At 39.8% G+C, this 72,089-nt stretch overlaps 3 protein-coding genes across 8 annotated transcripts; all 3 read left to right on the top strand.

Annotated features, from left to right (window-relative positions):
- The first annotated feature begins 45,660 nt into the window (after nt 1-45,660).
- On the top strand, nt 45,661-56,219 carry LOC105058021 (protein RBL). The gene is made up of 5 exons (XM_010940783.4): nt 45,661-46,264; nt 46,422-46,520; nt 54,447-55,537; nt 55,610-55,868; nt 55,967-56,219. The coding sequence occupies exons 1-5, from the start codon at nt 46,246-46,248 to the stop codon at nt 56,188-56,190; spliced, it is 1,692 nt and encodes a 563-aa protein (XP_010939085.1). The 5' UTR covers nt 45,661-46,245; the 3' UTR covers nt 56,191-56,219.
- A 1,116-nt stretch (nt 56,220-57,335) lies between these two features.
- LOC105058022 (FRIGIDA-like protein 3) lies at nt 57,336-65,061 on the top strand. 4 transcript variants are annotated; one of them, XM_010940784.4, is made up of 4 exons: nt 57,336-57,492; nt 62,640-63,716; nt 63,928-64,085; nt 64,315-65,061. In XM_010940784.4, the coding sequence occupies exons 2-4, from the start codon at nt 62,669-62,671 to the stop codon at nt 64,867-64,869; spliced, it is 1,761 nt and encodes a 586-aa protein (XP_010939086.1). In that variant the 5' UTR covers nt 57,336-57,492; nt 62,640-62,668; the 3' UTR covers nt 64,870-65,061. The 4 variants fall into 4 exon arrangements, with proteins under 4 accessions (XP_010939086.1, XP_073105152.1, XP_073105153.1 ...); XM_073249051.1 differs by lacking the exon at nt 57,336-57,492 and adding an exon at nt 57,879-58,188; XM_073249052.1 differs by lacking the exon at nt 57,336-57,492 and adding an exon at nt 57,879-58,207.
- A 2,446-nt stretch (nt 65,062-67,507) lies between these two features.
- On the top strand, nt 67,508-71,395 carry LOC105058024 (uncharacterized). 3 transcript variants are annotated; one of them, XM_029268362.2, is made up of 8 exons: nt 67,508-68,203; nt 69,732-69,818; nt 69,934-69,978; nt 70,074-70,169; nt 70,289-70,390; nt 70,742-70,828; nt 70,992-71,059; nt 71,152-71,395. In XM_029268362.2, exons 1-8 carry the CDS (start codon nt 67,613-67,615, stop codon nt 71,231-71,233), a joined length of 1,158 nt encoding a protein of 385 aa, XP_029124195.1. In that variant the 5' UTR covers nt 67,508-67,612; the 3' UTR covers nt 71,234-71,395. The 3 variants fall into 3 exon arrangements, 2 of the variants coding, with proteins under 2 accessions (XP_029124195.1, XP_073105634.1); XR_003802618.2 differs by lacking the exon at nt 71,152-71,395 and having other exon boundaries at nt 70,289-70,403; nt 70,992-71,010; XM_073249533.1 differs by lacking the exons at nt 70,992-71,059; nt 71,152-71,395 and having other exon boundaries at nt 70,289-70,403; nt 70,742-70,833.
- Nucleotides 71,396-72,089: the final 694 nt, after the last annotated feature.

Raw genomic sequence — 72,089 nt, 5'->3', positions numbered from 1 at the left:
CCAAATCAAATCATATCTAATTTAGTCCAAATAAAATATATAAAATTTAATCTAATTAAAATCATAAATTTTTAATCAAATTTTAATCAAATTAAAAATTGATTGAATTAAAATTCTGATCAAATCAGAGACTATTCTCCCTTAGCGATTAGGTCATCTCATAACCTAATCAAGTCAAACCTAATTGAATTGAATTCAATTAGATTTTATTTAATCCTCTTTGCTCAATCAAATTAAGCTAATCAGTAATCTAATTATTAATTAATCATCCATTAATTTACTAATACTTAGTGAATAAATTTATTGTAACTTTTGCATAAGATTAATCATCAATCGAATTGATGATTAAGTCCTTGAATAATTTTCAATCATTGATCAACCATATGATTAGTCAGAAACTTCTTTTGAGTATAATCCCATAGGTTCGAACTTAAATCGATAGTACAAAAATAACTTTCTGAGCCAATCGATGTAACCATCTAGCAATGGTGACTCGACGTCTGGATAGGTCGAATGAAGGTGAAGCAATATTCAAGAACCTATTGGCGTATGGTTACCATATAATTCATCTCTTTGACCCTAATACTCGAAGATGACTTAAGATTTAACTGTCAATCCTAGATAAGTTATCCACATTGTATTTTAACCTTTCAAATCTATCTCATGGATTATCTGAGCTTAGATTTTGCTAAATTAAAATACATTGATACATTAACTCCTACTAATTCGGAGAGATCAATCTCATTTTGACTCACACACTGATTTGACAAGTACTTGACTGCATCCAAAAATCTTTCGTCACTGAATTAAAAACTCAGTTAAACTGACATCAAAGTACAGTAAGTTGTTTGCAAGTCACCATAGTGATCTCAGGTTGGAGGGACACTAATATCCATACCCTTCATGAGCTACCCTTGACAGCAGAGTGCTCTGTAGTTGATCACATTCAATGATAATGTACTCCTACATCTCATCTACATGTCATACTAGTGTCTCCACACTATTTGATTATGAGAACAACCAATGCATATGGCACACAACGATCTACACTTGATATTACTATCGTCCTAGAATAGCATATCATTTGGTTGCGAATCAGTTTAAGGATTATGCGATAAATCTTTATTTATCGATCAAAGTAATCTTAAGAACTTCATCATAACATAGGAGTTCTTTAGAAGATATAATCTTATGATGAAAAAGATCAAATAACTTTTATTATTGATCAATTCATATACATTTATAATTAGTACAATTATCAAATAATTGACTTTAAGACACAAGAGTGGTAGGAAAGAGATAGAGGCCGTAGGTGACTCATAGATTAGATCGACCCAGCCCTTACTGACCATTGAGGTAGGAAATCTATCCCGAAAGGACCTTGAAATCGATTCTATAGGTGAGGAAAGTTTAGATCATAGCGCAGAATCTTCGGTATGTGGTCTCACGAACTACCTCGGTCTAGAGATAGAAGGATCTATTTTGATCAAGAAAAATCTCCTAATCCTTAAAAAAAAATATGATAGACCCGACAAGTATGAAATGGTAGTACTAGATTCGGAAGGTCGGATATCTGAGCCTCCCGAGGGTTGCATAGCTTTCTATGATGAGTCCTTCTGATCCGGCCTACGATTTCCACTACAATCCTTTTTCAGCAATGTTTTTGATTTCTATAGGGTCCATCCCACTCAAATAACTCCAAACATAATTAGGATGATTATAGTATTCATAATCATGTGTAACTTTCTTCATATAGATCGTAGGATTTTCTTATTTAGATCCTTGATCCTTTTGAAAAGGCATCTGGATGAGAAGGGTTGGTGTTACTTCTCACCTCAGAAAAGTCGTAAATTTAGATCTAGTCTTCCCTCTTCGATTCACGACTGGAAAGACTATTTTTTCTTTATCTAGGCTCCCATTTCATGGGGTTTTAGGACTTTCTGGGGGCATTCGGATGTTAAACATAACTCCAATGATAAAATTCTCTTCGTAAATGAGGTGGCTCATTCAACCCTAATTACCACCAAAACACCTAAGTTATCTTCTCCAGTAAGTGATCAGGCATTGTATGACGTCGGTCTCAACCTGTACTCTCCTCGAGGTAAAATCAAAGTATTTTACTCTTCAACTTTATCATTTCTTTTGTCTTCATTATTCTGAAATGCCTGTTCAATGTAGAAATAAGGTTCAATCCGATGAAGGTGGAGGAGAAAAAAAAGAAAGATCAACCAAAACCATCTATTACCGACCCCACATCAAAGAGAGTCAACGGTGTGGTGCCTCCCCCCATCCAGGTGGCATCCTGATCTTCTTCAGAGACCCCTTCTCCGGCTAACTTGAGAAGAAATAAAACCTCTCAGGGACCACAAAATTCTCTCCGAGCTTTATCACTGGAACCCCCACCTCGTCAACCCACCATGGTGAGGATAAAGAATAACACTGGCCAACCTGTGCCACCTTCCAAAGAGACCAGACGTAGATCGATCGCAACTTCCATGGCCCTATCGAGTTCATCCAAGGGAGATGTTGTGACTAGGATGTCACTCTTGGAACAACCCCAATTGGATCGCGATCTTCTCAAGTTAGTGATGTCGATCTTCTGGAGGTGCATCGAAAGAATAAGCCATAGGAGATTGCCAACCACAGATTCTAACAACTCATGCATGTGAGTTCTTCTTTCTTTCTTTTTTCTCTTTTTTTTTTTTACTTCGATGAATAATCGATCTAAATCTCTGTCATGCAGGTCACCGTCGACTTCAAAGTCATGTGTGAGAACATGGCCTATCTATTAAAGAATAAAGAGGCCATGGATGCTAATATGATCATTTCTCAGGAGGAGAAGAAAAAAGAGTCCAAACTCACTACGGGACTCAAACATTAACTTGAGAAAAAGCTGAAGGCACTGAAAGAGAAGAATTAAAACCTATTGGATCTTCAGTGAAAGGTCAATGAACAGGAGAAGAAGATTTTTAATCTGCATACTGATACGTGTCGTAGCATATCAAAATTAATCCTACTCACTACTATGTAGATAATATGAGTCAGGATCGTATCCACAAGGATCTTAGGTCGATTATTTTAAAAATACAAATAAAAAAAATAGTAGACTGTAAAAAACTAAGAATAAAATATAGAGATTGTAATAAAAATATTTTTAATTGATCAAATAAAGAAACATATAATGAAAAAAAAATAAAAATTTGATACAAGAACAATAAAACCAAGTTGATCTTCTCGCTGCATCTGTTAGTGGATGTGCCCCCTTGAATCCTTCGTCTTCCTCCGTGCAAACAACGACAGGATGGTTAGAAGGTTTGATCTAGAAACTCTAAGGAAGAAAGGTAGATGGAAGATGGTATGGGAATATGGAAAGGATGGCGGCACTAGGATTAGGACCTCTTCTAAATTTTTTGAGATATAGAAAAGAGATCTATAGAGGAATATGGTGATGGGTAAGGAAGAAGATGGATTGCAAGGGTTAGTACCCTCCTAGACTTATGGAGAAGAGAAAGAGGGGGAGAGAGAGAGAAAAGCTTGAAGAAAACTTAGGATTGGCTCGATTGGAGAAGATGGAGGTCTTAGAGTTCTATTTATCGAGTGAGGAGTGGTTGATTTCTCATGAATAGGGGTACAAGACAATTTAGGATTTTATTAAGAAAGATGAGAGCATGAATAAGGATCCTTAGATTAAGCCTCTTGCTTCTCTTCCATTGATCAATAAGTCCTGTTCATACTTGATCTTCATTTGAAGTGATCTTTTAATTTGTACCCTTAATATTTAAATCGTGTTCACACTTGAATGGGAGTTGGTTGTCTGGTTCACTCAAATTTGATACGATTTGAATCTAATTTAATTTGTATAAATCCAAACTCTCAATTACCTACAAAATAGACTAAAGAGCATCAAATTATTAATAAATAAAGTATAATTAAATAGAATTATATATTTCTAGTGACTTAATTTAAGTGTTCATCACATACTATTGTCGAGAAGAATAAAAAATTGAAGCCAAGGCTTAGAGAGGCGGAGAAGGCCAATGAGGCACATGAGAAGGCCATAGAGGCCTTGAAGAGGCAAATCAAGAAGGAGCAGGACAAGGTAGCTAAGGCGATGGAGATATACAAAGCCTCCGAAGAGTTCGAGGATAAAGCCTCCGAGGAGTTTGAGGATGAAGTATCTAAGAGCTCCGATGGTGCATATGATTATGCCTTCAGTCAGTACCATAATCTGATCAAAAAATTATATCTCGAGATAGATATCTCCAAGGTCACTCCAAAGGTGGCCATTGAGATGGGCATAAAGGGAGAACTTGAGCCACCCCCTGAAGCGGCAAAGGAGCCAGTGAAGAAATCTGGTCGGTCTCCTACCGGGGTGAACACAACTGAAGCCATCATCGTGGAACCGATATCTGTGGTGCCTCCAATAGAGATTGAAGTCCTCGAGATCGACAAGAAGTTGGAGTCCATCCCAGTCACAGAGCCTGCTACCACCAATACTATCGAGAAATCAAAGCAAGCCAAAAAAGAACCGACTAAGGAGAGCTCCGATATGCCAGTGATCATTCAGTAAAAATTTTTTTCTTCTTGGGATGTACTGACCTGATACAAGTTTCCTTCTTTTATCTTTTTTTCTTCCCTTTTGGAACATGTAAACCCGATGCAGGTTTCCACTTTTGTACTTTCTTTTCATATTAATGCAACAAATATTTTTTCAAACATCATGATTTAGTCTGTATGTTCTAATGAATTCCATTGTTTGCCAAGATAAAATAACCACACATATCTTTATAATTTGACATAACTGAAAATTGAAAACTTTAAGTTCACTCATCATCACTTAATCGAAAACCAAAGTTTGAATGTACCTTTATTTGTGTGACCTTGAATAGATTAAGTTTGAGATTCGATCCAGAGATTGATATTTTTAAGAGAATCCAAAGACAACCTTACTTTAGAGATCAATATAGTATCACATCGATTCGAAGCTGACATAAGATCCTCTTGGTCTTTTATTTGAAATAAGACTTGTCGGTTGATGGGGGAATCAAGCCCTTCGAGGCTTTACCAGACTGAAATCTAGATCAATATGTATACCCTTCTAAGCTTTATCGGACTGGAATCTGGATTAACCTGTATACCTTTCAGGGCTTCATCTGACTGGAATTCGGATTAACATGTATGCCCTTTAGGACTTCATCAGACTGAAATTCGGATTAACATGTATGCCCTTCAGGACTTTATCGGATTAAAATTTGGATTAATACGTAAGCCCTTCGAGGCTTTATCGGATTGGAATTTAGATTTACATGTATGCCTTTTGGGGCTTCATCGGATTGGAATTCGGATCAATATGTATGCCCTTCAGGGCTTCACTGAATTGGAATCCAGATTAACATGTATGCCTTTCGGAGCTTCACCAAACTGAAATTCAGATTAACATGTATGCCCTTCGGGGCTTCACTGGACTGGAATCCAGATCTCGATAAAAGAAAAAATATGACATATGAGAAAGAGCTTGGTAGAGCATTTTCATTGATAATATTTTTTAAGATTTTTATAATTTTAAGTATAGAGAATAACAGACCCTTCTAAATTCTTAATTCTATAAGCTTCTGGGTAAATTACATCTGTGACCCGATAGGGTCCTTTCCAATTGAGAGCCAGTTTATCTTGTTCAGTAGGCTTTGAGACTTCAGCTCATCTCAGGATGAGGTCATCCTTCTGAAATGACTTCGGTTTTACATGAGCATTATAATATTTGACAATTCTCTGCTTATAAGTCGTCATTCTGGTATGGGTTTGTTTTCTCACTTTATCAAGAAGATCTAGGTCGGTCCTCAACTGGTCAGAATTAGTTGTCTCATGAAAATTTCTGACTCTATCAGATAATAGGCCAATCTCAATAAAAATCACTGCTTCAGTCTCATAGGTGACCTTGAAAGGAGTTTCTCTTGTCAAAATCCAATACGTGGTTTGGTATATCCATAGTATACTCTACAGCTCTTCAGCCCACAATCTTTTTGCATCAGTGAGCCTTATTTTCAAATTTTGAAGAATAGTTCTATTAGTTACTTCAGTCTCATCATTTGACTGTAGATGTCCAACAGAAGTAAATCGGTGATCAATATGAAACTTGAAATAGAATTTATTGAATTTGAGATTGTCAAACTACCGATCATTATTAGTGATGATGATCCGAGGTAAATCAAATAAGCATATTATAGATTTTCAGATAAAATCTTACATCTTTTTCTCTATGATCTGAGCTAAAGGTTCTGCCTCTATCCATTTTATGAAATAATTAATGGCTACTACTAGAAATTTTCTTTGGCATGCCGCTACTGGGAAAGGTCCCAGTATATCCATCTCCTAAATTGTAAAGGGCCAAGGGGCGGTAATAGAAATAAACTCAGCAGCAGGTTGATGTTGGATATTAGTATATCTCTGGTATTGGTTGCACTTGTTGACGAGATCAGCTACATCTTTTTGAATAGTCAGTCAATAGTAACCTTGTCGGATTACTTTATAAGCAAGTGACTTGCCCCCCAGATGGTTTCTATATATCCCCTCATGCACTTCTCAAAGTGCATGTCAGCTTCATATAGTGTCAAGCATTGAAGTAGAGAAAGAGAATAAGATTTTTTATATAAGTGACTGTCTTGAAGAATAAACCATAGAGCTTGTCTTCTAATGCTTCTGACCTTGGCTGGATTATTGGGTAGAACTCCTTTAGATATGTAATCTATGAGGGGATCAATCCAACTCGAATCATGGTCGACCTAAAATAAGAGAGCACCTCAATACTAGACCTATCCAACTATTCAATTAGTACCTTCTGATTCAATTTAAAAAATTTTGAAGTGGTGAGGTGGGATAGAGCGTCAGTCCGGATATTTTTTGATCTAGGAATCTAGAGCACTTCAAGCTCTTCAAAATTTTTATATAGTTTTTTGACATGCTGTAAGTAACGAGCCATCGTGGAATCCTTGACTTCAAATTAACCTCGAACTTGGCTAACGATAAGTTGTGAATCTGTAAATATCTTTAATTTTCTGACTCTGAGCTCTATTGTCATTCTGAGATCCACTATTAGGACTTCATATTCAGCACCATTATTAGAAGTGTTGAAATTGAATCTCAAGATCTACTCAGTCATGAACCCTTCAGGACTAGCCAAAATTAAATCGGTGCCACTTCTCTGAGAATTTGAGGCTCCATCCACATGTAGAATTTAGAATGAATCATCACTTTTAGGACTTATTGGGATCGATTCATCATCTGAGATAGTGCATTCTGTAACAAAATCAGCTAGTACATGGCCTTTAACTATAGTTTGAGGTCGATAGTGGATATTAAATTCACTGAGTTCAATGGCCCATTTGACGATCCGATCTGAAGTATCAACCCTTTATAATATTGATCTGAGCGGCTGGTCCGTCGATACTATAATAGTATGAGCTTGAAAGTAAGACCTGAGTCTTCGGACTGCCATGATCAAAGCATATATCATCTTTTCGGCCTTCTTATATCGAGTCTCTATGTCTGCAGTAATTTACTGATACAGTAGATAGGCCTTTGGATGCCTATTTCTTTTCGAATAAGAACTGAGCTGACTGCATAATGTGAAATGAAAATATAGATGTATAGTTCTTCACCTTCAATCAGCTTAGAAAGAAGAGGCGGAGAGCCAAGATACTTCTTAAGATCCTCAAAAGCAGTCTAACATTCTTCTGTCCAGTAAAAATTTTTGATATTTTTTAATATTTTAAAGAAGAGAAGGCATCTTTCAGCTGATTTGAAAATGAATCGACTGAGGGCTGCCACTCGTTCGGTAAGCTGCTGGATTTCTTCAATAAAAGTCGGATATTTTATTTCCAATAATGCTCTAATCTTTTCATGATTAATTTTTATTTCTCTTTGATTAATGAGAAACCCAAGAAACTTACTCGAGCCAACTCTAAAGGCATATTTGTTAGGGTTGAGCTTCATCTGGTGCCTTCTAAGTTCTCCAAATGCTTCCTTCATATCGATAATATATCGATTTTTTTTTGTGCTTTTTACTATTATGTCATCAATATAGATCTTCATATTTTGATCAATTTGTTGCTTGAAAATTTTATTGATGAGGCATTGAAATATAGCACCTACATTTTTAAGATCAAAAGACATCATTTTGTAATAATACAAATCTCTTTCAGTGACAAAGGTAGTATTTTCTTCATCTTTTGGAGCCATTTGAATTTGATTATAGTCTGAGAAAGCATCCATAAAGCTGAAGAGCTTGTGATCGGAGATAGCATCTACGAGCTGATCAATTCTCAATAGAGAAAAACTGTCATTCGAACAAGCTTTATTGAGATCTTTATAGTCGATGCATATCTTCCATTTGCCATTGGTCTTTTTGACTATAACAACATTGGCTATCCATTTTGGGTAATGAGCTTTCTAATAAATCTCACTTTTAAAAGCTTGTCAACTTCCTCATCGATGGCTTTTTATCTTTTTGGAGTGAAACTTTTTTTCTTCTACTGAACCGATTTGAAATTTGGATCCACATTGATTTTATAAATAATTACATCGACGGGGATGCCAGGCATATCAGAGGCTGACTAAGCAAAGATGTCAGCATTTACTTATAAAAATTTGATCATTCTCTCTCTTAAACTAGGCTTGAGGTTTACACTAATTTAGATCATCTCCTAAAGGAATGGCTTCAAGCTTTTCTATCGGTTCACCTTGAATTCTTCTGACCTCATCTAGTGCATTTGGTATATCAACTAGCACAGTTTTCATCAGTTGGTTTATTTTAGTAGAAATTATAAAATACTGTCGAACCACCGTCTGATTGCCATGCATCTCACCAACTCTTTTTTTAATCAGAAAATGCACCAATAGATGGTAAGTAGAGACAATGGCCTTGAGAGCATTGAGACCAGATCGATCAAGCATAGCATTATAAGCAGATGAGACTCTGACTACCAGAAAAATGAGCTACATCATTGACTATTTTGGTTCCTGTCCCATTGTAATCGATAGAATAATTTCTTCCTCAACTCCATCAAATTTTCTAAGAACCCGATGAGAGGAGCATCGATCCGTCTGAGTTGTCCGATCAGGTTCATTTTTGAGAAAGCATCATAGAACAATACATCAACAAAGCTTTCATTATCAATGAGAACTCTTTTTACACCAAATTTTGCTATCGTCATAAAGATAATGACAGCATCGTTATGAGGGGTTTGGATCTTCTGTACATCATTTTCAGAAAAAAAAATAACATCTTCAGTTCTCTGCCTTTTGGAGAGTAGATCATCAGCACTAGGTAAGACGTCGGATATTATATTAATAACATTAGCAGTTGGTTGGTTGTGATCATCAGAAGTTCCTTCAACTGAGGGCCTGTATTCTTCGATTTTGACCGGCCTAACATATTTGCCGAGGTAATCTCGGTGCACCAGGGCTTCTATCTCATTCCATAACTTTCTGCATTCCTCGGTGTTATGGCCATGATCTCTGTGGAAGTGGCAATACTTTCATTTATCTCTCTTCTCTGGAGGGGTCTTCAAGGGATCAGGCCTTCGAAGATATCTCTCTCCTTCAATTTCTATCAGAATTTGAGCTCGGAGAGTGGACAAAGGGATATAAGAATTAAAGCACCGAGGTGGGCTTCTTGACTTTAGATTTTTTCGGGGTCGACTTAAACTTTGAGTCTGCTCATCATTCTCCCTCGATTATTTTTTTTCATTTTTATCCTTTTTCGTCTGTCTTAAGATAGCCTCCTCTTCCTCAACCTAAGCGTACTTATGCACTCGATCAAGAATCTCATCGTAAGCATCCGAAAAGTTCTTATTCAAAGAAAAAGTTAGACAGTTGTTTCGGAGTCTCCTCTTCAAAGCAGACATGGCAACTGATTTATTAAAATTTTTTACTTCCAAAATAGCACATTGAAACGAGCCACATACTTCCGGAGATCTTCTCTTTTCTGCTACTGAACAAAGAAAAGACTATCCACATGCCTTAAATGAGATATGTTAGTACCAAAATAAGTGATGAATAGTCTCCCAAGCTGCTCAAAATAAGAGATGGACCCTTGTGGGAGTCTCAAAAACCAGATCTTCGCCGCCTTCTTGAGGGTTATCGAAAAAGCAATGCACAATAAGGCATCAGAAGCCCCTTGTAAAGCCATGAGGGTCCTATAATCCTCGATATGATCTATCAGATCAGCAGAGCCATCAAAAGACTCAATGGCGGACATCTTGAATCGGTTTGAAACTGATTCACTCAAGATTTTATGAGAGAAAGGAGATTGAAGATTGAAACTATCTTTAATCTAAGATCAACCTCCTACCTGGAGCTCCATCAGATGTCTTTCAAGATCCAGGATCTTGTGCTCCAGGTCGTCCTCTCTTTAAACTTTCAGAGTGCTAGAGACAAATTTGCTATCAGCCTTATCCATGTGGTGTTCATCTTGATGGGCTAGTTGAGGGCTGTGCTGGAACAAAGCATTTGGGAGAGTAGCTTCTTTCGATGGTTGCTTCTCCTTCTTTTGAAGTTGTTAAACAATTGCTATCAGAGCTTGAACTTATTAAACAAGAAGACTGAATTATTAAGAATCAACAGCAATTGGTTGCTGTGGTGGTGCCTCAGGTGCTCTTTCTTCTGGAGCAAAGGGAGAGGGATGTTGAGCTCATGCTTTAACCATCTTTTCCACAAAAGAAATCAGGGATCTTTCCTCTAGCACCAATCTATTACTGTGGGCTCGAAATCTAGAGTAGAGTGAATCGACTTGGATGAGATTGGGCTAGAGCGATCCTTATGACCTGATGAAAACTCCGTCAATCTACAAAATCAGTCAAAAAATTGGATAGAAATCCTCTGATTCTTGATCCTCCGATGCTTAAGTCAGTTCGAGCCTTAAGAATAGGGATGAAAAAGAGTGGAAGAGCAAGAAAGATTGAGTGAAACTAGAGGAGAACTAGGTGGAAGCCAAGAGTCTGACTTAATTTTCTACCGACAGAGTCTCCCCTAGTTTCAGAGAGTAAAACTTATCGATGGAGGATCTCTAACTCTCTAGTTATAGAGGGATTGAGAAGGTCATTCCAGAATTTGTTGGATCGTTAGAAGAGTCTGTTAGGTGATTAGAGAGCCACCTGTAAGTAAGCTGGCATACAGTTGTACATATGAGCTGGACATGAGATCGTGACTAGCTGTGGCTTGATTGAAAAAACCACCGCGAGCATTCTCAGAATGATTAAGTCTGTCAGCATGATAGTTCACCTCGATAGATGATCGAGGTGAAATAGAGATATCCTAACATTCCTCACTGATGAGGCATCGGGGTTTAGATCGATAAATACCCGATCTGAACATTTTTTTCTTAGTCGTGACATCATCCGGTCAGAACACAAAGATGTTCTTTATTCAGGACGGTGAAATACCAAGCTTAATCTGCTAACCGGTAGATTTGTCTGCTGAGATCTGGCGCTTTCAGATTGACATCTCTTTGATTTCGTATGATGATGCTACATGTCTTAAGATTGGTTTAATGCACCAATAGCATACAAGGCAAGTCTTCACATAAAGTTCTACCTCATCCCACATTTGTGGCCCATAGTAAACCATCTCTACCAATACTTTAGTGCAACATTGCCAAGGTATCCAGCCCACTTAATGTCATGACACTTCTTGATTAGGTTCCTTCTTAGATTTCTTCATTTCAGGATAAAGATTCGCCACCCCCTGGTATATAGTAGGCCATTTTTTAAGCAAAAATACTGGGTCTTCCTTTTCTTGGTTGAATCCACCATCTCTTAGCCAAAGGATCATACTTCATTTCCTCCTTCGTCAAGCCACAAAATTGGCTTTATTAATTTTATATTCTAGATAATCAGTCTTGGCCAAGAATTCTTGTCATCTTGCTGCGTAATGATCAACTTCTTTTGGCATACTAGTGGCCACATTATTTATCTTAACTACAAATCTCGAAAGTAACAACACCATATCTGTAGACAACGTACAATGGTTGTTATTTTTTTTCCTTGCACCAGATTTTGCCTCTCCATGTTATTAAGCTTCAAGCCCTCGTAGGTTATCGGTGCCTATCTTGCCTGAAGGATGGCCCTAATAGGAAAGTTTGAGGTATTGGTGTGCACTTCATACTCCGATGCAATTCAGTTGGGCCAATATCAATTTACTTAGTCATCCTCTTTTTTTAGCTTTTCAAAGACATTTTGGCACTATGTATCAGAAAAAAAAAAAGGCATTTTGGCACCTTGTCCTCCACTCTCATGTCTTGTTCCTCAATAGTTCGATGAGAGGAGCTGCTCTATCCGAATAGTCCTTAATTAATTGCCGGTAGAGGTTAGCAAGTCCTAGAAAAGTCCTTAGCTTAAGTATTTGGATGGGTAGTTCCCATTCCTTAATTATTTTTACTTTTTCTTCATTCTATGTTTCCCATCCTTAATTTTATGGTCGGATAAATACACTTTGGATTCATTTGGTTCACGAAAAATGGAAGAGAGAAAGACAAATTTTGAGAAATAAAGAGTAGTCCTCTTGTTTGATTGGAGTTTTAAGAAGAGGAAATAAAAAAGCTCTTTCTATGTGAAGATACTTTCTATATTTTATTGAAAATAGAAATCCATAGGGAAGATGAATTTTGGCAATCCATGAAAGAAAAATTGATGACCTTTTTTCTTTTTAAAAATACTCTTTTAAGATCCATGACTTAAATTCTAATATTTATATTAATATAATAAATTATTATGACCTAATATTATATTGTAATATGCTAATATTATAGATATATAAATATAAATATAATATTATTATTTATATAAAATTTGGGAGCAAAAATATATGGTCTAATATCTATTATGGGTATAATAGATATTTTACATAATTTTTTTCAGAAAAATAGATGCTCAACCAAACATAAACTATTCTGCAATAAATCACTTTTCTATGATCAACCAAATATGCCAAAATCATATTCTCAATAAGTTATTTCGTGATAAGTTATTTTTTGAAAAAAAATATTTTTTCGTAAACCAAACGAGTCCTTTATAATAAATGAAGTGGCACTTCTCTTTCTTTGTATAGATCTCATTTGCTCTTAGTAACTCAAACATGTTCTAGAGGTGCTTGATATGCTCTTCAAGAGAATTGCCGTAGACCATAATATTATCCAAATATACTGCCATAATTTGGTTAATTTAAGGATGGAAGATCTTGTTCACGAAGGTTCAAAATGTAACAGGCACTTTGATAAGATTGAAGGGCATCAATGGAAACTCATAGGAACTGTATTATATCATATACATGGTATTTGATTCATCATCTTCCACAATCCATGCTTGATTACCTGATCTCAAATCAAGTTTGGTAGTGAAGTACTTGGTCCTATCAAGTTGATCAAACAAATCAGCAATCAAAGGAATATGATACTCGTTTTCTTAACTATTACCTTATTAAGTGCCTAGTACCCAATGCAAAGTCACAAAAAACTATTGTGCTTGTTTTGAAACTGGCACAATATAAGGAGCTTTAGAAGGCTAGATGTATCTTGACTTCATCGATAACTGCTTGACTTGTCTCCTAAGCTCTTCCAAATTGGATGAAGACATCCTGTAAGGTGCCTATGCAGCTGGTGCAGTTGCCAACTCCAACTCAATCTTATGATCCACCTCCCTCCTAGGTGGAAGTTTCCTTAACAACTTGGGGTGGCATCATGTTCTTGATCTCTTCAAGAGTTCTCTTAAGCTCCTTAAGAAGCTCTTTAGAGTCATTATTAGCACTATCTATGGTAGAACCCTTCAAAGCAGCCAAGTGAGTGACTTCGCCATTCCTTGCACCATTTTTTGCTTGTATTGAAGAGAAGCTTGGTATTGGGAGTGGGCTTGGCCGCTAATGGCACCACAGTAAGTCCTCCCTCAAAAATGCATATTAAGTTGTATCAAGACAAAAGTACCCATTGCGGCCAATTCCCTCGTCGCCTGATCGCCGGGAACGAGCGCCTGCAAAAAAGAAAGTCCACACTGACCGGAGGCGGCTCCGGCGGGGACCCTCCGACGGTCAAGTCAGAGAGGTGACTGGGCAACAATGAAATGAAGACAGGGAGCTCAAACGAGAGAGAGAGGGGGAGCAAGCCTGTGGTTTCGAAGTCTCTCTGCACTGTTGCCTTCCCCGATATTTATAGTGAGGCGCGGCATGGCGCCGTCATTAATGGCGCGGACAATTGAGGAATTGTCAACTCACTGTAGACTGTCAGAGTCGCCGTGAAAGCGTCATATCGCCGCGGGACTGTCAAATCACTAGGGTTGACAATGCCCTAGGCGGGATAATGCCCTTGGGTGGCAGTGCCGCATATTGCTGTCAGGACTGACAGGCTCCGGCGGCTGTACGGCGATCGGAGGAGTCGACCGACCCTAGGTCGGTGGCCATCTGTGTGGCGTCGGGTGGAGATTCGGGCCCCTTTGACGAGCCGGACATGTTGCGAGAGTTGGCCATCAGACTCCCTGGTTCAGTCGGCCCGGAGAGTGAAAACCCGACCGACATATCCACGGATAGAAGAGGGCCGTTAATCGACCGGTCGGCCCCTCCGACAGTCGGTCGGTCGGCCGGTCCCTCCGCCAGTCGGTCGGTCGGACGGTCCCTCCACCAGTCGGTCGGTCGGTCCCTCCGTTAGTCGGTCGGTCGGACAGTCCGTTAGTCGGTCGATCGGCCCCTCCGTCAGTCGGTCGGTCGGTCGGTCATAAGTTGGCCCGAGCGGGGTCGGTCGGTATTCCCCAACAGTTGCCCCCCTCCACTCCTGAGTGGGACGGTGAGCTGGCCGATGCCATTGCTTGGACAGCGACGTTGGGCGACAAGGAGTGGAATCACCGTGTGCCCAATTCCGACCGTACCGTGGGTTGATGCGATGTCAGACGTCCTATGAATGCCGTGTGATCCACTGGCGTCAGGCGTTCAGTCGGTGTCAGACGTCCAGTCGGTGTCAGGTGTCACGTCGGCGTCAGGAGGTCGGGTGCCGGACGATTCGGTGTCAGACGATCGGATGTTCGACGCCTTCTGGGGAACGCAGACCGTCGTCCAGCGCCGATTCTGGGAGCGCGGGGTGCTGTCAGGCATCCCATCGAGAACGCGAATCACCGCGGGCGATTAAATTCGGAACTGCGGTCCTCTTGCCACATGTCGGAGGTGGTTGGGGCCGTCGTCTTTCGCATTAAATAAGGATGGTGCGGCTTTCCCGGGATGGGCGCACCGATCCATCGGGCCGAAGGGAGGGCCCAGATGCCGCTACGTGTCGCCCATCCGGGGTACCTCGGTCGGCGCGGGGCCATCTCGGCCGTCGAACGGCCCTATATATATAGGGCCGCCTGCGCCCGAAGCCCCACCCTGAACATCTTGCTGCAGAGACTCTGTCCGAGTGGCTCCTCCGTCGGCGCCGGCAGTTGCCTCCCTTCCGGTCTCCTAGTGGTTCGTGACCCTTCCCTTCTTCCTTCTTCTTCTTCTCCTTCTTCTTCCTCTTCTCCTTCTTCTCCTTCTTTTTCTTCGTCTTCTCCTTCTTCTTCTTCTTCTCCTTCTTTTTCCTCTTCTCCTTCTTCTCCTTCTTTTTCTTCTTCGGCCTCGCCTTTCCTTTGGTTCAGGTGCGATGGTCGGAAATCCATCTCGGAGGGCTCGGTCGGGAAATCTGACCGATGACCCTCGGTCGGCTCCGAAAGTTGAGATTTCCTCGCTTTCGGGGCCGAACGTTGATCGGCTTCGGGATCAATATTGCATCCCGGAGTAGTTTCAACTTTCCGCCCCAGGGGCCGACGGTCGGGTCAACAACCCTCCGCCGGGCCAACTGGCGTTGTACGTCGAAGATCTCCGCGTGGGTCTTCGGCTTCCGATTCCGGAGTTCGTCCAGAATCTGCTAGATTATTACGGACTCTGTCCGGCGCAACTGGCGCCGAACTCCGTCCGACTGATAATCAGCTTCGCGCTGTTGTGTCAGCTTCTGCCGACCAACCCTCGCATCTTGCTCTTTCGGGCATTTTTTGTGCTCCGACCCCACCCTAAGGCTCGAGGGTGGTGGCTCTTCAACCCCCGGAAGGGTCTTTTCTTCATCACTGGTCTTCCATCGTCCATCCACGGGTGGAAGAACCAGTTTTTCTTCGTCTCATCTTCTTTTCCCTGGGGCTTCCCTTCCCACTGGGGCGTGCCCCGAACCGAAGCAAATGACAACAGCCGGGTGGAGGCGGACGACCGGGAGGACTTCCACCGACTCAAAGACATGTCGGTTCCAAAGCAGAGGGAGCTTGTTACCGAACAAGCTCTCTATGACGCTGGCCTGAGCTTGGTCCCCCGACTAGGTATCGCCCGATCCCCCGGTCCTCTTTTCATTCGGCCCTTATTCCGATTCTTTGATTAATATTTCTGTCGGTACCGCAGGGACACCTCCGAGGATGCGGCCGACCGACATCGAGATCCGGCAGTACGCAGCGAGGAAGAGGCCGGCATCGGGGGCAGGACCTTCGCATCCACCGAAGAAGCCCACCCCAGCGGCGTCGACCGTCGAAGCATCGACGACCGACCAGTCGGAGCCGGTAATAGCGCTCGCGGCTCCGGCAGCGCAACCGGAGGAGAGGCCGGTGGAGGAAGCGGTCGAAGGGACATCGGTGGCCTCGCCGACAGGTGTGGCACCGGATGATGTTCGAGAAACCGAACACCATCCGATGGCGTCTGCGGCCGCAACGGGGGGCGTCGGTTCAAACTCGAGCATCCCCTCCCTGCCAATTTCGTCGGTCGGGGCGGCCGATCGGGGGAAGGCCCCGATGGACCCCGCGAAGACACGAGGTCGGGGAGTCGCACCGTGCCCCCCAGCGCACAGTTCTTCGAAGGGGCGTCGGCGTTGGCCGACCACAACCTGGCCAGGAGGTTGTGCCAGGGGATCCTCCTTCCAGCCAACGTGGAGGCGCTAAGGTCTCGGCAGGTAATCGAGATGTTATCTTCATTCTACCCGACCATGGTCGAGGTAAGTTCCGTTTCACCTCTTTTTCCCTTAATATTTTAGTTACTTTGTTTTCCTGACGAAACGCTTGCGTCGGCAGCTGATCTACACTATGTCGGAACTCAAAGCCGGATACCGAAGGTTCGGGAACATCCGGGCGGCTTGGAAAGAAAGGTCGGCGGCGGCCGAAGCCGACCGGGCAATGCTGGTCGACCACCTGAAGCAGTCGGCCGATCGGGAGGCCAAGTTGGTGGACGAAGTCTCCCACCTCGGGTCCGAGCTAAGGTCGGCCAGAAAAGAAGCCAAACGCAAGGGTCAAACCGTGCACCGTCTGCGGCGCGAGCGCGACGGTGTTGCCGCCGAACTCGAGGGTGAGAGCGAGCAGCTCCGAGTCAGCCTGAAAAAACTTGCCAAGGCTGAGGAGGATCTGTCAATCGCCTAGGCCGACGCCGACATATCGAAGGCAGAGGCTGAGTCGGCAAAGGACTCTCTCGACCGGGCGGAAGAGGAAGCAAGGTCGGCGAAGGAGTCGGCAAGTCGGGCGGTGGACGACTTCCGCGCCACCGACCAGTACCGGGAGGAAATGTTGGAGTCCGGCTTCGCATCGTACCGGGTGGGGTACGAGGACGGTCGGGATGCGGTTCAAGCCTTGTACCTGGAGCTGGATCTCAGCAGTATCGTCCCACCGGGGGCCGGCGACCAAGCCACTGAAGAGATGGCCGACCCGTCATCGGGAGGCATTGCCGTGGTGGGGGAGGCCGTCCAAGTACAAGTGGCCAAAGGAGAGACGGCTGCGACTCCTGTCCCGACGCCGACTGTCAGCCCCCCGCCGACCGACGATCCTGCTCCGGCCGTCGACCCAGTGTCGATCATGGTGGATACGCCGGTCATCCCGATCTTCCGTCGGTCGAGTAGATCGACTCGGAGGGATGACCGCGCCCTCGTTGGCTTTTATCTTTTTCATTTTTCTTCTTAGAACAATTGTAACTGGGGCTTCGGCCCGATTTTGTAAGCTCCTTTTGACCTTGAATGAAATCGGTCTTAGGCTTAAACTTTTTTTCCTCTGTCTGTTTTTCTTTCTTTCATGAGTTGTAGAATGCATCCGAACTCATAGGTCGCCGACTCATATAGGTCGGTTAGGTCGTTCGGCAACTCGCGCTACCACGAAGGTAGGTCAAGTTTCGACTTTGGACCGGCCTTCGGTGGTCGAGGTCGAAAGTCGGGCGTCCTTCCTCCGGCCATGAGTCGGGTGCGTCCGTTGAGTCGGAAGCCGACCAACCGCGGGATAAAAGTGCGGTAGTCGGGTCTCTTCCGATGCGTTCAGTCGGCTGTCCTCTGGCGCATTTAGTCGTCCGAACGCCGATAAGTCGGATCCCGATATCCTCGTGTCGGGTATCCATACTACGCCTCATGATATACGGTGGTAAGCCGAATATCTTCCGGCCGGTAGTATATCGATCGGTGAATCATGAATGCGACTGAGGTCGCATCGTTTGATAAACAGTGGCTAGCCGAATACCCTTCGACCGGCCGTAGCTCGGTCGGTGAGTCACGACGGCGGTCGCGTAGGCATTTCGCCTTTCTTTGGTCGGGGCTCAATCAGTAAGTTAGCCGATAGTCTGGCCCGAAAGTACGATCGTAGAAGGAGTGTCAACTCCCGTTAATATAAGTATATTGGTCCTCGCAAGAGTCTGATATGTCGTCGAAGGTTGAAGGAGTGTGGCTCCCATCCTTGTAGGTATATCGGTCCTTGTCAGAGTCCGGTATGTCGTCGGCTATGGAGCCGTCGATTTCGCACGGATACCAAGTCCGAGTTGGCACGTCGGGGCTCGACCTTGGTGAGCGCCGATCGTCAGTCGAAGAGTTAAACTCTGAGATTTCAAACTGGATTCGCATTCCCAATGAAGGAGTACAAAGTTTATTGGTGATACAACTTCAGGTTGTCGGCGTTCCATATTCAGAGAATGGGTTTCCCTTCCAGAGTCTCCAGTCGGTAGGCCCTCGGACCATAGGTGTCTGCTACCGTGTAGGGCCCTTCCCAGTTCGGAGCCAGCTTCCCTTGGTCTAGGGGCTTCGAGACCTCTGCCTTTCTCAGGACCAAGTCACCAAGCCTGAAGAGCTTTGGTCTGACTCTGGCGTTGTAATACCGGGCCACCTTCTGTCGGTATGAAGTCATGCGAAGTTGAGCCTCATTTCGCAGTTCAGGGAGGAGGTCTAGGACGGCCCTCCGACAATCAGAGTTGTCCGGCTCTTGATACCGCTCGACCCTTGTAGACGGCAGTCCAATCTCGAGTGGAATCATTGCCTCCGTTCCATAGGTTAAGCTGAAAGGCGACTCCCCGGTCGGAATGCGGGGGGTCATTCGGTAAGCCCACAGAACGGAACCCAGCTCGTCGACCCAGAGGCCTTTGGCTTCATTTAGTCGGGTTTTGAGCCCGTGCAGTATGGTCCGGTTGGTCACCTCGACTTCGTTGTTGGACTGAGGGTGCCCGACCGAAGTCAGTCAGTGCGTGATGTGAAACCTTACGCAGAAATTTCTGAAGTCTTGGTTGTCGAATTGCCGCCCATTGTCGGTGATGATGGTATGCGGCAACCCGAACCTGAAGATGATGGACTTTTGGACAAAGTCCTCCATCTTCCGTTCGGTAATCTGCGCCAAGGGTTCGGCCTCCACCCATTTGGTGAAGTAGTCGATGGCGACAACTATGAACTTTCTTTGACCCGATGCCAGAGGGAAAGGACCGAGAATGTCGACCCCCCACTGGGCGAAGGGCCATGGAGCGACGATGGGAGCGATTTGGCTGGCCGGTTGGTGCTGCACGTTGGCGTACTTCTGACAGGGTTCGCACTTTCGGACCAACTCAACCACGTCCTTCCTCATGGTGGGCCAGTAGTAACCCTGTCGTAGGACTTTGTAGGCTAGAGACTTGCCCCCCAAGTGATTCCCGCAGATCTCTTCGTGCACTTCTCGGAGAGCATAGTCTGCATCGGTCGGTCCCAAGCACCTAAGCAAGGAAAGGGAGAACGACCTTTTGTAGAGTCGGCCATCCATGATTACATATTGGGAGGCTGACCATCAGAGCCGCCTGGCCTCCGTGGGATCCTCGGGGCTGATCCCGTCGGTCAAATACCGAACGATCGGGTCCATCCAGCTTGGTTCGGCCGTCAGTTGTAGCACCTCTTCGACCTCGTCGACACTAGATCGCCCGAGATTCTCCACGAAGGTTCGGCCCAGGGCGCCGTAGTCGGACGTCGCGAGCCGGGATAGCGCGTCGGCCCGAGCATTTTTCGCCCTGGGGATGTGGGAGATCTCGAAGTGTTTGAAGGGCGTCACGAGATCTTTCACCTTTTGGCGATATTTGGCCATGGTCGGATCCCGTGTTTCGAACTCGCCCTTGGTCTGTCCGACGATCAGCTGGGAGTCGGAGAAGACTTGGAGACGGTTTATCCCGAGTTCTAGTGCTAATTTCAACCCCGCAACGAGCGCCTCGTACTCGGCCTGATTGTTGGAGGCCTTGAAGTCGAATCGGAGGGCGTGTTCGGTGGTCACTCCTTTTGGGCCGGTGAGTAGGAAACCGGCCCTGCTCCCCTGAGCGTTGGAAGCTCCATCGATGTGTAGTACCCAGGTCAGGTCGGGGCAACAGTCGGAGGTCCCGACCTTCATCGGGTCGTCCTCCCCCAATTGTATGTCGGTCGTCGGGCATTCTGCGATGAAGTCGGCGAGAACCTGGGCCTTTAAGGCAGGTCTTGGTCGGTACTGGATGTCGAATTCGCCCAGTCTCACAGCCCATTTCGCCAGCCGTCCCGACGTATCAGGTCGGTGCAAGATAGCCCTCAGGGGCTGGTTGGTGAGGACCACATGGCATGTGCTTGGAAGTATGGACGGAGTCACTGTGCCGAAATGACTAGGGCGAAAATCATCTTTTCTGCCTTTGAGTACCGGGTCTCAGCTTCGTGGAGCACCTTGCTGATATAATATACTGGTTGATGAACCCAGTTCTCATTCTCCCGGATGAGCACAGAGCTAACCGCCTCTGGGGAAGTGGCCAAGTAGAGGTACAGGACCTCCCCGACCTCCGGCCTCACAAGGAGTGGCGGGGAGGCGAGGTACTTCTTCAGTTCCTCGAAGGCCTGCCGGCACTCATCCGGCCAAGAGAACTGCTTGGCCTGCCGCAAGGTTTTGAAGAATGGGAGGCATCTTTCAGCCGACCGAGAGATAAATCGACTGAGGGCGACGATCTTCCCATTCAACTGCTGGACTTCCTTTTTGGTGTCCGGGTGCCGCATGTCGATGATGGCCTTGATTTTCTTTGGATTGGCCTCGATTCCTCGTTGCGAGATGAGGAATCCAAGGAACTTCCCCGAAGTTACCCCGAAGGCGTACTTGATCGGGTTCAGCTTCATCCGGTGTCGTCGTAGAGTGCGGAAAGTCTCTTCAAGATTCCGGACATGATCCTGAATCTGTGCACTCTTCACCAGCATATCGTCGACGTACACTTCCATGTTGCGTTCGATCTGGTCTTTGAAGACCTTGTTGACGAGTCGTTGGTAGGTGGCGCCAGCATTTTTCAGCCCGAAGGGCATTACTCGGTAGCAGTAGAGACCCTTGGGAGTCACGAAGGCAGTGTGCTCCTCGTCTTCAGGCACCATCCGGATCTGATTGTACCCGACGAAGGCGTCCATGAAGCTGAGTAGTCGAAATTCGGACGTCGCGTCTACCAGCTGGTCGATTTTCGAAAGTGGAAAGCTGTCCTTTGGGCAGGCCCGATTTAAGTCGGTGTAGTCGATACAAATCCTCCATTTCCCGTTGGCCTTCTAGACCATGACAACGTTCGCGAGCCAGTCGGGATAGGTGGTTTCTCTGATAAAGCCCGCCTCGAGTAGCTTATCTACTTCTTCGTCGATGGCCTTCTGTCTTTCCGAGGTAAAAGACCTTTTCTTTTGTCGCACCGGCCTCATAGTCGGATCGATGTTGAGTCGGTGCATCATTGTCTCTGGGGGGATGCCCGACATATCCGCTGCCGACCAAGCGAATACGTCGGCATTGGTTCTCAGCAGCTCCACCAACCGTCGTCGGTCAGGGTCGGGTAGTCGAGAACCGACCCATACCTTTCAGTCGGGATCCCCGACCATCGGGATGGGGACAAGCTGCTCAGCCAGTTCGCCCCGTTCTCCCTCCTCCCGTGGGTCCAGCTTGTCGATCGCCAGGGAGCCCTTCAATTCGTCGCTTTGGGCGGAGATCTGGAAGCATCATCGGGCAAGCTATTGATCTCCGCGCATCTCCCCGACTCCATTTTTGGTCGGAAACCGAACGAAGAGATGGTATGTCGAGACGATTGCCTTGAGGGTGTTAAGTCCGGGTCTTCCAAGTATGGCGTTGTAGGCCGAGGGCACCTGGACGACCGTGAAAGTCAAATGGACCGTGCTTTGCCGCGGGTCAGTGCCAACCGTTACGGGCAGGGTGACCTCCCCTTCTGTTGTGACAACGTCCCCGGCAAAGCCTACCAAGGGTGTAGGGACCCTCTTGAGTCGGTCGTTCGATAATCGCATCCGGGAGAAAGTCGAGTAAAACAAAACGTTCGCGGAACTTCCATTATCCACAAAAATTCTTTTTACATCGTAGTTTGCTATTGTCGTCGAGACAACAACAGCATCGTCGTGGGGAGCTTGGATGCCCCGAACGTCTTCTTCTGTAAAAGTAATCGCATCGTTCGGGCGTGGCTTCTTCATGGGCTCCCTCTTAGCAGACGTCCCCAGGCCGAGTCATTTGGAGATCATATTGATGACCCCGACCGTCGGCTGATTGGTGGTTGCTTCCTCAGTCGGCTGGGGTCGTCGGTCGGCCACAGGTTGGGTTGGCGGGTTCCTCTGAAATTTATCGAGATACCCTCGGTGGATGAGGGCTTCGATCTCGTCCTTAAGCTGGATGCATTGCTCGGTATTATGGCCGTGGCCCCGGTGGAACCGGCAGTATTTTCGTTGGTCGAGACCTTTTGCCTTCAGAGGTGGAGGCCGTCGCAGGTATTCTTTCCCCTCGATCTCCATCAAAATCTGCGCACGGAGGGCAGAGAGAGGAGTGTAGAAATCATACCTGGGGCGTGTCGGCCTCGGAGTCTGCCGCTGGGGCGACTTCTGGTTCTGTTGTGGTGTCGAGACCCGACCATCGGTCGGGGGCCTGCTGGGCGCAGTGGGTTCCCGACCCTTCCTCCGCTTCTCCTTCGGGCCTCTGGGTTCGGCCAAGCGTCGGTCGGAAGCTCCTTCATCCGTGCGCATGTACTTGTATGCATGCTCCAGCAGCTCGGCGTACGTCCGGGGGAGGGTCTTGTCCAGGGAGTAAGTGAATCGGGATACCCTCAGCCCCCATTTCATGGCTGAGATAGCCATGTCTTCGTTGAGGTCCCGGACCTCAAGCGTGGCCGTATTGAATCGCGCCATGAAGTATCGGAGCGTCTCATTTTCTCCCTGTTTGAGGGAGAAAAGGCTGTCCGATGTTCGCGGTGGCTTCCTGCTGGTGCTGAAGTGAGCCGCGAAAGAGTGCTCGAGCTGCCCGAAGGAGTGGATACTCTCCGATCGAAGATCGGAGTATCAGGCCCTGACAGCCTTGCGGAGTGTGACGGGGAAGCCGATGCAGAAGAGAGCGTCGGTTGCCCCCTGAATCGTCATGAGAGCTTTATAGCTCTCTAGGTGGTCGATTGGGTCGGTGGAGCCGTCGTAGGGTTCCACGTGCGGCATCTTGAACCGACTGGAGATCGGTTCATCAAGGATGAGTCGGGAGAGAGGTTGGGTGGTCTGAAAGTCGATGTCGTTCGAAGACTTCTGTCCGTCCACCTGAAGCTGCACAAGCCGACGGTCGATTTTCTCGAACCTGCGTTCGTAGTCATCCGTCCGCCGGTGCTGAGAGACCCCAGGGGTGGAGTCTTCAGAAGAATCTGAGAGAGAGGCGGACGGCGTCCGTGGGCGCTTCTCCTTCCTTGCCCGTTCCAGTCGGGATGGAGAGTCTCGTCGGGATCGGTGGGTGTCGCGCCGCGGCCGCTCCCCCTCCTCCCGGTAGGAGTGCCGTGATAGGTGCTCCTGCGAGGGCGATGGAGGTCGACGCGGGCGTCGGCGACTGCTCCTGGAGGGCATCGGACGTGCCGCGGGCTGTTCGGCTGGTGACGGTGGCAGTCGGACCGGCTGTTGCTGAAGACTTTTAACTGCATCCGTCAGCACGGTCATCTGCCGTACGATCGCCGCGATCTGCGCCTCCGTGGTGACCGCGGGGTGTGGGGAACTAGGTTCCGCCGTGGAAGGCAGCGGAGAGGTCTCTTCCCGGCGGGAAGAGCGCCTCGCCGACCCAGTGATCCTCGAGCGTTGAGCCCTTATCTTTGTCATTAGAACTGCTGTAAACTCCCCCTACCTGGTGCGCCAATCTGTTGCGGCCAATCCCCTCGTCGCCTGATCGTCGGGAACGAGCGCCTGCAAAAAAAGAAGTCCATACTGACCGGAGGCGACTCCGACGGAGACCCTCCGACGGTCAAGTCAGAGAGGTGACTGGGCAACAGTGAAATGAAGATAGGAAGCTCAAACGAGAGAGAGAGAGGGGGAGCAAGCCTGTGGTTTCGAAGTCTCTTTGCACTGTTGCCTTCCCCGATATTTATAGTGAGGCACGGCATGGTGCCGTCATTAATGGCGCGGATAATTGAGGAATTGTCAACTCACTGTAGACTGTCAGAGTCACCGTGAAAGCGTCATATCGCCGCGGGGCTGTCAAATCACTAGGGTTGACAATGCCCTAGGCGGGATAATGCCTTTGGGTGGCAGTGCCGCATATTGCTGTCAGGACTGACAGGCTCCGGCGGCTGTACGACGATCGGAGGAGTCGACCGACCCTAGGTCGGTGGCCATCTGTGTGGCGTCGGGTGGAGATTCGGGCCCCTTTGACGGTCAGCCGGGCATGTTGCGAGAGTCGGCCATCAGACTCCCTGGTTCAGTCGGCCCGGAGAGTGGAAACCCGACCGACATATCCACGGACGGAAGAGGGCCGTTAATCGACCGGTCGGCCCCTCCGGCAGTCGGTCGGTCGGCCCCTCCGGCAGTCGGTCGGTCGGCCGATCCCTCCACCAGTCGGTCGGTCGGACGGTCCCTCCACCAGTCGGTCGGTCGGTCCCTCCGTTAGTCGGTCGGTCGGACGGTCCGTTAGTCGGTCGGTCGGCCCCTCCGTCAGTCGGTCATAAGTTGGCCCGAGTGGGGTCGGTCGGTATTCTCCAACAGTACCATATTGAATTACCTCAAAAACTCTATGCCTACGTTCACATCAAAGTCATCAAGGAGACGCCACTATAAAATCAATCTCACTATAACTCCCTGGGTGTAACTCCACCCAATGGGCTCTATATTAAGGGCTTAGCTTTAAGATTGACCACCCTTAACCACTCCTCCTTGCTTACCTTGAGCCCAATTTGTTCTCCCTTATTTAGTAACTCCACCCATCGAGCTACTCTTCTGGGTTGTACATGAGGCACCTCCATAGGAAGGCTATCTTTAGCAACTCCTTTTTGGTTACATTCCACAGAAAATTAGTTATTCTCCTCCCAAGGATGTTCATGTCCAACGATGCAAGAGTTTTTTATTCATAGATGGAAAATAATATCAGATCAGGTAAATTATCTGATATATGATATAGTAAAATTAAAACAAAAGCATAGAACAGTGTTAATCTTGTTGTGTTCTCATTTCTTTTTCCCATTGAAACCTTCTCTTTTGTCCGAGCCTGGCCTTAGCTGCTCCATTTTTGACCTAGTATATGGTTAATAGCTTTGTAGATTCGCAGTCCTTGTAAACTCGATTTTGCCTAGTATTTTTTCAAGTAGTTGTGCTTTTTGGTACATTCAAGTAGTTGTGCTTTAAGTGTAGTATGTTCCGCACTGATGACTGGTGTTTCATGCCTTCTCTCACTGCATGAGCTGATAAACATCCTATCTCTATGAATATATCTTAAATGGTTCAACTGACCAAGCATAATTTATACTTGAGTCTCTTATTCACTAACACTTTTCTTGGCCTTATGTCTGGTCTATAGTTGTGAATACTTTCTTACCCAACAAAGTGATGTCATATTATAAATATTTCTATCCTTGTTACTGTTTGTCTCAACTGTCAAAGCTTTAATAAAGGTGGCCAAATTTTGCAAAGATACCGAAATCTAGCTCCAACATACAGAAAGATAGCCTAGTTTTATTTTTGCAAACGATATGCACAAACAAGTGGAGGAAGGTTAGGTTCCCCCGCGAGAATATTTTCTTTTTAATGACTTGAATGGGGCTGTAATGGTAGCTCCAGAATCACCGCTAGAGAAAATTTTATCGTTGACTTTAGTTTTTTAGCATATTGATTGAAGAACTAACTGTCTTGTCTTGCTACTTCTCTAGTTTTTAACTTTAAAAGCTTCCCAAACCAAAGTAGTAAAAAAAAATCATTTGACAAGTGTCAAAATAAAGTCTACTACTGGAAGTTCTATTCATATGGAAGGGAGCAGATCATGGGTGGATGCTAGTTGCACTTGGGATTTTTTTTTTTTTGATGGTACAAGCATTGATGCCACAAAACCGCACTGATGGTGTGACGAACTAATAAAACAAGAAAATCAATGACAAGATGAAAGTAATAAATTCCATGTCATACGTCACCTAGTCTAATTAACCTCCTCGATGCTTGGTCTTGAAGGACATAAAAAATTGATCAAAAAATTATAAAATAATTGACATCATGGATCAGCTTTTGAATAGAAATTAAATTATATTAAAAATTAAAAATATAAAAAACATCATGCAGTATAATATCGATACTAAAAGGGACATATTCCATATATAAAATCGATAATTATGTCTCATTTGGCAACCGAACGAAAGAAGAATTAGATGAGGATGGCGAAGATGAACGACTTGAAGTCATATGATTAAAAGCTCCAATATCTAAAACTCAATCAACAAGTATAGGAACAAAAGAAACATTACCAACTATATTTTCATTCACCATGGTTTTATCATTATTCAAAAGAGAAAGAAGTTGCCGGTACTGATCTGCAGATAAGTTAGGAAATAAGAAGAACCCCCTGCGATTTGGGCATGATGAGCAGTAAAAATCCCGAACCATAGTTTGATGAAGGCATGCCACACTTTTTCTGCTGGGACTTATTAACTCGCTAATGAGATGATGAACTAGGTTCAAGTTTCACAATGACTTTGATACGATATAAAATCTTATTTATTCATATGAAATGTACATAAGGTATTTGATATATATACACGGGATACAAATCATTAATCTTAAAATCAATCCTAAAATCAAGTAATTGAATAAGAAAGCTAATCTAAATTTTCTAAACAAATTGTTGACCTAATTAATCCTAATAAGTTACCACCATATATACATAAGATCATAAATAGATAATATTTGAAATTTGAAATATCACAATACTTTTGCAACTCGATAACAGCATATGGTTTGAAAACATCCATCAAGTTGAAGAGTTGGTCTTTCTAACCCATGTTAGAGATTTGAAGCATAAGGGAGGGAAATTCCTTCACATAGTTACAAATAGAATCCATATGCTTCAATGTCTTCATCCTCTTACAGTCCTCATGTGTGACATTTTCAAGACACAACTGCCTTTTGAGTTTTTTTTTCAGTGATCATCTCAAGTGTCAATAAAGTAAGTACTCTTCTCTATCTCACCATGCTTCCTTCGCTACCATATGATAGTGAGATCATTAAGGAGAGGCTAGCAATATTCACCTTAAATCTTTTCTCCCCATAATTGAGTGCCACAAAAAGCTATCAATCTCTTTAGCATATGTTTTGCTATCATACTCCTTGGACTTGAGAGCTTCAGCCTTGGGCTAAAAACTATGGTAGGGGTGACAAGCGCGATGCTAGTTATAGCCTTCTTGTAATGGCCAATCGGCATTAATTGATCTCCTCCATGCTCTTCTTCATCTCAACGAATTGTGCTTGCTGATTGGCCAAGATCGAATTTTAGAACCTGGATTTGAGATTTGAGGTTCTTGGCATTGAGCTACCTCCATAGTGCTCATGATGCTCAACATGTTCTTGTGATGCTCATTTAGCCCTTCTATATCTTTCTCCAACTCATCAAGCCAATCTCTCATACCTATCATGGCCACCTCCTCCTTGGCAACTTTTGCTTCCATCTTGCTCACCGCATTGCAAGACTTGCCTTAGCTTCCCATACCCTATTTTTATCTATGTTGTGGTTTTGTTTCATCGTCTTCAATTGCGTATTGACTATTTTCGAAGCCATTGTGCTCCTTTCCACCAGCAAAATGCACTTTCTTTTTTTTTGATAAAAAATAAATTATCCCCTATATTTTATGATAAATTGCAGATATCCTCCTATATTTTCAATTTCAACAATGTCAACCCTATATTTTATAGAATTTTGCAATTTGATCTTTCGATGAGAGAAATTGAGTTCCTGTTCGCCGTCGATCCTGCATGGTAAAAAATTAGCTGTTTGGATCCTATTTATCAATTTGATGACCAGTTGTACACTGATGTGGACCATTTAGTTAGACAAACCCTCCCGTATGTGATGTATATCTTTCTCTTCCCCTTCGGTTGAACCATCCCTCATTTTTCCTCCGAACATTGATCCGTCACTTTTAAGGGTCATTTTCTCTCTTACTTCTTTGGTAATAGTCGGTATTTTTCCTTGAGATTTCCATTATGAGTTGTTTCAGATGATCGACAAGAGTGACTCCTCCATTGGTGAGTTATTTTCGTTTGTTTTGTTATTTTTTTCAAAGTTAGGATTTGTAATTTTGATTTTATAGTTTTTTATGTCTGCGTGCTTTCATTTTTTATGCATATTGTGACTCTTTTGCTTATCTTTAAATGAGATTTAACCTAGTTTTTTAACATGGATATTGTACATGTCCATGTTAGTGGGAGACATGCTCATTATGGACTCAAGGAATCTTCGTTCACCCCTGGAAGCACTAAAAAGTTAGTGCGTTGCCTATTATTTATCTTATTCTTTATTGTTGTGGTTAGGCGTGATTGCAATCAGTCCACAATGATTCTAGGAATCTTCCTTTACCCCAGCAAGCACTAAATAATAATAAAATCTTCATATATAAAATAGGTAGGTTATTAAACAATAGGTTGTTTGAATGTATGAATAGCACTATAATAACTGGTTTGTACAAATTACTCCTTAGAAATGATTTTTCTTTTTGTTTGTAATGCAGAAATGTCAGCTTCAAATGCAATTTATTTCGAGTGCATCATAGTGGAAAGTTTATTGAGACACCCTATAAAAGGTACATAGATGGTCAGTTAGAATTTTATTATGAATTCGATAAAGACTATGTATCCTTTTTTGAGATTGAGGGGATTGTAGAGAACTTTGGCTATGTAAAGGGGGATGAACTCTTTTATTTATTGCCACACAAACCAATTCAAGTTGGTATTAGGCCTATTAGGGATGACAAGGACTGTATGAAAATGTTAGCTTGTCATGAAGGTAGGAGATGAGTTGATATATATGTCCAGTCTACTCAAGCAAGTATTCAAAGTCAAGTACGGATGTCAGGTGTAACTCAAAGTCCTATTATGACTGAAAAGCAAACTGATGTGGATGTAAAAGGGACTAAATGTTTAGTGATAATGATGTTGACAATGAACAAGATTCAAGTAGGGATGAATAAGAAGATAGCGTTGATGAAAAGAAAGACAGTAGGAAAAAAGATGAGATTTTGAGTGATATGGAGGTTGAAAAACTTGCAGATATTGATAATAACTCTGAAGAAGATAGTGAAGTGGATAAATAATTTGATGACTATAGGATATATTTAACTGAAAAATCAAGTGGTAATGAGGACTTATTTGATGCATTGGGTAAAGATTCCTTACTTGGTCCTAAAAGTAGTCCAGCCAATCAAGTGAAAGATAAAAAGGATAAAAAACCCTTGAAGATGAAGATGAATTATTGAAGAAGCCCCATCTGAAGAGTTGTATAGTCTACCACATTCAGATGACGATACCATTAGGGGCTGCAGGGATTCTGAATTTGATCCAACAACCATGGATAATCCTAAGTTATCGATAGGGTTATTGTTCAGAGATGTATATCAATTCAGAAAAGCCTTAAAAAACTTTACCATCAAAGATGGTAGGGATATTGTTTTCATCAAGAATGAAAAGACTATAGTCACTGTTGAGTGTAAAAACAAATATAGTTGGAGGCTTCATGCTTCTAGTGTATGTGGAGAGATATATTTTCAAATTAAAACTTTTAATCTAGTTCATAATTATGGAAGAAGTTTTATAAACTGATAAGTGACAGCAAAGTGGTTAAGCAAAAAATATGCTGATAACTTTAGGTCTGATTCTGAATGGAAAGTCAAAGCTTTCAAGGACCAAATAAGGAGAGAGTATCAAGTAGATATGAGTAAGCACATATTATATAGAGCAAAGAAGCAAGCTGTTGAGGGTGTACATGAAAATAACATTGAGCAGTATACTAGAGTTTGGGATTATACAAAGACTTTGAAAAAGTATAATCCAAATAGTTGGATAAAAGTGGCTATTGAGAGACCTAAAAAATCTTTGCATCCTAGATTTCAAAGGATGTTCATATGCTTAGAAGCCCAGAAGCTTGGATTCCTATCAGGTTGTAGACTTTTTATTGGGTTAGATGGTTGTTTTATTAAGAACGAATTTGATGGACAGATACTTATTGCAGTGAGCAAAGATGGCAATAATAATTTCTTTTCTTTAGCATATATAGTCATAGAAGGTAAGATAAAGAACTTGTAGGAGTTCTTTCTTAGTTGTTTATTGGAGTTTATCGGCCCAGTGGAACACCATGGATAGGTGTTCATGTCAGATAGGTAGAAGGTAAGTTAGGATCACTTTGAATGCTTGAAATGTAAGATTTTATGTTAATGTCATTGGTACTTAACCAAATTTTCTTACTATTTTGTTGCAGGGTTTGATTGAAGCTTTTGATAGTGTAGTTTCAGGTACAGAGCAAAGGATCTGCATGCAACATATTTTGCCAATTTTAGGGACAGAGGGCACAGAGGCAAAGCCCTGAAAGATGATCTTTGGATGGCAGCATGTGCATATACAAAGTTTGAGTTTAACAAGTGTATGGAGAATTTGAAATTGAAATCAAATCTGCCTATGACTATGTCATTGGTATTAAGAAGGAGACATAGGCAAGACACACCTTCAACCTAAGGTCCAAGGTAGATCTGATTGTCAACAATCTTTGTGAGTCATTCAATTACTATATATTCGAGGTGAGGGATACATTTTAGGCTGGGCACAACTGCAAAACCTGCAAAAAGACTAAGAGACCTAACTTAAAAATTTAGAAGAACAAAAAAAAGAAAGAAGGACCTGTAGATGTAACTATATGTAACTGAATGTTCACATATTTGAATTATTGATTTTTATGTTACTTATCATAAAAGTATCCTGTGATAGGTTGTTCATGAACAAACTATAAGAATAGGCCCAAAATATACTGAAAATAGCACAGGATTTGAGCTTGTATATCAGGTCACCTGTGACTAATACATTGGTCTAGATTAAGTTTTTTACATGAAACTAACAAGTTTATTATTTTTTTGTAGGAACCTATGCCTGCAAGGAGAACCAAGTTCTCTATTAGAAGAGGCAGTCGAGGTAGGGGTAGAGGTCGAGGTATCATTCCAAGTCAAGAGAGCAACATATCTTCCCAAATTAGTCAAGTAGAAAGTTCTGAAAGAGGACAATGATACTTGATACATAGACTTGGCTTCTCAAGGTTTTATGATCTCAGTGGTCTTGTTATGGTCCTATTTTGACGGACGTACGAATGTATTACATTTATATATGTGACCAACTTTTCTGAAATATTGTATTTGATATACTTTTGAACTATTGTATGTGATCAACATTATCGAAGCTTGCGTATGTGATCCAATATCTGTTATTGTGATACGGAAGTAATCTATTTGTTAATATGAATGAGAGTAATTGAAATTAGAAAGCCTATTTGAAATTAGTATGTCTGAACTGTGATGTTGGTAGTTAGAAAGTCTATTTGAAATATTGCAGATCTATAATAGATGTCACAGGCCATCTGAAATGTAATATTCTGCAACCTGTTATTGCTTGTAAAAGGAGACCCAGTTTAAAACTTAATACAAACCCTTCATCCATTATTTTTTGTGGATTTGATCCCAAAATCAGATAATGACCACTTCAAAATTCAATTATTAAGATCAGTTCTCCTGATTTATCATTGTTAAGCTTGTTGAACTTGCTGCTGATATTAAACAGAGTTGCCATTATGATAGTAAGTTAAAATTATCAAATAAAGGCTAATAGCAAATTAAACTTTATCAACTTATGTATAAGTTTTATCCAAAAAATTTGTGCCATTTTAAAATGTGTCCACCTGTAAAAGTCAGAAACTTGTGCCTGTAAAAGTCTCAACCGAGTGCAAACAAGGTTTAGTAAACTAAAATAGAATGTAGGTAAGGCTCTAAAAGCTGATTTGCACTGTCATCAACAACTTTTACATGATTCTAATTACATAGCAGTAGTTAGTAAGATAGGCAATAAGGTACATAATGCCTATAGGCTAGGAAAATCAAAATAGACATCATCAAACAACATATAACACCAACTTTGTTACATCTAACTCTATTTTTCCTTAAAAAGATTTGATTTTTAATATCAGCCACAATCTTTGATAGTTCAGCATTCTTAATTTTCAGCTACTTTTCAACTTTATCCTTCTCAAGCCGCAAAACTTGTATATCAGCCTCTAATTTGTCAGCTCTTTTCTACAATTTATGGATTACCTTGAACGCATGTCCGATCCACTCGGGATCTAACCATTAGAAGTAGTTACAACCTCCTCTAACTTGTAAAAATCTTTCATTAACTATCCATTGGTAAGAACAAATCATTTAATGGAAAGTAACATAAACAAAAATCCTTACTTCAAAATTAGGGCATGACCAAAATCTCCTTCTCAGATTTATAAACATCCAAGAAGTCTTCACCATGGCCCCAAGTTGACAACGACATCTCTTCGGAGTCACACTACTGCCAGCTACTCATCTTTCTAAAAATTGAAGCTTGAAGAACTCATCCGAAGGGCACAGCTGGGAGCATCTGAAGAAGATAGAGCATGGGATAGAGAGAGAGAGATAGTGCTCAGCTCATAGGCCATATAAAATACCTTTCAGTGATTTTGGTGAAAAATATAGCGCCAAAAGGGTATCAAGTCTCCATCATCCCCTTCTAAGATATCCACATAAGCTTCTACTGGCAAATTCTTAGCCACATAGAACCACCGACGAGCAGGAACCCAATTTCTCTCATCGAAATATGACATTACAAAATTTTGTAAAATACAAGGTTGACATTGCTGAAATTGAAAATGTAAGGGGTATCTACAATTAGTCATAAAATGTAGGGGGTTATTTACTTTTTATCTTTTTTTTTTGATAGTAACACTCTTTAGTGTAATTCTTTGTACATCGGGGGCGACGCAATAAATCCAACATGGAGCGCACTGCATGTTGCGATTGAGCCGCATGGCATCTATGTGGAAGATGGGATGGGGCCTCATTTTGCATCAAAAAAATAGAGGTGCGCCTGTCTCCGATCGTGTCATTCATTCAATGCCTGTCGTAGTCTATTTTTTCAAATTTTTGTGGATGAAAATGCCCTTTTCCTCCATGAGAGGGTTTTTTTGGCTTATCATGCTCTCTCGCTTTGCCATTTCAAATGCTTCCCCTCTCTCTCCATCCTCGGAGATGCTCTTCTTCCTTCCTAAGCACCGGGGCATCTCAAATCAATCCTACTCCGACTTTTCATATCATAGAAGGTTTTGGACAGCATCTTTTTTCCTTAAATTGCTTGACGGCAGCATGTCGGGCCAGTCAGGAAGTAAATATCCCGTCGTCCCTTTTTTTTTCAAGTAGTTTATTTATCACAGCATCTCTATAGTTAGTTAGATGAAGTTAATATCTTGACTAGGTTTCATGTCGAGTTCTGCCTTCAATTTTGACTTTCGATATCTGATCACAACTTCCTAGTATCGAAATAATTTTCGACAGTGCCTTCTCAAACAAATATGACATCACGCTCACTGATTATGAGTTTTTGCAAATCGAGTATGACATTTTAGAGCTAAGGATCATCGCACAGCTAAATATGGCATCCTGTGAGCCGATTATGACTTTCCGTGACCCTTCTATGACATCCTTGAGCCCATACATGACATCTGACGGTACTTTTTTTGGTAGGAGAATAACATCCTACGTTCTCTTTATGACATTCTGAGTGTGGATTATGACTTATTGCAGTCATAAAACTTCCACCAATATTTCATGACTTTCGACACTATTTCATAATTTTTGATATTATTTCATGACTTTCGACACTATTAACTTTCTGTATTGTTTCATAACTCCGATACTATTTAATACTGTTTCGCTAATGTTTCATGATATTCTGTACTATTTTATGGCTTTCTGCATTGTTTCATGACTTCCGATATTGTTTTATGATTTTTTCTTTTATTTTATAATTTTTTTCACTATTTCATAACATCCGACATTATTTTATGACTTTCTATTTTATTTTATGATTTTTTTTACTATTTCGTGACATCCGATATTGTTTCATAACTCTCTGCACTATTTTATGACTTCTGTAATTATTTTATCAATTCCTCTAATATTTTCTGACATTCAATACTGTTTCATGATATCCTATACTATTTTATGACTTTCTCCACTATTTATGATTTTTTGCATTATTTTATCATTGTTGTACTATTTTACAATTTTTTACATTGTTTTATGACTTCCAACAATGTTTGATATCTTTCTACAGTATTTTATGACTTTCTCCATAATTTTTTGACATCCAACACTGTTTTATGACTTTCGCCAATGTTTCATGATGTCCGACACTATTTCATGACTTCTGACACTGTTTCATGACTCTTTGTATAATTTTATAACTTTTGGCATTATTTCATGACTCAATACACTTTTTTATGACTTTCTGAACTATTTTATGATATCTTATATTGTTTTATAATTTTCGATAATGCTTCAGGATATCTTACACTATTTTATGACTTCTGACAATATGTTAAGACATCCTACACTATTTTATAACTTTCTTTGCTATTTTATGACTATACTATTTTATAATTTTCTCCACTATTTCATGATATTTGACACTATTTTATGATATCCTGCATTATTTTATAACTTTCTCTATTGTTTCTACTGTTTCATGACATCCGACATGATTTTATGACTTCATTTACTATTTCTTGACTTCGACACTGTTTATGACTTTCGACAATATTTTATGACTTTCGATAATATTTTATATCTTTTGACAATGTGTTATGTCACGTACACTATTTTATTACTTCCCACACTATTTCATGACTTCCTATATTATTTTATGATATCTTGCACTGTTCCATAACTTTCTATGCTGTTTCATGACTTTCGATGTTGTTTTATAATCTCTGACATTGCTTCAAGACATCGTACACTATTTTATGATTTTCTTCATTGATTTATGATATCCTGTACTACTTTATGACATCTTACATTGTTTTATTATTTCCTATAATATTTTATGACTTCTGATGTTGTTTTACAACTTTCGCTAGTGTTTTATATGCGAAAGGAGCAAGGCGACTACAAAGCCAAGCTTCATTCTAGATGTTCCAATGATCATCTTACTCCATTCAATGCACCGAAAGTATACCGTAATCTTTCTCTAACATCTATAAAATAATCAATGCAAGCATTCAAAATTAGATATTTGTTTTATGACTTTCGATATTGTTTGATGATTTTCTGCACTATTTTATAATTTTTATCATTATTTTATCAATTTTTCTATTATTTTCTGACATCCGATACTATTTCATAACATCATCCACTATTTTATAACTTCCTTCACTGTTTTATGACTTTTTGTACTATTTTATCATTTCTTGTATTGTTTTATGACTTCTGCCAATGTTTCACGATATCCTGCACTATTTTATGACTTTCTGCATTGTTTCATTGCTTTCGATATTGTTTCATGATTTTCTATTTCATTTCATGACTTCCTGTTTTATTTTATGACATCTAGCTATCTGCATTATAATTTTCGACATTGTTTCATGATTTTGTTTTATGACATCTAGCTATCTACATTATTTTATAAATTTCGACATTATTTCATGACTTTCTGTTCTATTTTATGATTTATTTTACTATTTCATGACTTTCAGTAATATGTTATGACTTTCGGTGCTGTTTCACATCTTCCAAAAATATTTTATGACATCCTGTACTATTTTATGACTTCTGATGCTGTTTTATGACTTCCGCCAGTATTTTATGATTTTTAGTACTGTTTTATGATTTTCGACACTATTTCATGACTTTCACCATTACTTCTATCAGTGTTTGATGACTCTAGCAATGTTTGATGACTTTCTATATTATTTTATGATTTTTTGTATAATCTTATGCCTTCCGACAATGTTTTATGACATCATGTACCATTTTATGAATTCTGGCACTGGTTCATGACTTTTGATATTTTTTATGATATCCTGTATTATTTTATGACTTTTGGTACTGTTGACTTTCGATGCTGATTTATAACTTCTGTTGGTTTTTTATGACTTTCAGTACTTTTTCATGATTTCTGACAATATTTTTTATTTCTGGTGCTGTTTCATATCTTCCAAAAATGTCGCATGACATCCTACACTTTTTTATGACTTTCAGACATATTTTATGACTTTCTACAATTTTTTATGACTTTTGTCATTGTTTTATGACTACCGGTACTATTTCATGACTTCAATTTTTTGACTTTCGGTACTTTTTTATGATGCGACAAGATGGTTCTCATTAATCAACTCAACTACCTTGGACGTCAATCAAGAACGGCCAATAACCTTCTATTCGGGTTAAGATGTCAATTTTGTCCTTGGGGCAGTGCAAAAAAGAAACAGAAGAAAGTGAAAATCTCATTTTATCTCCCCAGCAATCCCTTCGCTCCATCCTTCACTCTCCCTTGGCTCCCTTCCCCGTAATCTCTCTCGTGTGCCATTGTTTCTCCTTTTCTGTTTGATGTCGACTAGCAAGTACATATTTAAAAGACATCTAGGACAAAAAGGCCCAGACAAGCAGTAGATAGAGGAAGAAAGCACTGCAATGGTTGTTTATGGGAAAGAGGATGCCCCTTCTTCTTCTGGCGAAAGAGGAGGGTTAAGTCTGAGCCAAAAAGGTAATAGATCTCCTCACTTTTACCCCTTCCATTAACCATCTATGGCTTCGTATAGCCAAACAGTGATCCTTGCAAAGTTTTTATGATATCCTCTTTGCCCATTGTGATATCTTCTTTGCCCATTATGACTACTCGATGTATAAGGTGGCATTGTATTGTCAAAATTTGACTCCATGTGTAGGATGATTACTTATTTCCATTGTTTTTATTATAGTAAAATTTTCAGGGTCCCCACAGTTTCGAGAGGTAGGGTCTCTTAAATCTTTGAAAACTCATGCAAGCCCTCTATATATGTACACAATGTTTGCAAAATAAGATTTTCTGCTATTCATGTAAAGCTTATCAAGTAGACCCCATTTGGAGCTTTCGTCGACATGAAGCCATTTATAGTTGATGGGGCACTCCTTTCGAATATCATAAAATATCATGAGGGCGGAGATAAATTTTATTTTATAGAAAAAGTAATTAATTTCAATGCGAAAGAAGTGGCACTTATTATCGGCCTTCCCTACCATGGAAATAAGGTTGCTGTCTCCAAAGTCCTGAAGGGGAGGCTTTTTGATAGATTCAGAACTAGCATGGATCTGCAGCATAAAGGGATTGAGAGGTTGATTAGTCATCTGAAGGATTCAAAAAAGAAGGAGAATATCGAGGACACTGTGAGGCTTTGGATAGCGTATATGTTTGCGATGTGCTTGTTTCTAAGGTCACACAGCATGTGTCCAAGATTCCTTATCCCCTACCTGAATGACCTTTCATAATTGGGAGTTTTCACCTGGTCTGATGCCATCAAGACCTTGACCCTCCAGATGCTCCCAGACATTTTTGAATGTTTAAAGTCAAAGAAGCCACACCAAGCAAAAAGGATCGACAAGGGTCGAAGTCAGCCTTACCTCTTTGGTTGTTTGATTGCCCTAATGGTAATGATAATTCAAAAAAAAAAAATCATCCTATTCTATGTTAGTTATTTGTCATTCATTATCTACTTTGATTATTTTTTCATCTGCATATATGGTTCCTCGAGCACACCAACCTCTGAGTCCCAGCAAAATCTTTAGTATCACCAAGGCTGTACCGTGGCATTCATGTAGAAAGAGAACCCATGATAGCTTTTTCGACACAATCCAGCCTAAGGAGGTAAGGGGGAGCAATGGTGATTACAGAAAGTCATATCGCTTTTGCAAGATATTATAATTTGCTTTCAAGATGTCATAAAATAGATATATAACTCATTGTCTCTTATGTGCTGCTTGTTACTAGATTTTGGATTATATTACACCAGTGCCACAGGAGCAGTGACTCATTCATCCAACTAAAGAGACACCCGTCAAAGATTCATCCATGCAATTTCCATGTACAGGATGTGCACAGTTAAAGAAAGAGGTTGAGGAGCTTAGGAAAAGGCTCCTCATTCAGGAGAAGCTTATCGGAGCTTTGCTTGAAAAGGAAGTCAAGCACACTAGTGTTCATGTTGGAAAAAGGAGGAGATATGTGAAGGAAGAAGAATCAGAAGAGGAGGAAGTGCATGGGGAAGTACTTGTTGAATTTATAGAGGAGAATAGGAAGAAGATGGAAGCGAAAAAGAGGAAGATTTTGGTGGAGGAGAGGAGGAGAAAGGAAGAGGATGATAGAAGGAAGAGGAAGGAAGCATATGAAAAAAAGAAGCTTCAGAAGAATAAGGAGGAGGAGAGGAGAAGGAAGAAAGAAGAGGAGACTAAAAAGAAGGTAGAGGAGGAGGAAGAGGAGAATAAGAAAGAAGAGGATTATAGAGGAGGTGAGTGAGTAGGAGGGGGAGAAGAACAAGGAGGAAGAGGAGGAAAGGAAGAAGAAAGACGAGGAGAAGAATAAGAAGGAAGAGGAGGAGAATAAGATGATAGAGGTCGAGAGAAAAGAGGAGGATAAGAAGGAGGAGGAGGTGGAACGGAAGCAAGAGGAGAAGGATAATAAGGAAGAGCAGAAGGAGGAGGTGGAGAAGGTGGAGAAGAATAGGGAGGATGAGGAGAGAAAGAAGAAAGAGGAGAAGAACAAGAAGGAGGTGGAGGAGAAGAAAAAGAAGAGAGAGTAGGAGGGGGGCAAGTAGAAGACAGTGACGTTTTCACTTAAAAAGAGAGTTAAAAAAGAACACAGAACTCGCAAGACCTCATACCTGACAGAAGATTCATCATTTCTGACAAGCCAAGCTACAAAGAAGAAACCCAGAACTATCCTTGCTCGAAAAGAAAAGATAGTAGTCAAGAAAGAATCTATGCCCGCCGACCCAGTGATGCAGGGATTCATCATTGTTGATCGCAAATATCATGGCAAAGATCTTTTAATGGAAGAAGATGATTCCCTCATCAACGATTTGATGGATCAAAGGTGATCAATCTAATAAATTGACATATTAATTAGTTTAATAATTGATTGATTAATTTTAATTATGATTTGGGTCATGCCATTTGCAGGTAATTGAGTTAGATCACACTTAATTGGGTTTAATCATATTTCAAGAGTTAAATCAATTGGAAGCTCAGTTCAACAAGGAGGCTATCCAGAGGCATCAGGGCTTTTCATCAGAATCAAGCTCCATCTCAAAGCAGAAGAGCCCAATCAAACAAATCAATGGACCCCACACCTCTTTCTTGTTGGCGCTATCAGCCTAAAGAAGAAACCAAGGATGAAGAATCCAAAATATATAGTTAATCTCTCTCCTCTGGCCGACCACCCTTGATTTTGACAATCTTGGCATGAGGACCCCTGAATAATAGGCTACAGCACTCTAAATTAAGCAAGACTAGTCCCAAAAGACTCCTGAGAGAATCAGCTATGGAATATCCGGAGGCATCAGTTCCACTCCTTACTTTGGTCTCAAAGGAACAAGTTATGGGTGCTTTCAAGATTGGTCCTGTTACCAGAGTAAGTCAAATCCTAGATAATACCTGAAACCCAGTTGTACATTTGCAGCTGCAGCTGCATCCGCTGCTGTATGCTTTACTGCTTCCGCTGTGTTTCTAAATTTTATTCTCCTCTGTGCACACCCTCAGAGAAAGCTAGCAGATTTCCTACCATTCTGCATTGATTCATCTAGTTTTAAGCTTAGACAAAAAAACCTACTGAGCTTATTAGAAAGTATGCTCAATATTAATTAGTTATTTACTAATTTGAATACCAAAAACAATGGATTACTATTCTCTTTTCTTTCTCATATCTGGCAGTACTGTCTCATAATAGTCATGAAACAGTGTGAAAGGATATACTACCCCAAACTCCGGCACCTTGCTCTAGTTGGTTTACAGACACGCTTCTGTAAAGCATAATTTTTCAATAACTTATCTACATGTTTTGTAGTATTTCCATGTATCATATGCCTTCACTTTAAATTTTATGTTGAATGATTTCTTGGTTTTCTCTAAGCTGGTTTTTAGTACCTTATAATCAAACGAGATCAGTCCTTATATTTGATGCTCATTTAATCAAATGATAGATTTTGAAATGCTTTCTTGGTGAAGGATGTAATTCTATATAGTTACTAATTGTGATCAAGAATATATGAATCTATTCCCAAATAGATGACATATAACTCTTTTGCTGCTCACCATGTATCACCAGTAGAATTCAGCATGTGCCAGGCATGTGACTGGGAGGAAAAAGTGGCATGGATTAATGGGGATATCAGAGTCATATGACCTTGCATGGATGACGAGGGTTAAGAATTTATAATCTTGTAGGGAAAAAAGGATAGTGTAGGAATTATAATAGAAGTGGGGCCAAAAAAGAGGTGGAGTCAGACCTCAAGAGTTTCTATTGTAATGGTAGAGATAAAATGGAACAAAATTAAGGACCTGGCAGAGGCCATGCAGATACTGAGCCTACTTTTCCAGAAATACACTATAAGACATCATGTTTTACTAGCAATATTAAAGAAATGGTTATGTAGAAATAATGTTCTTATTTCCATAATATTGGTAGCCAGAGGAAAGTTCATAAACAAACATTCTAACCACATTCAGGTGACATCCTTTCAAATAATCAGAGTTTATAATAATTTATAATGATCATGATGCTTAATGATATGTACCAGAAATCTTGATGAACAGTGTGAGAAATGTCACATTAGGGCAAGTGCAGTATTTGTACCAATGGTTAAATGCTGCAAAATCAAAATTTGATGCATGCGCCCCATGTAGATATGAGGAGTCCCCAGTAATTTGAGGCTTAGATACATGTCAGTGTTAGGAAAGAGGAGGGGACCGGAAGACTTGATAATATCTTTTCTGAATGGAAGAAGACTTGATAAGATCATGGATGGAATTTTTATCCTTCGCTATTAGTGAATTGCTGACAACAAAGCTATTTTCAAATAATTGAAGCCAGTCTTTGTTGGTTATAATTATGAGCAGTCATATTAAATACCATTTTCTTTAGTTGCTTGAAGTGATTTGCCTACAGGTAATTGGCTTTGGATGACTATTTAATATGTACCACGGTCTACTCATTCTCATACTATATCTGGAAATTGGTATAAGAACTAAATAATATAATGGTGTAGTTTCATTAAATAATTTCTTCAAATTCTTGTATGTTATAGGTCTGTTTCTTGTTTATCGCAGCTGCCTTGCATCGTGGAATCATAGCTCATGAGCACTAATTCCAGCAATATTATTTCCACCAGAATAATTGCTACTGTGATAGTGTATTTTGCTCTCTCTCTCTCTCTCTCTCTCTCTCTCTCTCTCGCTCGTAAACATAGTATATTTTGCTTTTCACAAGTAGGATAACAAAATCTCACCAGAGATGTTCTCATATATTTTCTGCAATTTGTTCTCTGTAGGTAGTAACGTGGATTTTTGTGTTGTTTCTGATAATTATCAATGGTTACCTGTTGCTTAATTTCTTCTCTGCTGAGATTCATGGCCTGTTGCTTGGGTCTTTTGTTTGCACAGTTTTTGCGGTACATGTGGCTTTTGTCATTTATCTCATCTTGCATGATAGTGCTTTATATTCTCTGCTTGGCTTAGCAGTCCAGAAGAATTCCTCAAGCTCCAGCAACTGATCAGAAAAGGTTTATCGCTATCTGCTACATTGCTAGGCAAACACTTTGAGATGATGTTATGGTGAAACTGCATGGCTTAGGAGGGTTGTTACCCATTTGGTTTCCAATAACTAACCATCTCAAACTCTCATCATCACAGTTAAGTTGTATTAAATAAGACTACCACATGCCCCTGTGATGGATATCGCATCCTTACAAGCTACTCTTCTGGGCTGTACATGAGGCACCTCCATAGGAAGGCTATCTTTAGCAACTCCTTTTCTGGTTGCACTCCACAGAAAATTAGTTATTCTCCTCCCAAAGGTGTTCATGTCCAATGACGCAAGAGTTTATTATTATTATTATTATTTGGTAGAAGAGAGTTTTTTATTCATAGATGGAAAATAATATCAGATCAAGTGAATTGTCTGATGTATGATACAGTAATATTAAAACAACAGCATAAAACATTGTTAATTTTGTTATGTTATCATTTCTTTTTTTCCCATTGAAACCTTCTCTTTTGTCTAAGCCTGGACTTAGCTACTCCATTTTTGACCTTGTGTATGGTTAATAACTTTGTAGATTTGCAGTCCTTGTAAACTCGATTTTGCCCAGTATTTTTTCCATTAGTGCTTTCAAGTGTAGTATGTTCTACACTGATGATTGGTGTTTCATGTCTGCTCTTATTGCATGAGCTGATAAGCATCATATCCCTCTGAGTTTATCTTAAATGGTTCAACTGATAGGCATAATTTATACTTGAGTCTCTTATCTACTTGCACTTTTCTTGGCCTTGTGCCTGGTCTACAGTTACTTATGACTACTTTCTTATCCAACAAAGTGATGTCGTATCATAAATATTTCTGTCCTTGTTACTATTTGTCTCAACCATCAAAGCTTTAACAAAGGTGGCCAAATTTTGCAAAGCTAATGAAATCTAGCTCCAACATACAGGAAAGGCAGCCTGGTTTTATTTTTTGCAAACGATATGCACAAACAAGCGGAGGAAAGGCTAGGTTCCTCCAGCGAGAATGTTTTCTTTTTTAATGACTTGAATGGGGCTGTAATGGCAGCTCTTGAATCACTTCTAGAGCACATTTTACCATTGACTTTAATTTTTCAGCATATGATTGAAGAACTAATAGTCTTGTCTTGCTACTTTTCTAGTTTTTTACTCGAAAGCTTCCCAAACCAACGTAGTAAAAAAGATCATTTGACAAGTGTCAAAGTAAAATCTACTGCTGGAAGTTCTATCCATATGGAGGGGAGCGGATCATGGGTGGATGCTATTTGCACTTGGGAATTTTGTTCCCAATGGTATTATTTGCAACTTACCCATGAGGAACCTGATTGTGAATTTTGCTTGAGCTGTTGTTCAGAAGGAGTTATTTTGATTTCTTTAGCACTATATAATCTTTCCATTGCATAACCAATATTGGATGAAAAATCCCACATGGATCATCATGTACTTCCCTATTTTAAACTAGCATCCTTGCTTTGCTAAGAATTTAAATTTTGTCAAATTCAACTGCAGACACTACAAACGACCTATGGTTAATCTCAAAACGGCCTGTACTGCAGTGTCCTTAGTTACACATGGGCTCTAGGTGTGTCTTTAATCCCACATCAATTATATGCAAAGAAAATCTTGTGAATTTATATAGGGCTAAGGAACCCAAATAACAATTTTTGACCTATCTCTTTGGATGATGTTCTTAGTTGTTACAATTCTTCTTGTCTTAAAATAAATTATGTAATACTGAATTTTGTTCCAAGGTAATGCCAGGTTAGATCACAGAAAACTTTGCTGTGGGCCAATTGCAAGCATCTAAACCATAGCAGGATCACTAGTGAGGTAAATTCTACTGTGGAAGTGTCACCGTAATGCACGTGAGAGAAGGTACCTTCATCAACAGCACAAAGCAGCGACAACACTGGTGAGCTAAAACCTACTATAGCTATACATAAACTTCATTCTCAGTGGTGAGGTAAAACTTGCCAGAACTGCATGGAATTGATCATGTATGTGAGATAAAAATACCTCCATCAACAAAAACAATTGCAGCAGCACTGGTGAGATAAAATCTACCAAAACTATACAGAATTGATCATAGGAACTTGATTCTTGGCATGGAAAATAGAGAGTGCAAGTGTCAGCACAATATATATGAGAGAAGTACCTCCATCAGCAAAAACCATAGGGGGATTGATCAGAGAAACCGGCTCAAAAAATGCCAGAACTCTACAGTACTGGCTCAACGCCAGAACTATGCAGAATTGATCGCAGAAACTTGATCCTTGGCAGGATCATTGAAAATATCTTACAGAAAAACTGGCAAAAAAAAAAAAAAAAAAGCTGAAAAAGAATAATTACTCGACCGAAAAATTACCAGAAAATCTTGCTGGTAGAAAAGTCATTGCAAATGAAAGATGCATAGCGAATATGTCATCACAATACATATTAAAGAAAGTACCTACGTACATCAATGAAAACCACAGCAATGGCACTGGCGAGCTAAAAGCTTTTCTTCCCCCTTGGTGACTTACATAAACATACAAGCATCTTGCAACCTCATTATCCTCTCTTGGCAAACAACGTATTCAAACTTGAACCACGGTAATTCAGCACTGTAAGCACTATGATCACAATATGTTCAGGTCCTTGACATTTCCTTTTTCATGGATTAGTATTTGCACCAGTACCATCACCTTAGAATTGAATTGAACTTTGTAGCTTTTAATATGTGGAGGCTAGCATACTAATCTCATTTAGTAAGGCACCTCTAGCTACCTATCAGCCATAGAAACCATCTGCATGCATCAACAAGCAAACTGAACCCTCTTGCCATATGATCCATCACCATGCTTTCAAGATGTTGAGGTTGCCTCTTGGAAGTGATTTGCTTCTAGTCTGAAACTTATTGCCACGGTGTTGGCCGCGACGGCGGGTAACTTTTTGGATTTGCAGATTAGGGTGGCCATGAACCACAACATGAATCATGAGTACACCAAAGAGTACCAAACTGAAAGAATTAGAAAGAAAGGTTGTAGATGGCCTTCATCCTTCTTGTCCAACTTAGGGCAACAAAACAAATTCACAACCAATTTATCCTGCCATACTACCTGCCAGGTCCACAGAAATGTGGAAGATTGTCATAAGTTAACCAATCAATCCTCCACTTGAAAGCATAAGAGAGTGTCTTCAAAGGACATGAGAACTCCCTCTTCAAAGGACATGAAAACAATTAAGTATAAGAAATCTGAAGACCAAATCTACTCCATGATGTCTATGGAGGACCCCATTTGTGCCTCAAAGATGGGCGTGAGGCCAAATTCTGGCCATCAGATTGAGCGGACTCTGCCCAAGCGCCAGAGATTGAACGGCTCTGATGGGTGATGTTTCTGTCTGTGTCCATGCTAAAACCTTTTTAGCCTCCTGGAAGGCGGGTGCCAAGAAGGATTACCAAGTGCTGTTCTCATCTTTTTAGCGGCCGAAGCTAGGGTTGTCTTTTTAATTTCCTACTTAAATCCCGGCATTCGAGGAGTTCGAAACGGAGTCGGAATTAGGGCTTCCTTCGTTATATTTGGGAATTCGAAACCAAGCTGAACTGGGATTGGGACTCGAGGCTTTCGTCCGCCCCTCCTTGGGGGAAGAAAGATCTTGCGGTCTCGATTTCTTATCCTGCGTGCGATCTTGAATCCTTTTGCTTCGCGCGATTGGAGAGGCGGCGGCCGAAGGCCGACGGCGCCGGAGATTTCTCAGTCTGTGTTGATTTAAATCTGTCTGTCTCTGTTTGCGTCTGCATCTGCGCGCCTGTGTGCTTCGATTCTGGTGGAGCTAATGCGGTAGAAAGCCTTGTTTGGGGCGGAATCTTTTAGCTCAGAGTAGCTCCGGAGGACGAAAACCATGAATGTCCCAATTATTGGTAGGATTTTGTTTCTTTCTTTTCTCCTATTTGACAATCCATGGTGAAATTTTTCTTTTTTTTTTCCTTCTTTGTTGTGTGTTCATTTGGACGGATTTGGGAAAAGAAGTAACCTTTCTCTCCTTCGTTTGGGCTTTTGGGGTTTGGGTGGGTGAAGATCCGTTGCAGGGGGATTTCCCGGAAGTGATAGAGGAGTATTTGCAGCATGGGAACATGAAATGTATCGCCTTCAATCGCAGAGGAACTCTTCTTGCTGGTAACTCCCTCGTTCGCTCTCTTTTTTCCTTTCCTAGTTGCTCAACGTTATCTTCTTCCCCTTCTGAATTGAAAGTTGATGGAAGGAATACATTTTGATCTATCGGGCTGAGTCCTGGAGGAACACATGGACAATGCTGGGCCTTTCCTGGAAGACAAGAAATTTTTTTTTTGACATATAATTTTAAAGAACACGGAATCCCTTCCTTTGCATGAGAATATGGAACTCTATACCTTGGTAGCTTTCGGACTGGTGCTCTAGTTTTCGTAGAGAAAAATCTTGTGCAAGCAATATTATGGATGTTTTCCTGTTGTTTTGGTCAGTTAGAAGCTGCAAAAAGAGAGCGTGTACCAACTGGTAGAATTGGTAAGAGTATCTTGCGTTGATACAAGAGACCTGGGTTCAACCCTCCTGTATCCTGATATTTGGCCAGATTTCCACCTGTCCTAGTTAGAGTGAAAAATGTGAAACAGAGGTGGTTGGTAGAAGAACAGCATTGCTGTGATCAAATATGCCTTACTCCCATCACCATCCATTTTGGGGTTGTAGTTGCCAGGGTTGGCAACCTAAGCCCTTTCCAACATTAAGCAAAATGGTGCTAAACATGGTAAGTAGAGAGCTGTATCTTAGTTGTTGGTAGGAAATCTATATTATAAAAGTTCATGTAGTGGTAGAGTCTCTTTTAGCTGTCTTTTGTTAAGATTCGAGAGGTCAATTTGATGTTCGTTCATGAGCCTGAGGAGTAGAAAGGTAAGAAAAAAAATAAGTTTTTATTAGGGCAAACATTTAAGCCACCTTATTGTCACAATTTATTGTCTTGCTTCTAGTTTCATTTTCTTCTGCTGCCAACCATTAGGCCATTAGATGTCATATTGACACATGCTCATCAATATCATATTGTTAGGCTGCTGATCAATGCCGTTTGGTGGTGTTGAAAACTTGTATGCACTTATTAATTTGCTAGTGATTTGGCTATGGCCTTGAGAGTGATGATTCAGAACTATCTGTGCTTTATGCAAGCCATATAAAGAAAGTTTGCTTGAGGTATAATGATAAGTACACATGTCATTTTTGTAAATAAAGACATGTTTCCTCCAGGTGGATAAACATCTTATGCAGTATATTCAGATATAGTTCAGTTGGCATTATGGAAAAAGGCTAGGGAGCAACACATTGAAGTTGTTGAAGACTTATTCTGAGGTAGCAACAAGTGCCAAGTAGTTGTGCTGAGTTAACTGAATTTCTAGTCATGATGGCCTTGCACCAACAATAGCATTAGCTAGTTGCAAATGATGTTTCTATTCATATTTATGAAGATGCATAATGGTCTATGGTCTTTATAAAAGATAAAATATTAATTAGTAGTAAGACAACAAGGCTGCATTGTAAATTGGAGTTATGGAGGAACCAATTATACGATAGGGGCCTATAAATAACTAGAAAAGAAGCTGAGTATGTAGAATATTTATCAATGAAAAAGGAAAGGAAAAATGATGTCAGAATCAGAATTTATGGCTGAGCAATACCATAGTGTGAAGACTAGAATTTGGTGCATGAAGTGAAGAACTGCATTTAAGATGCTGTGTAAACAATACATCGGTATGGAAGTAAAGGAAAAAATTGACAAAAGGCAATAAGCTGGCAACATTCTATAGTCCAAACTTCAAAGGTTAGGAAATGAAAAAGGCTCAAGCTTGCAAGATGAAAGTGGAAGAGCTGAGAATATTGAGATGATTTTGTGGTAAAACTAGGAATGACACTGAGAAATGAATATGTTGGAGGAGGCATATGTGCTGAACTTCAGACAATACAAAAAATCAGATGAAATGGTATGGACAAGTGAATTTGGTTAAAAGATGCTTCAAAAGGAGAGATGTGCTCAATTTGGTGTTGCATTTTGGAAGGATGGGAAGGCCCAACTTAACATGGATACAAGTTGCACAAAACTATTTGGAAAAGCTTCTAGTGATGATGGAGGTAGACTTTGATGGGATTAATTAAAAAAAAAAAAAAAGAATTCACGAAACTGGTTATAAATTGGTGGGAGGGGAGATCTGATGTTTCTGGTTTCAATACAATTACCAGTTTCTTGAAATGCATATGTATTTAATTGTTTGGTGATGGCTACTTGTTTTCTTGGAACGTCTATCATTCCGTTGTTTGCATTTCCTATGAAAAATAACAAAGGTCGACATCATCATAAAAAGAATGCTTTTTTTATGACTCTATTATTATATAAATATTGCATCACTGATTTATAAAGTTAGAAAGCAATAAGCTAACAAATTTGCACCTTAAAAAGAGGAGGGTTTCTAATGTAAGAAATCAACCTTTTGGTTTTATGGAATTATGTTGCCAAAAGCTACATCAGAATTCATGAAACCATGTATCTTAGGATCATGCTAAGTTACAGAGTGGAATCTCTGCCTGACAATGTCTGAAAATTATGTTTTTGTGTCATCTGTTATATTCATTAGAATGATGTGATGCTATTGTAGTACTTGGTTATCATAGTTCTGTATCTTAAATGTTCCATTTTCCTAAATCACAGTGCTTCAGGTCTTGTTTTATTTACAAGTTTGCAATTTTATATGACATTTCTGAGATTAAAATGGATATTCTTCGTAGAAAAGTTAATATCAACTTGTTCTGCATGCTACCAACAAAAATAAAAGATGCTTGTATTCATAACATTTAATTGAAGTTCAAGATCTTTTCTTTTCCAAATTATGGTTTTCATCAATCATTAGTAATGCTATCTCAAGATGACAGAGTAATTTATGAAATTACTAGTGGCACCCATTCTTTAATTCCACTTAGTGAAATTCTTTTAGGAAGGAACGATGGAGGACACACATTACCTTTATGGTATTACTTCACTGAGATCTTGCAGATTCCTTTAAGCAACATTTATGTGCATTCTAGTTTTCACAAAGGTCACAGCAGTTACTAGGCACAGTGTGTGGAAGGAACTTGGCATGTTTTGACCTAGTATTCCTCCTGATGTGGTGATATCCAGAGCCTTTTTACCATTTGATTAAAAACGAAGAGATTCTGGGAAACTTCTCATGTTAAAGCCTACCTTTGAAATATGGATGTTAAACTCAAATTTCAATATTGATTGTTGTGAGATAATTTTTGTGACCTGATAACTACAGCCAAAGTTAGTGATTTAATACCGAGCAATTTATTACAATGTAAATGGACACTGACAAGTATCCTTTCTTGTATTTTTTATTGATTTCATGAAGCAATATTTGCTTGGCATTGCTAAATAGGAACCTAGATAGTCTGTTCACTTAAGACTTCTATTTGAACGTCAAAAGTATTTTGTTCCAGTCTAGCTTTTTGTAGAATATACTGAGATTAACATCTAATGGACATTCAAACCAGTTATTTTGTTATTCCTATTTGGTGGAAGCAATTATGTTGCCCTCTGTAGAGTTCAGAATGCTCGGAGAACGTCAGGATGCAATACTCTTCTAGTGAACCTAAAAATTGTCTACATGAATGGTTAATGCACAAAGAATGTCTTGTGAGTATAGGTGAAGCACTACCTTCTCAAGAATTGCACGTTATCTCTTTGTATGAAAAATGCAAAAAAACTGATTAATCCTTCTCATAGTAAATGAATATACTGAAAACTACTATGAATTAAATACGTATACTAACTTTCATTGTTATTTTAGCTTTCATCAAGATGAAGATAACTTTGCCTGTTAAATACTTATGTTACTACCCCCCTCCTCTTCCTACCCTTTTTTGTGGTCTTGCATGTGCTTGCGTAGATGAATGTGGCCCCTAGCTGCACTGATCCGGGTAGCCCCAATTGGTACCAATATTCAGCAGAGCTCGTAGCCTCCTGTGTAGACCCAGAGTCCTGCATGCAGCCCAGGTGTTATGAAGGTTGGGCTGAGATAGGTGGTTCGGGTGGAAAAAGTGGGTCAAGGGAGCATAATTTCATCTTGGTAGGACAGGTCAAGTGTGATTTAAAAGCTGATTTGGCCTTAATCTTTCATCCCAAGGCTCAAATAAAATATGGAGACAGGAATTAACAAGGAGAGGAGTGTGGGGTAAATGCTGACTTTTGGTTGTGAACGATGAACTAGATCAAGTGGCAGCAGTGGAATCCAATAACAGCTTATTGCAATGAGGGACTTTATTTATGATTTTTTCAGATCTAATTTCTCCTCTCGCCCTCCTCTTTCACTTCCTCTTCTTCTCATTCTCGGAGCCTTCCTGCCTCCTATTCCTTGTCCCCTTCCTCCATCACCATGGCCACTCCTTTGCCTTATCCTTATCCTTGGCGTCTGCATCTTCCCTCTCTCCTTATTCTTAAATTTACCTATTTTTTTTTGAAGATTCTACATATTCTATATATATGTTTGTGGAACTTTATATTTTAATTTCTTTTCCCCAAATATGAGCCACCTTGATGCCCATCTCATCATCTGAGTATTGCATAGTTGATATTAAGTATGCATGTCTCTTGCATAATGAACATTCCAGCCAGTTTTTTAGAACCTCAACAAATAATTGTCTTAGATTAGTGAACGAAATTGTAACTGTCTTTAAGGTACAAGAGGTTAAAAAGTGAATGAATTTACAGCAAAGAACATGAAGGGCCACTCATGCTAGTTGAGTAGTCACAACAATTTTTTTTTTATATATATTTATGATTAAATTTAGAAACATGTGGAACTAATACTAGTGAAAATATTTAACAAATATGAATAAGCTGATTTTTAATTTAGTTTATGTCTTCATTGTGACAGTGTTGACTTCATGCTTGAATGCATGATGTTTATCAAGATATTTATAATTTCTTTTATCCATAACTAGACTAAGAAATAATCCGACAAAAAATCCTCGAACCTAATGTTTGTTATTTTTGTTTTCATAAATAAATTAATCAAAAGTCATTTATGTTTCATAAGGACAGTTTCTTGATGTTTTATATTCGAGGATTTGATCTTTGACTGATAGGATGCGGGTTATTGTTTGTTTATGATTTGAAATAGTTTTGAAGGGACAATGTCATTGATTTGTCATACTATGGATCAATCATGATAATCTTGTTATGGAAGGACTTAAGTTAACAATAAATCGTATTTGTGGGGCCTTCCATGAGTTAACAACTTGTCTATGGAGATGAATTATTAGGTGCCCTCACTGGTTGGTCGTTCCTGGTTTCTTGAGTAAGGACAGGCATATTTGTGGGGGGACAAATAGCAAGAACAATCTGATATTATGAGTTTCTTGTTGTGTGCATAATTGCTGGCCTTATACTTATGGGAGCTTCACATATAAACTTTCAAAAGAGTCTCTTAAGCAATGGGGCTTTAACTTGCAGCATTATATTATCAATCATTGCCCCAAAAAGATAGAACCTCTCCCTTCACAATTGATGTTGTAGTGAATGCAAGTTTTTCTTTGCAAGAAGCTTCTTTGCTTCAGGATCTCATGATTACTCCATCTTATGTCATCCTTTGTAGCTAGAAGGCCCATATATTCTCTATTAGTTGAAGGAATGACTTATGGCTCCTCAGTGTTGTGGACCTGAGGGAAAAGTTCCAGCTCTCCAACTAAAATGCATTAAAGAAACACTAACAGAGGAGCATAATCTTTTTTTGTGATGGTTGTCATGCCATGATTCTTGCAACTAATGGACCGAATAATTGGTCTGATAGTACACTCGTAGCCTGGGAGTTGGCATAGATGGATTATCAATAAATGAACCAGATTATTGGTGTTTACGCTGTTTTATTCTCTCAATATTATATACTTGTCAGCTCCTTATATTCTCTTTATGTATGGTTATATCGATATCATACCAATGTGGATATTCAAATATTGTATGTAGCAATTTGTTATAAATCTAAAGCTTACAATAATTGCTAATTGGTTGGCCCCTTATCTAGTTATGCTTTTGTTTATCACATTACCTCATGGATAGTGCATGATGTCCCAGTTCATCCATTCCAAATTAATTGTCAAATTCGTTTATGATAGTGTTTTGAAATTTAAGCACTCTGCTTTTTGTACTCTTCATATATGCTTCTCTACCATATTTAGCTGATGTAATTGAGTTATTTGTGTTAATATCAGCCACCATCGTTCTACCACTCTAGTTTCCCGACTTCTTTAGTATTTCAGATAAGGGGCTTCCAAGCAACTTTGCTTCTCTTTTTTTGGACTCGTTTGGTTTGCAAGAAGAACTTTTCTTCCCAAGAAGTAATTTTCAAGGAAGTTACTTCATGAGATGTTATTTCCTGGGAATAGGATTTTGGCATGTTTGGTTGACTATAGGAAAGTGACTTATGGGAAAGTAGCTTATGTTTGATTGAGCATCTGTTTTCCTGAAAATATTATATAAAATACCTATTATACCCTTAATAGATATGAGATCATATCTTTTTGCTCCTAAAATTTATATAAATATTAATATTATATTTATATTAATATATTATAATATAATATTAGATCATAATAATTTATTATGTTAATATAATACTAATATATATATTAATATAAATATAAATATTAATATTATAAATTTATTAATATAGATATAAATATAATATTAAATATAATATTATATTAATATAAATGTTATATTAATATTAATAAACATATTATTATTAGCGTAAATATTAAAATAAAATTAAAATATAATAAATATTATAATATTAATATTAATATTATATTATGTTCATATAAATATTATGATAATATGAATATAATATTATATCACTATTCAATATTTTATCCTAATCATCTATTAATACTTTGCAAAATTGTAGTAGTGGATCTTAAAAGGGTATTTTTGGAGAGAAAAAAGCATCATCAATTTTCATTCCATGGGAAGTACCAAAACCCACCGCCTCTATAAGTTTCCATTTTTCATGAAATATGGAAAGTGTATTCCCATGGGAAGAGATTTTTTCACTCTCTCTCATCTTAAAACTCCAACTAAACAAGGAGCCCTCTCTTCACTTCCTAGGAACCACCTCTTCCCTCTGCTTCCCGTGAACCAAACGAGTCCTTAGAATAGGTGTAATAATGTTGCACAAGGTCAACTTATTCGAGTGCATCATTTGTGCACATCTTACTGACCCTTTCTGCATCTGCATGTGCTTATGTCTAGATATGATCTCCTAGCTGAGGTGGAGGGCTACATGAATTGACTACATCACCTTCATTTCATCCAACATTTGTTCTTCTTGCCCTAAAAAAGATTGTCCTTGGACTTGACTACTATGAGCACAACATGTTAAATAAATATTTGTGACAAAATATGGTCCAATTTCCATCGACTAGCCCCAGAGACAGTGTTGTTGAACCTCATGACAAGATCTAGAAGGGAACCTTTAACTCTCGACCTTACACACTAGAAGAAATAAATCTGAAACAAATTAAGGGAAATACATTCTCTCTCTCTCTCTCTCTCTCCCCTCTGCTTCAATTGATTGCCATATTGTGAGTGTACAATTAGGGCTATCATATATATTGATATTTTCATGTAAAAATCAAGAATTTTATAAAAGTTCTAGTTGATGGTTTGAGTTAGACCTTTAGATACCTTTGTATTGAGACACTATTTTAAATGCTGTATATTTCTGTGAGTATCAGTTGTCTGGATATTTTTATGCCTATGTTGGTTGTGAAATATTTCACCTGGTTTTGGTTATCCTTCAATTTATCTGAACTAAAGTAAACGGGTTAGCCAGATTGGGCCCTTGAGCTATTGTTTCCAATGTCTGCTATCTTGTGCTTTATAGTTATTCCGCATCATGTTCCTGTTTCTTTCATTTTAATATCCAAAATTTTACCTGCTTATCTATGGAAAGTTCTGTAGTTCTTTGTTACGTTTATTATTTGTTCTTACGCTTTCTGATTAGAAACTGAATTGTTTATGTTGTTCAGCTGGTTGTGCTGATGGGAGCTGTGTCATATGGGATTTTGAAACTAGGGGAGTTGCTAAGGAGCTTCGGGACAAAGACTGTATTGCCCCTATAACTAGTGTCTGCTGGTCCAAGTATGGTCACCATATACTAGCTTCTGCTACTGACAAGTCATTAACACTTTGGAATGTTGTTAATGGGGAGAAGATGGCTCGTGTGACTCTGCAGCAAACTACTCTTCATGCACGTCTCCATCCAGGGTCTTCTACTCCATCAGTCTGCCTGGCTTGTCCCCTCTCTTCTGCACCTATTCTTGTTGATTTGAACACTGGCAGCTCCACTGTTCTGCCTGTTTCAGTGTCAGATGCTGGAAATGGCACTACTGCTCCCCATCCGCGCAATAAATTTTCCGATGGTTCTCCACCCTTCACTCCCACTGCAGCAACTTTTAATAAGTATGGGGATCTAATATATGTTGGGAACTCCAAAGGTGAGATTCTCATAGTAGACTCCAAGAACATACGGGTACATGCAATAATTCCTATTTCTGGGGGTTCTGTAGTCAAGGATATCGTGTTTAGTAGGAGTGGACAGTATCTGCTCACAAATTCAAATGACCGAGTCATTAGAGTCTATGAAAACCTTCTTCCTCAGAAATTTGCAGCAAATGAACTTGAAGCAATGAGCAGCAATGATCATGAATTTCAAGGGATTGAGAAGTTGAAAGTAGATGGATCTAAGTGCCTGCTCCTATTTCGGGAGTTTCAGGATGCAGTGACAAAGATACAATGGAAGGCTCCATGTTTCAGTGGTGACGGTGAGTGGGTTATTGGTGCTTCTGCCAGCAAAGGGGAGCATAAATTATACATATGGGACAGGGCTGGGTATCTTGTGAAGATCCTAGAAGGACCTAAAGAGGCTCTTATAGACCTTGCCTGGCATCCTGTTCGCCCTTTGGTGGTCTCAGTTTCTGTTGCTGGTTTGGTGTATATTTGGGCCAAAGACTACACTGAAAACTGGAGCGCATTTGCTCCTGACTTCAAGGAACTCGAGGAGAATGAAGAATACGTCGAAAGAGAGGATGAATTTGACTTGATGCCTGAATCGGAGAAGGTAAGAATAACTTTCCCAACTTGGTGCGAATCTTCTAAGATGTCTGAGGTTATCTAACATGCTTATTGGCAGGCGAAAGATTTGGACATCAATCAAGATGAGGAAGTTGACATTGTGACCATGGAGAAAGATTCAGCTTTTAGTGATTCTGAAGCATCACAGGAGGAGCTGTGTTTCTTGCCTGCTATCCCTTTGCCAGATGTTCCTGAACAAGACAAATGCCTTGGAAGCTCATCAAAGTTGGAGGATAGCAATCATTCTGGCTCCCCATTTTCAATTGAAGCAGCACAGGATGGTCAGGCTATACTTCCTGCTTCAAGTCCATTGGAAGGTAATGCCCTTAGGAAAATTATCTAACTATTTCAAACATGTAATGGAACCTATTTTTTCTCAGAATCTATTAGTCTAAATGGGATTGTTCTTTTGCAGTTGTGGGCAATTCTACTGCAGAAGAGGCGGTGGAGACCTCGAGCTTAAAGAGGAAGAGGAAGCCATCAGTGAAGGGGATGGAGTTGCAGGCGGAGAAGGGCCGGAAACCGTCCACAAAAATCAAGCCATCGGGCAAATCCTCAAAATCCAAAAATAAACATGGGGATGGGCTTGACACAAATGGCTCTGTACTCGAGGATGATGTAACTGATGATTACCTATAGACAATTCTAATTGATTCCTTCCTTATTTATTTCTGGCATCTCTTGTTTGTGTGCTGCTGTCAGTGATGAAATTTTCATGGTAAATTCAAGTTATTTCTCACTGCATTGAGAAAACCCTACTTGCTCAGGAAATTATAAAAGATCAAAAATCGTTTCCCACCATTAGCAAATGGGTGTGCATGGCCATGGGAGACTAGATATAAGATAGATAACAAATTTATCAATTTAAACTTGATTTATTTATTAAATGGATCTAGAATTCACATATGAATCTGATTATTTTATTAAATAGATAATTTTAATCGGTGTACAATAGGTTGAATCAAGTTCAATAAGTAAAATAGGTTAAGCATTGTGACTATTAGAAAATCTATCATAGATGGTTTATCATCCACTAATGTGGCCCTTGTCATCATCAAATGGATTATGTAGATGATTATATTATTGTGTAGTCATGGAGATTTGTTATACTATGTAGGTCTTATATTTTTATAATTTAGAATCTATTTGGACGTCGAAAATTTATAATTTTGAAATAAAATATGTGATGGGATGGATGTTTTTGATTTTATAGAATTATACATAAAATTTTATAAAAAAAATTTTAATTTAGATAATACTATTCTTTGTTAGGACAATAAATTAAATTTTTTTTTTCCACCTATCTTCCTCTTTTCCTTCTAAAACTTATCATTATCAAAAATCATATTAACTATTATAATTACAAAATAATTCAAATAAAAAAATTAACATATTTTTGTATATTTTTAGAATTTAAAATTAAAAACTATTTAAATTTGGAATTGATTTGGAACCTACTCATGCATATTCGAATCCAAATAAATAAATAAATAAATATTATAAATCTTTATAAGAAAATATATAATAGATCCTACATAAATCTGATTATATATATATATATATATATATATATATATATATATATATATATATATATATATATATATATATATATATAGTATAAATTTTTAAAAGAAAAATATATAATAGAAGGATGCAGAAATTGAACTCCAAAACGATAGATCGCGTAACGATTACCTTAATCAATAAGCTACCGTTTGCGACCGCCTAAAAACTGATTGATTATATATTTACACGGTTTAAAATGTTATATTATAATATCCAACGCAAAACCCTAGCCATCGTCTAAGCTTCCTTATTCGGCGGCTCCAGGCCTCGCACGCGATTGAGACACTTGAGGACGGAAAAAGCCGAAGAAAAACTGGGGGAAAGCACAGCAAAAATCAACGAAAACAAAGGAAAGACGGAAGAAATTGAAAGGTAAGACCTTTTCCCACAAAGATTGATAATTTTTTTCCTTCTTTTTCTTATCGTTCCGTTCTCTTTTTTTGAGATCTGTGGGGAAAGAGAGAGTAGCTGAGGGAGATGGGAGGGGTTTCTTAGGTTCCGATTTGGGTTATTTCTCGAGCATATGGGTTGTGTGCGAGTTGTGGTGGTGTGAGCGGCAGAGGGCGACGACGAGGAGGTTGAGAGCAGGGCTGCCGAGGGGGCCTTGCGGTGGCCGACGAAGGCGGCAAGGAGCCGGAGGCTGGGGGGGTTGTGGGGAGGGATAGGAGGGGGCGAGGAAGGAGAGGGGCCAGGACCCAGGAGGGTTAGTTGGAGAGGGGGAGGAAGCGGAAGAGAGGGAGGGCGTCGCCCCGGGGGAAGGGGGGAGAGGAGATGGCGTGGGCGAAGAGGAGGTCGGAGACGATGGGATGGCGGAGGTAGAGCATGACAATCATCGGGAAAAACGTGACCGAGGATTTTTTTTTTTTTACTATAGAATTAGCCACTTCCCATTGTTCTTTTATCCCATAGTTCAATCTCTGAAACAGTGGCTAGGAAATGAAACGGGGTAAACATTTGGGCTATTCCTATCCTTTATGTTTGGGAGCTTCGTCGGCATTCTGAAATTTGGTTGGGAGGAGTAGGATGTTGGCCCCTCTCTCGCTCTCTAAGTTTAAACCCAAGCATCATGTTGGGACTTGAATAGCAAGTAATTCATCCATTAATGATTATGGTCAATAAAATCATGGTTTACAATACTCTTCAAGTTATTAAACAAAATTCAAATCATTATTACTTTTCTCTTAGCCAAAATTATTCTCCATAAACAACTGAATCTCCAGCTATTCAGTTATTCTTGACTAATTTAAGAACTATTTGTATATCAAAAGGTAAAATATTATATTTGTGAATTTAAGTTTGTCTCAATTAGCAATTAGAATTCTAGGTTCAAAATTTGTATGGTGCATTGCCAAAAATCTGGACTTATGTAATTATAGGTAGGGTATGTCTCCCCCCTTTTTCCAATTGTTCTGGATGCATTATCTATTACTTATATCATGCAATATGTATGACTATTTGTATATTGTTTATCAATTATATGAATCGATAGTTATCCAATACTAAGCATCTTATAGGTGATTCAAATGGGCTAGTTTATGAATAGCATAACAAATAATTTAAAGAAGGTAATGCATTGTCTACTTGGACCTACATATAGCTTTCCATAAGACTTCTTGGTGAAGAGATGTTTGTCATTTACATATGAAGGTAGATGTTAAAATAATTATTTGAAGGTAGAAAGTAGATGTAAGAATAATTAGAGGAACAAGGGGTTTATTGTTAACTCCTCATGTTACCTCTTTCTGTATACTAATTGCAGCTGTGGTTATCATATGAAAATATGAAATATTGAACGTGACATCACAAAAAGGACTCTTGAGGCATTTGCTATTATTTTCTGATATCATATATTTTTATCTTTTTATGTAGTAATTGTTAAAGAGTTCTAGTATCACTATATAAAAAAAATATATAAAATGACACTTTTAATCTTATTTAGAACATAAATTTAGATCCAACAAATTTAAAAGGCTTATTTGAATCGTATGGCATGTGCAATACCAGTAACTACCAACATAGATGATCGTAATTCCTCATCCTTTCATCAAAGTTTATTATATATATATAATTTAGTAATCACATGTCAAATTTTGATAAGTACAATTCCTTGTCATTTTCTCCAAATAGTTAATGAATGTAAATAAAATATGTTGATTAAAAATAGTAATTGATTTAGCAGTATGGAAATGAACACATCACATGAAGTCTTTATTCTTGTGGATGACATTAAGGAGATCAAGTTCAATAACAGAGCTAATATTTGACACATGATGCTCGTAATCTATTCAATAAAAAAATATTAATTGAAAATAGAGTGTTATATTTACATATATTTAATATCTCATATATCTCTTTTTATTTTCTTCTGCAATTCCTTTAAAATAAAAAAGAAATATATTTTTATCCAAAAAGGGGTAATGAGGCACTCTCAAGAGATGATGGAGATGCAAAAGTAGGGGTGGAGCTGTAGCGATGCATGGATTCCACTCCTAAATTTCAGGCTGGCTCATCTTGTTCCCAAATCCTTTTTTGGGTCAAGACTCAAGCCAAAATAAAAGATGGCTCGGTTCACGAGGCTTCTGTCACTGTGAGATCTGTGGAGTTAAATTGTAACATGTGTGTTTCGAACCTATGACCCAGGGTTCACCCTAGCATCGAACCAAGATAGAGTTCGTAAATCAAGCTGTTCCTGGCTGTTAGACTAGGAAGACCTCGATATCTCCAACATCGATCCTGTGGAAACATCATATCCGTCCTTCGGGCTAGGAGTCAATGCTGTTTTTAGGGAACACTTGGGGTTTTTTGCTAATTAAGCAGGTTTCTCTCCTCCACTTATTGCCTCTCCGATCCATCTAGGGTTTTCTCCACCTGGCCTCCTCCTTGAGTGAACGAAGGTATGGGCTTTCACATCCTTTTCTCTTCGACTTCGATCTACTTTTTTGAAATCAGGCTTCCTCTCGAGGCATTAATTTGCATTTTAATCCCAACAAATTACCCTAGTTTACATTCTGGAGAAGTTTTCTCACTTCCTCCAATTTACATCAAAAAAAGTTTCCTAGCTTACTGATTTTTGGCACCGTGAGCTAATTTCATCTTTCTTTGATGAAATGTAGGATGGGAATCAGAGTTTTCTGGCATTCTATCCCATCATCGGATGAAATAATGTGCTGAAACAAGAAAAAATCTTTTTGCTTTATTCCTGGGGTTTTTTCTAGATGTCCCCTTACTTGTCATATGGGCACATGTTAAAATTGTTTTATTTGTTTTAAAAGTAATTGGAATATTAGTGTAGAAATGTGAATTTGTATTTCTTTGCTTAAATGTAATTTGTTTTAATTATAGAAGTGGCAGGGAAAAGTAATTTCTGAATAAACGTTATTTATTTAAATCTTCATGGTGGCATGAAAAGTATATTTGTAGTTCTTCCATTAAATGCAATATTGACTTGATTTTTGTTTTAGTTTTTCCATTTTATTGCACATTGGATAAATGACTTTGCCATTGGGGGAAAAAAGAATTTTGGATCTCTGGATATGCAAGTATTGTGTTTATAAACCACTGCTGCTGTGTTTGGCAAAATGTAAGGCCTAAATTCATGAATATTTTTATGTCTTTGATACATTCTACAGTGTTATCTGATAACCTTAGATTGTGTTTCTGTGGAGCAGAGGGAGAATAGTGTTTTTCTGTTGAGGTGAGAGAATGGATGGAGATGTGTGTGTGTGAGAGAGAGAGGCTTGGGATCTCTTCCCATATCCATGTCATTCCCTTTATGAATTGGCTTTAGAGATGCAAAGTGGCCGACCATGGGCTAGCTCTTTGATAGTTGTGTTGGCTCCACTCTGAAGCTAGTGGAAGGATATATTTATTTAGGTCAGGTTGACATGATGAGCCAATGTAGGATAACTCCAGGTTTATGAACTACAGCTAAATCTTAAACTGTTCCCTGTTTTGCTTAATAGATTGGGTTTCAAGTATTAAGTCCAATAATGTAAGAGCCATGTCTGATCTGATTTAAGAATGGGACTATGTTTGAGTTCCATACCATGGGTACATGTTTGGGTTTTGGGTCAAGTCTAGATTGGTTCCAATTTGGGCATCTGTTGCAGCACCTACTAACTTATTGATTGACTGGTGGGAGTCGCATAGTTTGGTCATTCTCATTTATTCAAATCAAGACTTAAGCAATTTTTACAACAAATTTTAAAAAAAAAAATCTGAATGAAGGTTACGGCATTTACCGTATGGCTTGGTGCAAAATCTGATACTTCCAGAAAGCTGATTTAGAAGAATCTAACATTTAGGACCTCTGGAACATGCAAACAAGCCACTTGCAGCATTTACTAATTTATTCATTGACTGGTGGGAATTGCATGGATTGGAAATTTTATTTATTCCAATCATGATATAAAGAATTTTGCAACATATCTTAAAAAAATTCCAAATGAAGAAGCTTTGTGCAGAATCTCAGACTTCCAGAAAGTTGATTTAGATGAAAATTCTAATTTTAACTTTTAGGATCTGTGTAACATGAAAACAAGCTGTTATACGTTTTCCTTTTCCTTTGATTATGGTTGGCTATTCTTTGATTATCCATTTTGGCTAAAAGTTCGGATGGTGGAATGTTTATTCTTGTCACTTGACAGCTCTTTTTCTGAACAAGTTAGAGAAATAGCTGTGATATCATTTCCTTTATAAACATGAGATTAATTTTCAGACTCCAATAGTGTTGTTATACTCCAAATCTTGGGGTTCAGGAATGGTGGAATTGTTGCAAACTAGATGATTTTTTTTAATTTTTATTATTGTTATTTTTTGTTGTTGTTGTTGTTTTTTTTTTTTTGTGGGGGGAGGGGGGGATGTGGATTAATGTTGTCTGTTTATGAAAGGGTTTTGATGTTATGGTTGCCAATTCTTAACCAAGTCAAAACTGGTGGATGGTGTTGAAAATTTGAGCTTTGAAAACAATTTTTCCTTTCATCATGACTTTGCCTTATGGTCCCTGAGTTGTGAGAAATATCAGAAGGATTGGTATTGTCTGCCAAAGACTAGAGGTTGCTTCGAGGTGAAGCTAACAGTAAGTACATGCTAGGCTTGGGAAGTAATTGCCATATCTACGGAGTTCGTTGGCCAAGGTTTTTTAGCATCTTTCTCATCAACTTAACTCCACCTTCTATTGCAAACAAAACAAAATAAAATAAAACCATAACATGAATATCAAATACTATTCAATCAGCAGTGCTCTTAAATGGCAACAGCTTACCTGTTTGGCATAGTTTTAGATTCTTTTAAAGTTGAATGATGTTTAACCAGAGATGCTATTGTAACTTCTATGATGTTATGTTTTGCTATGGTTGGGAATTAGTTACTATGTGTCTGATATTTTCACCTCTGTTTATGCATCTGCATCGTTTTTGTATGTTCTGTCTTAATCTGTTGGTGTGAAAATAATTGCTTGTGCAGTATTCTTTTACTTTTTCCCCCCTTTTTGACTTTATCATGTATGATCTGTCCTGCAGGTTGTCTAATTGATAATTGCAAAATAGCCATGGCAGATACTGAAAAGCTCACCAAGGGTATTGAGTCAGCAACAGCTATGCTGGAACAACTTGGAAAAGCATTCGAGGAACTGGAATCCCAGAGAGAGTCATTTTTGCAAAACAAGATCCAGTGGGATGGCATCAAAGAACATTTCCACAACCTTGAGAGATCATTAAAGAATAAGTGTGTTGAATTAGAAGAGAAACAGAGGGTGTTCGAGGAAGAGCAATCCAAGACTCGTGCATTGATTGCAGAAAGAGAGGCTGCCGTTGCTGCAAAAGAACAAGCTTCATCAAATAGCCTTCAGGAACTAAGAGATATCGCTGTTTCTGTCATAGCAGAGGCACGCCAGAAATACAAGGTGGCATCTCCTGAGCCAGTTGACATCAGGGGAAGCAAAGCAAAAAAGGTAAGCACATCTCTCGATGATCCCAATGCACCTCCTGCTCCAGAGGAGAAAAATCCTGATAATGGATCAGGTGAATTAGCTGAAACTGGGATTAAGCCCCGTCCTCAATTGAAGCAACTTTGCGAACAGATGGATGCAAAAGGCCTTCTGAAATTTATTTCAGAAAATCGGAAAAATCTTGCCACCCTACGTGGGGAACTCTCTGCTGCATTGAAAAATGCAACTGAGCCAGCCCGTTTGGTGCTGGATTCCTTGGAGGGATTCTACCCTCTGGACCAATCTAGTTTACAAGGGAATGAAGATAGTGCCCTACAGGGCCTGCGCAGAAGCTGTCTTGTATTGATGGAATCTGCGGCCCCTCTGTTGGGGATCGCTGAGCCAGGTGTTGATCACCCTGTTAGCTCTGAAATTAAGCAGCAGGCCAAGGCAATTGCTGATGAATGGAAGCCCAAGTTGGCTGGTGTGGACATAGATGCTTCTAATGGATACTCATTGGAAGCACAAGCATTCCTACAGTTGCTTGCAACATTTAGCATTGCGCCAGAGTTTGATGAAGACGAACTTTGCAAGCTCATCATTGCTGTCTCTCGTCGCAGACAGGCACCTGAGCTTTGCCACTCTCTTGGATTAACACAAAAAATGCCAGGTTTGTATCCTACAAACTGACCATGAGAGTTCCAATGACTCAACCATTTCTTTCGTTAGGGTGCCCACTGGATAGGGGTGTACAGGAGATTTAAGGATGGTTGTTTAGTGCAATCAAAGGTCAACTAATAAAGAAGTTGAAATTTGATCAGCTAGTGAAATACCCTATATTTACTTGGTATGCTTATTATGGTAACCTTGTTATCATGCAGGTGTGGTTGCAGATTTGGTTAACAGAGGGAGACAGATTGATGCTGTTCATTTTGCACATGCTTTCAAGCTTACAGAGAGCTTTCCACCCGTGCCTTTGTTGATAGCTTACTTAGAGGACCTGAAAAATGCAGAAAAAAATGGAAATGGGGATGGGCAGGTGAGTACATCTGATATTTTTGTAAAATTTGTGTGAACGTATATTGTTCTTTAGAGAAGCTCAGGGACAAACCTTTAAGTCACCTTTGGTGGCAGATTTGGAAACCATCTGCATGCCCCCATGATGCAATTTTATTTAGTTCTGGTATATAGCATTTCCTTTTACTGTCAGTCACCTTTTGTTTTGATCAACATTACTTCCCCAACTCTATCAAACTAAACTCGTGCAGAAGGATCCCAATGCTCAGGAGCTTGGTGCACTAAAGGCGGTCATCAAGTGTATTGAAGAGTACAAACTCCGGGAAGAATACCCTATTGAGCCTCTCCAGAAACGTGTCGCTCAGCTCGAGAAAGCTAAATATGATAAGAAGAGAATGGGGGAAGCTGTCAAGCTCCAAACAAAAAAGCCTCGAGAGACTGGAGGCTATGCCCCTCGCAGGCCTGCTTTCGTTCCTGACAGCAGGCAGCTCCCACCTCCGGCTTTTGATGAGAGGCGACTATATGCAGGTGCCGTAGAAAGGTACCCTGAGAGGTACCCTTACAATGCACCACCCACTTATGAGCCACCTGCGTTTGCTGCATATGGTCAGCAGTTAAATGCCCGAGGGCCATATCATTACCCAGATGAGAGATTCCCTGCTGTTCCGTATGATGCTGCATCAAATTATTGGAGCTATCCAGGCACTGGACTGCAGTCTGCTCCAAACAGCTATGGTAATTATACGGGCACTGGAACCTCGTCTTCTTCATCCAACTATGGAGGCTATACAGGTAGCGGATTGTAGTCATCTCACCAATCTTATGTAATATGAGCTTGAATGACTGTAGTTTGCCCTCTGCTACTAAGTGAGCGTGTGAGAATTTGGAGGATGTATTCAACTTCTGGCGAGTGAGCAATCCTTTGTTTAGATGGGTAACTTAAACTCTTTCCATTTTAACCCAGAGTCCGTCCTAACTATTATGCTCGCTTGGTTACAGTTTTATCAGTCTATACTATGTGTTGTGTCTTGATCTCTGATAATGGTTGGTCAAATGCCGGTTTAATTGGAGTTGGAGACTGCTGTTATCCTTTTCTCGAGTTGGAGACGGGTAGGAGGATTGAAGTCCTTTCCACGGTCATTCATAAGAATGCGATACAATCTCTGTTCTGATGATGTTCATCCATCTCCTCGCAAGGTTGTGAAGGTAGGGAAATGAAATTGCAGATTACTTGCATTCATGTCAATATGCCTGTTTATCCAAACTGGAATTATGGGAAAGATGGCAAAACTTGGAATACCGGGGACGTCCTGATCCTAAGAAAATAAGGGGCTATCTTACCCTTGAAGAGCATGGAGAATCCTACGGTAAGATTGGTTTTCTTCCTTTCCTCCTCTCAGGTCTTTTTTTTTTTTTTTTTGAGAAATATTATAAAAAAATAGATGAATCGGTCAATTTATTTATATTTTTATATTTTTAAGATAGATGATTTATTTTTTTAGAGATAGTATTTATTCATTAAATGAAAAAAAAATTTATTCATCTAGGCCATCTTCCTATCAATTGAAAAAATAATTTTTTTAATTCATTTCTAATATATTTTTAACTTTATAATAATAATATAATATGGTATAGTATAGTATAGTATTATATATAATAATATATATAACATATTAATATAATATAATGTAATATAATATATTATAATATTATATAAATTATTATAATATGTTATAATACTATAATAATATAATATTTTATTATATATGATATTATATATTATATTATATTAATGTAAGATATTAACATAATATAATATAATATATTATTATAGTATATTAAAATATAATAATAATATATAACAATAAAATAATATAATATATTAATATATTGTAAAATATTATAATATTATAATATAAGAATATAATATAATATATCATATTATACTATTATATATAATAATATTTATATAAATACTATAATAATAATACAATATATTATAATAATGTAATATAATATAATAATATCTTATAATAATATTAAAATATGATATATTATAAGATAATATATCATATTATACTATTATATATAATAATATTTATATAATAAAGGATATTATGAGAAATATAGATAGATCTTAGTAATTTATTTAAAAAATTAACAATGCAAAAGGATATAGATAATAAAATTTTAAATTATTTTTCAATACATAAATATATATATATATATATATATATATATATATATATATATTATTTTTTATTTAAATATTATTTAAAAAATATTTAATTAAAAAATATAGATTTTTAGATAAATTTTTTATTTTCAAAAGAACGGACACTTAATGCCAAAGTAAGTGGGTGTATACGCTCTTAGTTTTCGTTTGTGTGTGCATTATATTTCTCTCTGCATATCATCACGCGGACAGTGACAGACTTAGGTCTTGGCTTATGTACGCTTCTCTCTAGATATCGTTGCATGGGCAGCGACAATTATCCGAGATGCACTTTTAGGTACATTAGAAACTTTGTGGGTGATGGCGTGGATCAATAGATAACATATGCAGTTGGTGAGGCAGAGTAAGAGGAAAGTCCGATCAAGAAGAACAAAATATGGGACTGGAAGAAACTATGTGATGGAACCCATAATCCCTAAATTTTGAGAGTAATATAAATTAATATTTTATCAATATCTTTTATCCCGAATAACCAAGGATAATGTGATGAGCAACTTCTCCGGCTCATCAAACTTGTCGCCATTTTTCTACCAAAAAAAACTGGTCGCCATTTCCACCGGTATGCGAGGTTATCCGTTGATAACAAACGCGGGCATGTAGTGTAATGTATAAGCAATGCTTGGATTGAAGATTTTTTGTAGCACTCCATGTCATCCAAATCATCATGCGGTATACTTGTGGGCGCATCCAAATAGGGTTTTAGTAAGCGATACCTTGATTAGTGCTTTCGTAGCAATTGCATTGGTGGCCAAATCGTCACGTGGTATACTAGCACCGAATGCACATGCCAAAAGGTCTGATATACAAAATTAGAAATGGGCTCGCTCGTAAATTTAATCACCTTTTAGTCCATGCTCCAGTCTTGTCCTCCACTTCAGTCCACAGACCGCACCCATCGACGAAGTTGGGACAGCAGATCCAGTGGGCTTATACTTGCAGTCTTCTATCGAATGAATCCAAGGATTCCCTAATTCAAAGCCCGTCGTATTCCATGGAAAAAATCAAGAAGACAATCGTCCCGTACAACTGTCCTCATGTAATCATCTAAGCGAACTAGCATATCTTCCATCCATTCCTATCCCAGACAATCTCAACCGACCAAGTCCTACAAATACCATCGACCGACGTATCCTATGCGGCCTTCCGCACGTGGTCCATCCTCTTCCCACCCAAATTTCCCCCAGATTTAAAACCTAAAACCCCTAGACCCCGAGCCTGCGGTGCCGTGCCCGCCTTCTCCTACTCCCTCTTTTATTTCTCCCGCCTGCCACCACCTCACACCTCCCACCTCGACAGAACGAAGAACGAAAGCAATGCAGGCGACGGCTTCCGCTCACCGCCTCCACCTCTTCTCGCCCTTTACCCCCGCTGCCTTCACCCCCAGAGGCAGCGCGGCCCGTCGCCGGAATGCCGCCGCCCCCGCCACCGTCCGCATGGCCCTCAGGGAGGACGGCCCCTCGTTGGCGGTGGTTGGCGTGACCGGCGCCGTCGGTCAGGAGTTCCTCCGGGTCCTCTCCGACCGCGACTTCCCCTACCGGAGCCTCCGCCTCCTGGCCAGCCGCCGCTCCGCCGGGCGGCGGATCGAATTCGAGGGCCGCGGGTATGTGGTGGAGGAGCTTCAGGAGGAGAGCTTCGACGGGGTCGACGTGGCGCTCTTCAGCGCTGGCGGGTCCGTCAGCAGGGAGATGGGGCCGGCCGCCGTGGAACGCGGCACTGTCGTGGTGGACAACAGCTCAGCGTTCCGGATGGACCCTGGGGTGCCGCTCGTTATTCCGGAGGTGAATCCGGACGCCATGGCTCACATCCGGCTCGCCGGAAGGGCAAAAGGGGCGCTTATTGCCAACCCGAATTGCTCCACCATCATCTGTTTGATGGCTGCCACACCCCTCCATCGCCATGCCAAGGTACCCCAATTTGTCTCAAAATTCCAATTTTAGTCTCAATCTAATCTTGGTATCATTCCCGGACAATGGCCATTGCTGTATGTGGTGTTCATGCTTGTTGTCTAGGTGTTGGATTTCAGTATCTTTCTTCTTCTCTTAGATGATTGTTTGACTTCTCTTGATACATTTAGGGATAACGACAACCAAATTTTAGTGGTGGAAAAATAAAAATTGGACCTTCTTAAAATGAAGTTCCCGTTCTTTATTTATTATGAGTTATTTATTTGAGAATTCTAATAAACCAACAAGTTGTTGTATTTGTTTAGAACAGACTCATATTTTTCACATACAACAGTTTTATTTTACATGGACGTATGGTGAGTGTACAGTATATAAACTACGTACAATATAAAAATAAGTATATAAACGACAAATTTATGCAATCCATGGTCTAGCAATCCCTTAAAATCGGTGATGGAATATGTATTGCCAGGTAATATGCAAATTCCTGTGTTCTTCCCGTTAAGAAGCAGACGAGTTGCTTGATTGATTGAATGTAGAGTAGAGAACGAGTGTCGATGGAAGTCATATGGAGAGCAGAATCCATCTTACTATAATTATTCTGCTCGTCAAAGGCCATATTAGCTGCTCAGAAAAGACCTTGCTGAGTTCTGAGATAAACCTTTCTGATTTATCTGGTCTCTTTTCTTGATGGAAGTGTTGCTAGATATTGGCTACTGTCATGCAAACTTCATTATTGAAACTACCACTCTATGAGGTCGATAAGATGATCTGATCCACTTGATGAATGTTTTAGTCAATCTCACACTACTCTGCGGAAGCTATGGCTAGCGAATTAAGTAGAAATCCCATGCCCTGTTACAATCTTAGTTGAGGAGCAAAAGTGAAAATGTTGAAATGAAATAATGAATCTTCTAACAGATGTCAAGCCAATATGCACATATAATCTAGTTTCATCATTTAATAGATATGTCACTAGATTCTGGTGACAGTTTGGCAACCAAAGTCATCTATACATAGAGATCACTCAGATTGTCCAAGCCACTGATGCGTATGATCTGTTAACATCTAACTTTTAGAATTAAGTTTTTACTATGTTGCAATATTGCAATGAATCCACCAATAGGCACTAAGCTAATCTGTAACTGTTTAGCAGGCTGTGGTCCCTTACATATAACACTCATCTATTTTATGAATTTAGGGTGTCTATACATACTAAAGAAACTATATACCATCCATATGATAGTTCTAAATATTATAATATCCTACCAGAATAGAAATTATCAGAAGTTTCTGAATGGTGAGTAAATACTTCACATATTGTTTCATATAGACAACAAATCCTTGTTATGCTCTAAGTTATGTTTATTCTTCCTCTCCTCCTTTTTAGATTTAATGCTTTAAATCTAAAAAATTCCAATTATTAGATTTGTAAATTTTCTGTGGGTCTAAATTTTGTCTTGTAGATTTGAATGTTTGTCAAAGTACTGTAAATGAGCCCTCCAGCTTGATTCCCTATCTGTGGCAGGTTGTTCGCATGGTTGTCAGCACCTATCAGGCAGCTAGTGGTGCAGGCGCTGCAGCAATGGAAGAACTTGAAAAGCAGACCCGTGAGGTTATCTTCTGTTCTTTTATATTTCCATTGGAATGCTTGTTTTCTCCCCATATTATTTTCTGTCTATTAAAATCTTGACCATATAAAATTGATGCTGTTTCTTATGGGTTTATAGGTTTTGGATGGCAAGCAACCCACTTGTGAAATCTTCAAGCAACAGGTTTTTTTCCTTTGGAATTTATGCCTTCTTGTACTGGGCATATTACAGATAGAAAGCTAATGCCATAATATATTGCTCTATCTCTTCTTATGCAGTATGCATTTAATCTTTTCTCACACAATGCACCAGTTCTTTCAAATGGGTATAATGAGGAGGAAATGAAACTAGTGAAGGAAACAAGAAAAATATGGGTAATTACTTGTGGTCATCCTTATTTCTCCAAATTTCATATTTTATCTTGTTCAAGTTGCTCCAAGTCTTGCAACTATGACTAAAATCTGGTTCATGTTCTAATTGTACTTCACTGTAGAACGACATGGACGTCAAGGTGACTGCCACTTGCATACGAGTTCCAGTGATGCGTGCGCATGCTGAAAGTGTGAATCTTCAGTTTGAAAAGCCTCTTGATGAGGTGAGGTGAAAAGGTGTGACCTATGTTTGATGTTCTTAAAGATCAAATGCAAGATAATTAGTGGTGATTTTGGTCTCCACTTGGTTTATTAGTTATAAAATGCAGGTCACTTCTTTATCAGTTAAAGTAATGGAATTAATATAGTTTAAAGCTACTTCACTTCTATAGATGCATGTTAGTCTAGCATCTTTCTGAATTTCATTAATTGCAATCTCGCTTCTACATATTTGACAGCTCGTCTGCAGCTTATTGTATATTTCCTGATTTGACGGTTTGAATTGCATGTTGTGCTCTATTGTATTATGATAACATGGCTGGGTTCTGATTTCAACTCGTGTGTTGTTTGTCCAGGAGACTGCAAGGCAAATTCTCAAGGGAGCTGCTGGTGTAATTGTTCTTGATGACCGGGCATCCAATCATTTCCCTACTCCATTAGAGGTCTCGCTCTATGTTCTCTGTCCTCCATAGTCTACAAACAAAATGGAGAGAATGATAAAAACTACAACTCTCCATAATAACAATTTGTCATCCTGCAATTCTGCATGTGAATTACTGTGGTAACACTTGATGCTGCTGCTTACCGTTTTGTACCTTCTGACAGGTATCAAACAAAGATCATGTTGCAGTGGGTCGGATCCGTCAGGATTTGTCTCAAGAAGGAAACCTTGGGTAAAACAAACTAAACGCCTTGTATTGTAAATGCCTTTTAATATTTTTACCATGTCAATATTATATTTACTAATGGAAAGATATTATGACAGATTGGACGTTTTTGTCTGTGGAGATCAGATACGCAAGGGAGCTGCACTGAATGCAGTCCAGATTGCTGAAATGTTGCTTTAGTTCATTGAGTCGTCCTTGTTCTACATGTTGCTGGATGCTTCTCATATTAACCACCTTTGATGGGGGAGACAAGATGATAGATTTTGTTGTCTTTGAAAATTATGTAGTACAGACTTGTATTACATGGTTGAATGAAGAAAATTTTTGGGTGATACTTTATTATTTAAGGTCCTTATAATTTTGCATGTCAAATAAAAAACATATTACTTCGTTTTGTTCCCAATTTATGTGGTGGTAGTAATTTCTTGTTGATGCCGCTGTTATAATTATCTAATGGTGGATAATATGACTTTTTGTGCACTTAAATTACAATTTAAAACTGGCATTCTGTTTATATACTGATTTTCTGAAATGCAGCTGTCAATGCTGAGAGCGCAGAATTCTTTGCCTTGGTTTTCTTAATTGTAATTTGTGCTTTCATTCAAAATTGTGCCAACTCTCCATCAAGAGTGGTTATTTTTCTTGTCTCTCATGTTAGCTACTGGTTAGTTGAACTCCAAATCTTGTAACATATGAATTGGTTCCTCACTAATCCAGCTGCTGACAGATTTGGAGAATTTCTGGATTTGAAGCTTTTTGTTCTTCAGCTGTCATTCGCCTAGAGGATGTAAATAGTAATGCCCAACACCCTGGAGGACGTGTGCTTTATTCCAGGTCCGTCTACCTGAAGGTGCACTTCCTTGCTCTTGGTTTTAGTGCTGTATCAAAAATTGATGTTCTTCCTTTCCCCTTTTTTCCTTCAAAAGACAAGTCAACCTTCTTTCTTCTTCTCCTTCTTCTTCTTTTCTTTTTTTTTTTTTTTCCTCCTGTTCTGGTTCCACACCTCAGACTGTTTTGGTGTTCTTTTTCGCAAAGT

The sequence above is a fragment of the Elaeis guineensis genome, chromosome 15, assembly GCF_000442705.2.
Source record: "Elaeis guineensis isolate ETL-2024a chromosome 15, EG11, whole genome shotgun sequence".
In the NCBI taxonomy this organism is placed as follows: domain Eukaryota; kingdom Viridiplantae; phylum Streptophyta; class Magnoliopsida; order Arecales; family Arecaceae; genus Elaeis; species Elaeis guineensis.
The sequence above is the reverse complement of the archived record's forward strand: the minus strand, read 5'-3'. Positions and strand labels throughout refer to the sequence as shown.

What these genes read in the sequence shown, in the direction of transcription:
- LOC105058021 (XM_010940783.4), top strand. An exon ending in CAGAGGAACTCTTCTTGCTG is followed by an intron (nt 46,521 to 54,446) that starts GTAACTCCCTCG and finishes TATGTTGTTCAG; the next exon opens with CTGGTTGTGCTGATGGGAGC. An exon ending in TGCTTCAAGTCCATTGGAAG is followed by an intron (nt 55,869 to 55,966) that starts GTAATGCCCTTA and finishes GTTCTTTTGCAG; the next exon opens with TTGTGGGCAATTCTACTGCA.
- LOC105058024 (XM_029268362.2), top strand. Translation starts at nt 67,613, where the DNA reads ATGCAGGCGACGGCTTCCGCTCACCGCCTCCACCTCTTCTCGCCCTTT. An exon ending in GTGAAATCTTCAAGCAACAG is followed by an intron (nt 69,979 to 70,073) that starts GTTTTTTTCCTT and finishes CTTCTTATGCAG; the next exon opens with TATGCATTTAATCTTTTCTC. An exon ending in TTGAAAAGCCTCTTGATGAG is followed by an intron (nt 70,391 to 70,741) that starts GTGAGGTGAAAA and finishes TTGTTTGTCCAG; the next exon opens with GAGACTGCAAGGCAAATTCT.
- LOC105058022 (XM_010940784.4), top strand. Translation starts at nt 62,669, where the DNA reads ATGGCAGATACTGAAAAGCTCACCAAGGGTATTGAGTCAGCAACAGCT. An exon ending in ATTAACACAAAAAATGCCAG is followed by an intron (nt 63,717 to 63,927) that starts GTTTGTATCCTA and finishes GTTATCATGCAG; the next exon opens with GTGTGGTTGCAGATTTGGTT. An exon ending in ATGGAAATGGGGATGGGCAG is followed by an intron (nt 64,086 to 64,314) that starts GTGAGTACATCT and finishes AAACTCGTGCAG; the next exon opens with AAGGATCCCAATGCTCAGGA.